Raw genomic sequence first — 69,485 nt, forward strand, 5'->3', positions numbered from 1 at the left:
CAGTGGTGATGGTAGACTAGATATGAGACTCTTCACATCTAATCAAGACAAAACACACTGCATGGTTCCTTCATTTTTAGGCAATCAGATGATATGAGACAAAAGTACTGGGGCTTCCAATTTATTGAGTAGCATGAAATGATTAGCCAATATGTGTACTGTATAAATCACTGCGATGTGACCTCTCTCTCTCTCTCCACTCTCATTTTATTTTATCTATCATGGACTTCCACAACCCACACTGACAGCCACAATCGATTTTCATTTCCTAATTTCAACCAGGCCACAATAATGTTAATCATTGGCTCCGAGTGCAACTGACTATTCGGTTACAAATCTGTAACGGGTAGCCACTGTGGAAAGACCGTTAAATGAGTTTTTCTCTGCCACAACCTGAAGATTAGAGAAAAATGTATGAGATGAAGACGTTTTGTCTCAGTATGTCGAAATTCACAGGTAACTCAGCACTCCCAGCGGAGAGAGTCCTGTGGAACATTCTGGCAAACAAATGAAACTATATCACTTTGCACACAGCATGGTGCTGACTCTCCGCCTGCAAGTATATCAAAGTTTCCAGTTTTCCACAGGTTTCTCTGGAGGGCATTGAGTTCTAAGAAAACAGCGAATGCTCTTGGCACAGACTGAAGTAGAGTTTCACTAGAGAGGAATCAGTCGTCTCCTATATGACAGCAGAGCCTTCAGCAACTTCCTCAAAGCAATATATATACAGAGAAAAAAAAAACATCTGTCATGAATCTGCATTATGTTCACTTGGCATAAAAACAGCTGACGGTGTATTACGTAACCAGGCTGATTGGCACAGCCTGAGGAAGAGACCTCTAGAGTGGAATCGATTTCATTGTATCGTTGTTATCATGGTCTAAACTCCTCGAAGCGAAACACAGAGACAAATAACATCTTCATGAATCTGCATTATGTATGCTTCATATAAACACATGCCAATGTGTAGTGCTACAGAGACCACATTTACTCTCTCTCTCTCTCTCTCTCTCTCTCTCTCTCTCTCTCTCTCTCTCTCTCTCTCTCTCTCTCTCTCTCTCTCTCTCTCTTTCTCTCTCTCTGTCTCTCTCTCTTTCTCTCACACACACACAAACATACATACACACAAACACTGAAACGGGTTCCATCAACACGGCACCATGCATTGGGTCAACAAAGTCAGATTTTTCCATTTCTGTGCAACACAGGACACACACACAATGTGTGGCCAGATACAACAACAAAGTCCTGTGCTGTCCGAGATGTATAAATAGCCATGATCCCCACTCGGGAACAGAGATTAGGCGGCCACCTTCACGCTCTTACACAGAGGCGATAACTGCTTCGTGCTACCATTTACCAGTTTACTATATGCCAAGCAACCATGAGGCAGGAAGCTTGGTCCAGTGCCCTGTTTAGAAGCCCTGAAGCAAAGAGGGGAAGCCTCACAAGCTTTTGCATGATCTTATGGGCTACAAAATTTATAGGGGGCAGCTATGGCCTACCTTGCAACCGAAGGGTTGCCGGTTCGATCCCCGACCCAGTAGTAAAAATGTGGTCGGGGAAAGTGGTTGAGCACTGCTCTCCCATGCCCACATCCACGGCTGAAGTGCCCTTGAGCAAGGCACCTAACCCCTCATTGCTCCCCGAGCGCCGCTGTAGCAGGCAGCTCACTGTTCCGGGTTAGTGTGTGCTTTACCTCACTGTGTGTTCACTGTGTGCTGTGTATGTTTCACTAATTCACGGATTGGGATAAATGCAGCGACCAAATTTCCCTCACGGGATCAAAAGAGTATATATACTTAAATTCCGTCCAAATACATAATTTTACAGTGTTGAGTTCATGCTGTTAAGGTGGGAGAGGATGAGCATTGCGTAAGACTGAGAGTGTGAAAGACCATGCCCATTGAGTATTGCCCATTTTTGCCCATTCGAGCCGGCGTTAGGATAACTGAACACAGCGACCTCTGTTTAAACACATCGATTCACAACGATCAGAAAAAGAAAGCACAGCACAGAACACAAACCTCTGACCAAGATTTTTTAACACTGCTATTGAGCTCAGTGCTCAGAAACAGCAGGCATAGAAAGCTAAATAAAAAAATCTAAGCGGATGAAAGAAGAAGTCAATAAGTCTGAAGACTAGCATATCTAGATGCCTAAGCGGATCAGTGCCTATCTGAAGAGGGGGAATAAAGACAGCTCACCTCAAATCTTATCGTACACACTAAAGGGTGTGTGTGTGTGTGTGTGTGTGGGGGGGGAGGGTTTGAAGAGTTACAATACCGCTGCTGTCATAACAGCCATCCCCAAAGCGTTGCCCTGAGCGTGGACTGACTTTCTCAGATGTGACTGGCTGTTGAAAGGCCCGAGTCGGCTCCTGGAGGACAGGGTGTGAAAGCTCCCTTCTCTTTTGGAAGGTTGTTATCAGAGTGCTGCTTGGGAACGAGGGGCCCAGCAGTGAGAATCAAAGTGGCACATGACACCTCTTTGACTGCGAGGGGGACCGTGGAAGGGCAGAGAGAGACCAGAATGAGCGACATGGCAGCATCGCCTCAAGGAGGCCAAGGATGAAAGGTAATAAAGCTATAATGTCAAGCATGACAAGGTATCCCTGGCATGAGCAGTAACGTTTTACAGAGAGCCCGTGGAGACGGGGAGGTTTAATTAATGGACTTACACGTACCCTGCATTCAAGTGGTGAGTACTAACAGTTCAGATGCCCCTCTGACACCATGATCCTGGTGCTGAGCAGAGCCAGACACACGCGCACGCACGCACGCACGCACGTACGCACGCACGCACGCACGCACGCACGCACGCACGAGTGACACGAACATGGAGCCAAGTGGTTTACAGTCAAGTAGACAGAGCAGGAGGGTACTGAGAAATACACCCCTCCCATCAAATATGCCGCCGGTCATCACTCAACAGAGCTGTCATTCCCTCTGGCCCCCAGTCACAGAAATATGGAGACAAACAAACAGCAGAAGAGCATTAGAGACGTTTACTAAATTGTATCAGTTTTCAAGGAGCGCCCTCGTAGATTTGAATGCTTTTCGTTGTGGTTATTAATGATTCACCTTATAAAAGTTTCAAACTTTTAACTATAATATCCCCTCTCCTGAGTATGTACTCATCGTGGTATCCAGAATGATGAGTTGAAACAAAAGTTATTATATAACCCCTCAGAGAGAGAGAAAGAGAGAGAGAGAGAGCAAGCGAGGGAGAGAGAGAGTGTGTGTGTATGGGAGAGAGAGAGAAAGAGCAAGTGAGGGAGAGAGAGAGAGAATGTGTGTGCGAGAGAGGGATTGCTGCTTTGAGTTGAGCGTATGTCATGGTCCTCTTCTGGAGCATTTAACTGCAGGGTCCTTCACCCTCGACTGAACTCTTCTGTAACAAGAGGTGACGCATTAAGAGTGAGAGGTGTGAGATAAATGGCCTTTTTAGTGATGGTGAAGAGGAGCTAAAATGCTGCTCACTAACACACAGGTGCTGGATACAGCGGCATCATATCTGCATGGCTATATAGGTTTGGATGGGGAGGACATGCTCATGTCTGCGCATGTTTAAGCAGTTTGAATTATTAATGTGAACGAATGTGTTTCTATTTGAATAAGTTTACCTTGCCTTTTATTGCAGAGCATCATGAAGTGCAAATTAGACAGGTAGGTGTAGTGAGGTGAGACAGCAAAATATACCCAAATAGGCTGCTGATTTTTGTTTTGGAGAGAAGACCCAAAGGACAGCTCCAACAGAGGGAAACAGAAGATACTCAAAGGCACCACAGCTCATACATAACCATGGCCTAATTGGTTTCTACCCCATGTGTAAAAAATAGATGCATTATGACTACAAATATATGATAATAGACAGAAAAGGAGAAAAACGGAGACACCGTACAACCAGTGAATAAAGTGAATAAAGTGAATAAAGTGAATAAAGTGAATAAAGTGAATGGGTTACACTTTACTTGACAGTATCGACATAAGAGTGACATGACACTGTCATGAACACATGACACTGTCATGACACATGAACCCTTAACCTAACTGACAACCTACTGACATCAGACAAACAACATGTAAACCAACACAAAATGGCAAATAAATATGGCTCAGATAAACATACGGTAGACTGACTTATCCCTGTTATATTTAGACTGTATGATGTGATTGGGTAAGGTGTGAGGGGAGTGATTCTGAAACAGAACATCAAACAGCGACTACTGGCCCTGCACGTTTGGCACACAGGTGAGGTGGCAGAGTGCCAGAGGTGTCGTTGCGTACGATACGACAGCCAAGGGTGAGTACCAGGACTGGATTTGGGTCAAGGGCTTGCCAATCCTGTCTGTGACCCGGCCACCGCTGTGGACTTGCCTCTCCTCTCGGCACCGGTCTGGCTGTCGGCCTGGCACTGAAATGAACTTCACAGTACCAGGCACAAGTCAGTGAGTTCAGCGTGCACCAGTAAGTCGAAATAGACTTTCTAAAGCACCACAACCGTTGCTAAATATCATGTGCATGCTATGCAGGTACTTCAAAAGCCATTTCAGTGTGGTTGTGTGTGCACACCATCCAAACAGATGTGACCGAGTCACAACAGTAGCAACTGACAATGCTAAAACATTTTGGACAATCAGTCACTTGGGTTTTGCTCACCGCTGTGTAACTATTAGCCACACCTGCGGACTGGTCAGTAACGGGCAAAGGGTGAGAACTGTGGACTGTGAACAGGGGCACGACGGGGCACACGAGAGATGATACATTTTTCAGCCTGAACGCGCCCAGCTCTCTGGAGCGGCACTAATGAAGGAACCAGGGACAGGTCTCTGGCAACAACTGTCTCAAATCAGGCCAAAAAAGGAGGGGCTCGCAGCAGCATGGGACAAGTTCGGAGGCGAGGCCGAGACTGACCGGCCGAGTCTCTGGACGAGGTCTCTGTCTGTCGCCACTCAGTTAATCCGACAATGAAAAATGTACATCTCTCTGGACAGGGGCTAAAGTCTGAAACTTTTCCTGACTGAACCAAAGGCCAAAAACTGTTATTTCTCATGTCAGTGAGAGTTTGAAAAGTGTTGTTGAAGGTGGTGTGGGGTCATGAGAACCCCCCCCCCCCCCGGCTGACTCACTCTTCGCATCCTCTGACAGGGATTGATATTACTGTTAAAACACTGTAATACTCGCAGGTCATTATTTGAGAGAGGAGGTGATGTGAGAGAGGTGATGTACACTCTTGGGCCTCAGCTCGACAGAAAGATAAACATGGCACCCTGTGGGGGGCAGAGAGGGGGCGCAACCGAGACGTTCACAGCTCCCCGAGGGGCGGGGTGGGGTGGTGTCGGGTCGAGCTTTGTGAGGTCACTGAGTTCTGAGGTTTCACGTGGTCAGCCTCTTCCCAGCAGTTTGGCCATAGCTGTTACATGTGCTCCCTGCTCTCTCTCTCTCTCTCTCTCTCTCTCTCTCTCTCTCTCTCTCTCTCTCTTCCCCAGCTCACTTCTCACCCTCTTCTTTTGAGGTGCACGCACGTTGAGTCTCTCGAGCACGCTGCCAGCTGGCACAGGCCGACCCCTCGCACGGGCTCTCAGAGGAACACTCGTGATAGAGGCCTCACCTCTCAAGTGCCACGACAGCTCCGCACCTGGGGAGCACTCACCAGGCCCATGTTTTAGAGTTATATTTAACCCCGCATGAGCTTTTGGAAAATCAGTTGCATAATGTTCCTTTTCTTCATGAAGCAATAAGCATTTGTTTTTCTTTTACTGAATCCCTTTACAGGCACCAACATTTTGACTCTGGTAATGGCTAGAGTATATTTAATTAAATCAGAATCAAAATTAAATTGGAAGAGCAATGAGGGATTCTGGGATTCTGGATTTGTTTGACTGGATTTGAACCTTGACCTTTGACATTTTGCTCATGACATTTCTTCATATGAGTGTGTGTGATTACATGGATGGAACGGCTCTCCTATGTTGGAGCAGAAGGTTGCCATGGTTGCAGACGGGCTAAGTATTATCTCAGAAGTCTGAGCTTCTATATGCTGTGTAAGTGAATTATTAAATGAAAACACATGAGAGACTATTATGGCAACATCTTTAGTCCTGCTTTGTCTATAATCAGGTACAAAGAACAGACGCGGATGGACACCTCTCCAAAAACATGGAATATTCACTATATTATTTGAGCAGTAGGGGGCAATGTTTCAACAAGCAATGACTGAATACACTTCGAAACAAAACTCATTTTAGTTCACTTCTATCTCTCACTCAATCATGCACGTACGCACGCACACACACACACACACACACACACACACACACACACACACACACACACACACACATACACTTGTATATCTGCATGCACATTGACACAAGCACATACACACAGACACACGCACGGGTTCACATACACACACACACACACACACACACACACACAAGCACACACACACACACAAATATACAACAATACTCTCCCCTTGAACACATTTAATTGGATCGTCTGCTTGTGATTTGCTGCTTATATAGGTGGTGCCAGTTCTCCTTTCATTGCTTGTTATTTAGATGAATCATCACGAGGCCTGGCTCCATATAGAGAAGCCCTCCAGACACCACTCCCTACCTTCTCCTCTTTTAATTACTGAACGCTGAACAAGCAGCCCTTTACCAGGAGAATGCTGGAGCCCATTCAACAATATGACAGGAAGCCAGTACGTGCAGCAGGGCTGTGAAACACTCTGCGAGCAATCTGAGAAATGTATATATTTGTTTGTGAGTATATGAGGCCTTGCTGGTGATAATACCCTGGTCAGTTGCTGAAAGAAACTTGACCAGCAGGTAAACTTACTTAAGTGACAAGTTAATTGCTAGTATTGGGGGGGGGGTGATTGCATCTGAAGGACTTCTCTGATTGCCTTTTCATCCATTTGATTGCTAATTGCACCGAGGCACAGATTGCGGAGGCATACTGTGCGGGCTGAAGGAGCAACCTTGGGATAAGAGGTGATAGATTTTCATCCCTGCTAGGCACAAAGGTTGAAACATTTACTTAAAAATGTCCTTTGATATAAGGTCAGCACCCGCAGAGATATTGAACACATGACTGAGGATAAGGGTAAGTGGATGTCAATACAAAAAAAAATACTTTTTGTGCGCCTGGACAAGGCAGATTCCAGGCCAACTGCAACGTTATATATAAAAGCATTGATGCATCAATACCAGTTTCTAAAAGAATATGGTTCATTGCAAGTTCCCATTTTTATTCTATTCTCCACAGCAGTGTTTTAATAGATTTTAATCTGGTATGAAGAGTATGATATAGATCCAAAAGAAGGTCATAAAGATGTGCTTCTGTTATTGTGTATACTTGCATGGCTTGAGAGGCAAGAATAGAGTAATGTAATGGACAGATGCTGCAGACAGATATATGTATATGTATCTAGAGTAGTGAGATAGACAGAAGGTGGCAGAGTACATAATGTCATAGAATCAAACTGCGTGTGTCTATTTGCTAATGTGTATAGGGAAGAGACAAACATATGCACACACACAGTCATTCACACACACACGCACGCACACACACACACACACACACACACACACACACACACACACACACACACACACACACTGAGGCAACTGAAGAAAAGGGTGTCCTATAGTGAATGCAATCACTTGACATAAACATGCGACTCCATGTGTAAATAAATACCTAAAACACAGAAACCTGCCTTTCCGTCTGTCCGTCTGTTCTTTCGCATGCACTTACAACACAGACTCTCTCTGCAGTGTTGAGATTTAACACCAGTGCTTAAACGGCATGGCAAAAAATGAGAGCCTCTTTTATCGAGCTGCCACAATAAAGGATCCTTTTGTCAAAGGCCCGCGACAAAAAAAGAAGGTTTCAGGATTAATAGCTTAAAGAGCCACTGACAAGTGTGGCAATTTACCCTGAAGAGCCACTGACTGTGAGGGAAAAATCCCAGCTTTCATAATTTGCCGGCATATTTTTTATCAAAAAGCCATACGCTTCTAGGGCAGTGGCAGCCATTTATGGGTCTAAAACCATTTTTTCCCCCCCCGCCTCATTTTTCGAGAGGGCTGTTGACATTCCTTGTCCCCCATTTTGCTGTACAAGTTGGCCACAGAGAGCATTCCAATTAATGGTTACATAATGAAGGGGGGGGGGGGGGGGCATTGTACAGCGAGCGACTTTTTTAACCTCTTATCTCAGCGTAATCAGGGCGTCAGTGGCGAGTGTCTCTGAGTTCGGAGAGTTCTCACCAGGAGCCCAGAGTGTTGCTATTTGCATCATCTATCTATTGATTTGTTGTGTTTCATTTCAACACTCATTGAGCGCTACAGTTGGAGTGACCTTGGTGAGGTTTAACCCATGCAGATACCTCAGCTGAATAAGTTATGATGCAGTTAGTGTGTGTGTGCGTGTGTGTGTGTGTGTGTGTGTGTGTGTGAAAACAGGTTGCTAACGTGAGAGTCGTGACTTCTGATCATCCAATAAGACAAGAGAGATGAGTCTTAACCTGTTCACTGCAGCACTTGCTGTGTGTGCTTTGTGAGAAAAGTAGTGAGGATGCTGCATTGATAGCATCATACTGTGTGCAGTCATGATCTATAAACTGATGTCTCACTCTACGATATCTTAGATGTATCCTATCTATCTATCTATCTATCTATCTATCTATCTATCTATCTATCTATCTATCTATCTATTTATCTATCTATTTATCTATCTATCTATCTATCTATCTATCTATCTATCTATCTATCTATTTATCTATCTATCTATCTATCTATCTATCTATCTATTTATCTATCTATCTATCTATCTATCTATCTATTTATCTATCTATCTATCTATCTATCTATCTATCTATCTATCTATCTATTTATCTATCTATCTATCTATCTATCTATCTGTGTATATGTCTGTCTATCTGTCTGTCTGTTGTTCATATTACTATAACACCATTCTTTGATGTGAATATGCCTAAGGTCTACAGTGCAGCACATCATAGAGATGAACGTGGAGTAGCATTTTGAGTGGTCAGTCTAGTGTATGCTCTTGAAGAGCAGAAAGAACATTTAGGACATCAAACAGTGGAGGATAGCACATCACTAGCCATTAATACCAACAAAGTAGCATCTAGCATCTTACAGTAATTATTAATAATAATAAAATCAGTTAGGACCCACAAATGGACCACACAGGAGTAAAGATCTGCAGACAACCTGTTTACTATAAAGGATTGAATTGTGGTGAGAGAAAAAGTTCACTATTCTTCAACCTAGGGTCTATTTCTAGATGATAACTAGTGTAATTTGTATGCAGTCAATGCATTTACCTGGTTCTTCTTCCAGTTGTAATTGTCTTGAGTGGATATAGTCAGTACACGTTGATTACTGAACTCTCTGCCTTTAGTGTTCATTGACGATAGCTTGTGCCTCATTTGGTTTTCAACTTATGTCTCCACATAAGACTGTGGCAACCAGAAGGAGAACAAGGTAATGGACTGACTGCACAATCCATTTTGTACCCTTTCTCTACCCTAACAAAGGTAGAAATACTTCAGTTTGTCTGCAGAGACCCTCTCCATGGTAGCATGGACATGGGTTACACTTAACTGGGATAGCCTGCCTGCCGAGACTTTATAGATCATCTGTTGAGATGCTAGCTCAGTATGTAAAACTGCTAATAAACAATTACTGAACATCCCCTTAATCAAACCCAATCCCTAACCTTACAAAGTTGTACTCATTATCATCTAAAAATAGTTCTTAGGTTGAAGAATATGGAACTTCTCCTTGAAGGTTGATGTTACAGTAACTTTGGTCCAACATACTATGGCACTCACCTTTTCACTGATGAAACTGTATACTGCTACTGTCAGATTTAACTTCTTTGGCTGTTGTATTGATTTAGAATGTCTCAGATGCGTTCAACAGTCAATTGTTTCCACCACTGTAACTTGTGTTGTGTTTGACTGCGCTGGTGATGGACTCGAAGACTTGGTGATGGTGGATGAAGCAGATTTATTTGCCTGCATGGGTCAGGAAATACAAGGGGCATGAAAACCTGGTCCGCCTGCAGCAGTTGACCTTCTTCCTTTTTAGTGAGCTTTTGGAGTGAGCTGTGCTATTTAATTCAGTGAGTGATAGAGTGAATGGACAGGAATTATTTATTTAGTCATTATTTATTTAAAAATGGGTTTGTTGTTTTGGGAACCTTCTACTGCTCAGTGCCTAGGTTGTAGACCAATAGTCCAATAAAACAACCACCAACGGTGAAATTTCACCTTAAATCTGGCTAAATGTCCAACAGGTGTTGTAACCCTTGATAGAAGACTAGTATTGAGTTACTGTTGATTACCATAACTACACATTACAGTTTTTCTCAGTCACTTTGGTGCTTTTCTCAGATCAGAATGAAAATTCTCATAACTATTAGTTCAACCTCCACAACATTTAATCATTTGTGCACATCATAGTAGCAATTTCTCCTTCATCTGAACAAATTGCAAATGCTTTTGAACATGTATCAGTTGCTTTGTCATGTCAGTCAAAAATAACTACTTATGGATGCTGAATAGTCGTTCCCAATAAAACTAATAGTCTTCATTTCAGTCTTGAGTCATTACATACAAAAGTCATTGAGTCATTACATACAAAATTGTTTGAGTCATTACATACAAGTCATTACATACAAAATTGGTGAACTAGTTATCAAATTCTGTCACAATGCTGTAGAATTGCAAAGAGCATATACAGTAAAACTGTGAAACGTACATATTCAGTGTCTTGTACTCACTTACTCCCCTAACTACAGCAATTTGTAACTTAACTGTTTTCAAATGGCTGTACAAGTAGTGTATAGTGCTGTCTTGAGCATTTTCAGGTAGTGTCACCGAGTTCTGACCTTTTTTTGCATGGGAAAACACTGAGAGCATAAACTGTCGTAATGAAAACATGACAAAGCCATTTGACTATCTTGTTCATAAACGATGGTGTCAAGACTTCTCATTTTGATGACACTGGCAGTATCATTAACATAAAAAAACTGTAACACAGGTATTATTTGTTTTATAGGCATTGTTCCAATGTTTCTGGACACACACACACACACACACACACACAGGGTGCATGGTGCAAGCTTCTGGCTCTTTATAACCCAGTGCTTTGTGATTCAAATATATGAACAACATTTTTCATATATTCTTATGTATTCTTTCTACTACACCCTCAAGCAACAGCAGTGAGAGACTAAGAGGAATGATTACCCCTTTCCCAGCCCCTTTATAAAGATGACTAAATACAAACAAACACACTTCAAGATCTAAGCTGCCAGAGCCATTGAAAGACACAGGCAGAGACATGGGTCAGAAAAGATTTGAGAGGGAGTCATACCACAGGGGAAAGAATAATAGGCACAACAGCACAGAGATCACAAACAAATCCACCTACCCCATCAATCCCTCTTAACATATATGCACACCATACAATGCACATAAGAACACACAAATACAAACATAAGACACATAAGTGCATGACAAACATAAGTGCACGTGTCTCTTACAGTTTTTCTCAGTCGCTTTGGTGCTATTCTCACATCACTATTAACATTTGCACAGCAGTTAGTGCATTTCTCAAAACAATTAGTGCAAACTGCAAAACCTAGTGGATGACCTGCAAAAGCATGTCACTTGCTCAAAATGGATAGTCCATTCCTCAAAAGCACGTATTCATGTCAATGAAACTGTCAGTGTCATCAAAAGGAGAAGTCTTGACACCATCGTTTATGAACAAGATAGTCAAATGGCTTTGTCATGTTTTCATTATGACAGTTTATTCTCTCAGTGTTTTCCAATGCAAAAAAAAGGGCAGAACTCTGTGACACTACCTGAACATGCTCAAGACAGCACTATACACTACTTGCACAGCCATTTGAAAACTACAATAAAGTTACACATTTCTGTAGTTAGGGGAGTAAGTGAGTACAAGACACTGAATACGTACATTTTTACTGTATGCTCTTTGCAATTCTGCAGCATTATGACAGAATTTGATAACTAGTTCAACAATTTTGTATGTAATGACTCAAGCAATGAAATGAAGACTATTAGTTTTATAGGGAACGACTATTCAGTATCCATAAGTATAGTTCATTTTGACGGACATGACATAAGCAAATGATAATGTTAAAAAACAGCAGAGAATTGTATGAAAGCAACTGATACATGTCCAAAAGCATTTGCAATTTGTTCAGAGGAAGGAGAATTTGCTACTATGATGTGCACAAATGACTAAATGTTGTCGAGGTTGAACTAATAGTTATGAGAATTTTCATTCTGATCTGCAAAAAGCACCAAAGCGACTGAGAAAAATGTAAGTCATAAGTGCACAGAAAGAGAGAGAGAGAGAGTCAGCACACACACACACACACACAAAATAACTGTGTTTACAACACACGGTTGTTCAAACAGGCAGGTAATCCTATTTGTTACAGAACATTCCCTACTAAATCCCGGTATTGCTCTTGTTTTTGTTGTCATGGTATACAGCTCTCTGGGTTCCTATAATGGCCATGGTCAGCCATGGGAACACTGAGCTGAGTCTCCGGAAAACATCTAGTTTCCCCGGTGGACCAACTTTCACCAGGACATCTCCCCAAAATAACAATCTGTTGTGTTGCGCATAGGCCACAGACTGCCCCAAGGAACCTTACGAAAAACTATTTTGGCAACCGGTATAATTTTTGAAATGAGTCTGAGAACTGGGGATTTCGACATTGTGAAATGTGATGGGTCATTGCTGAGAGATGCCGCTCAGTGGAGTTTAGTTGGGCAGATTCTGTTCGCAAGAGGGCACCTGTCTTGCCAGCAGCACATTATTTTTCCCTTTACAATTGAGGACGTTTTATTTTTAGAAAAAAAGTTTTCTTTGTCAAGTCTTTGAGTCAGGCAGCAGAAAATAAAATAATTGGCACGATGGTTCAATCTTTTCTTCTTCAATCTTGAATTTCTTGGGCTTTTTTTTTCACATGCAGTGCCTCCAAACATAATGTGTTTGGTTCAAAATGCTAAAGTCACTTTTCATTTGTTTAAAAGATGAAAATAAAAACCTGTATTAATTTCATTAGCTCAAAAAATGTATTATCAGTTCCTATGTGAGACCAGCTATCACTGCTCATTCATCTTAAAAAGACCTCATAAGACATCAGCTGCTGCTCTGAAGGATGGATCAAAGAACTCAAAGAGATTTTTTCTAAGTAGGAGGAATCAAAGAAGGCCACAAATGTTTTTTGCTCATTGCAGACCACTGCCAGGGATGGACACAGTACCCTCTTTACAATTATGTACTGTCATTTTTTTGATCTATAATTTGGGTGGAAATTCACTTTTTTTCTGATGAGAAGAGAATACAGTTCATTTTGTTCAACATTATTGTATGGACATGCACATGCTCATTTGAACAGGTCATAATTTGTATCTACTTATACTGCTACTATATACTGCATGAAAACAGCTATTATGCCTTTTTGCGTTTGAAAGGTCCAAGAAAGTTCAAAGATCCAGCATGCACATCCAAAAACGATGAATGCTGGGTGCTGCATCAGTCTGATGAAGGGCTAGGGCCCGAAACGTTACACGTGGTGATATACCATTAAAAAACGCTAAGGAGCAGATTCTGGTGTGTGGACTCATCGTTCTTATCCATGCCTTTGAAAGGTCCCCAGCTGCACCCAGGTGTACAACAGAAATAAACACGATGTCTGAAGGTTGATAAAGGCTGATGTCCTTATGTCTGCCCCTTTGTCACGTTTGCCATTATTCAGTGACATTCATAGACAACATCGTTCCATTCATTAAAGAAAGTGACATTTTTGATAGAAGCATTTGCTTTTGTCATAAATATTCATGCAAACACCAATTCTGCAAATCATGACCATCACAACTGCTCCAGCTGCTGGCAAAACAGTCCTGCCTTGTGAATTGAAGTCCTGAAAAAAATACTGTGCTTTCAACATGTGGTAGTAAAAAGCTTCCAATCTATATTAGGCATGGGTTTCAATTCTCGCCATCAGCTCTATATAGTGAATATCAACACAGAATACCAATGTATAATGAATTATTAAGATGGCCAACTAAAATGTGCATCCATATCAATAATGTTGATTAAAAAACTGTTTTCTGAGGTGTTAATGTAGTTCGCAATGTATATTGCACATACACATGCAGCTGTCCTGGTTTGCATTTTTGTGTGTGTGCCTTTTGAATATGTGGGTAGGCCAGGGCCCTGCTTCAGAAAATGTGTGAGAACACTCAGAGGGGAAAAAAAAACACGTAAAAACCACACATCACATTTCACTTCTAAACAAGGCATTGCTCAGGTGTAAATAAGTGCAAAGAAAATTAAGTTGACACATTCCATGAACTCAGGGCCTCGGCTTTGTAGCAATGTTTACAACAATGAGCTAGAAATCGATCATAATTCTCTCTTGCAAACACAGGCTTTAGAAATAATAGAATGGCAAGGGCCGAGGAGGAGAGGCTGTTCAGAATACAGACGCCTCGGCTGGACACAGAATGCCTAGGCACTCGCTGCACGAGGGGGTGGGCACGAGCTTGGCCGCTACCGGTACACACCGCCAGTTTGGAATGCGTGGTGGAGGTCTACTTGACGAAGGACCCAGCCACGCTGTTCAATTGCTTGTATTGATCGCAGGGCAGGATTTAAAATGGTTACCGGGAATGAACTTTTGGAAGAAATGGAACCTGGGGGGAGGAGAGAATGCCACCGTGGGGGTGGCGCTGAGGCTGGCTGCTCGGCCGCCGCCGCTGACTGAGAAGAGAAGAAAAGGTGTCTGGGGTGTTGAGGTGGGTGAGAAAGTGGATGGAGCGAGAGAGGCTGGTGGTGGTGGAGAGGAGAAGAGAATTAAGGTGACCTGGATGCGATGCAATTACGGTGACTTTCAGGACGTGAGTGCACCGAACTGTTATTGCAACTCACAACTTCACCGCAAAGTAAAAAAGACTGAAACTCCAGTTCACAGGCTCTCTCTCTCTGTCTCTCTCTTTCTTCTCTTTGTGTGTAAATAGTGGTGCTACGACTAGATAACAAAACAAGAACTACTTGAATGTGATGAGTGTAAAAATGAGTCAATCTGATAGGCAAGATTTATTGATGCTTTCATCTATCTTCAAGGCATGTAATATACCACAGAAGATCTACTTGAGACTTCCACAAAATGCCATCCTCATGCCTGACTAGCAAATCCGTTTTGCAGAGGCGAAAAGGACATTCATACTCATCAAGGTCAACTATTTTCACACAGAAAAGAGAGAGAGAACAGACATGGTTTTGTGGGTAGGAAACAGACGCACCATTATCCGGTCTCTAAAAAAGTTCACCTTGAAGTACTTTCTCCTATTCATTAATACAGGGCTGCATCAAAAGTGGCAGATCAAAGCCCTTGTCCTCCTCCAGTATCAACAGTCCTGTGTCCGTGGCAACAAATCTCTTAATGATGTCATAGTGTGAAATGCCCGTTGACCCTGGGGTTCGTGTCAAAGGATTCAAGCAGGGGCAAAAATGTTTATTTATTTATTTATTTTGCTAAGTTTGAACTCACAGACAGATCCCAGGAATAATTGCTCTGGGATAAAAGGCCTTAGAGCTAAATGGGATTCAGAGTAAGTGGAGAAAAGTAAGAGGAGGGGAAATGGTCGTGGTCGAACCTATAGTCCTTGCACTGTCTGCGCCATGAATTTTTGCCAAAGCTCTGACAACGCTTTCCTGCTGTCCTCAAAAAGCCACAAGGACACTGTCTAGACACTGTGCACGGTTCTTTCAGCTATTGTCCACCTCAGTTCCAACTGGTATCTAGCACAGACAAGACAGCATTCACAGAAACGGACAGAAAACAGACAGAAGGCAGCAAGAGGTGGGAGCTTCAGTGTCTGTAGAATATCCCATGGCCCTACAAAACATAACAAAGGACCTCCGGATCCTCAAGCAGACATATATGAGACACATAAACGAATAAAAACATCTTGAATAAACACATCTTGAAACACATTCCACATCTCCTATGTGTGGAATGAACCTTTAGATCAGAGATCTGAAATACAGATGTGTTCACTTCCTAAGGTTCTTTCCCTGAGCGTTTGCTTAATTAGACCCATGTTTCTACAGTACAACTAAATGTGTAGATTGCACTCATTTCCAATTCACTACAGAATAACTGTAACATTTTTCGATCCAATTAGTGTAACTGATCATGTTCAGACATACTTAGCGGATGATGACGCACAGAACTGGATCATAAGACATGAGGATATCATTTCAGTGTCCAGGCCAGGGAGGAAAATGGAGTTCGCTCTGGGATATCATTTAAATTAAGTGCACTTACTGCACTAGATCACCACTTTTATACCGGCGGTCGTGCCGCCTTTATTTACACAGGCGGCTTATCTGCAGCCTGCCCTTTTAAGGAAATGGAATTCTTGAGTGTAATATAAATACTTTGTTTTACAAAGGTAAAGCCAAAACTAAAAAAAAAAAACTAAAAAAAAATACAGAATAAAAACATAATGACAACCATGCGTTTCCGACCTGTGAAAGTCTGTTTTATCGCCATTAAATGTCAAAGTTAATATTATTCTCAAGACCTCAGTTCTGCATAAGAGTATAGTGCTTTCTGTTTACTGGATGCTGTTGTTTAGACAGGGTTGTGGCAATAACACAGCAGCACAACAAAACACGGAGGCGAAATGCTTTGGGTGAAACTGTGGCATGTTCGTGGGCTGAAAAACTACAACACTTTGTTGCTTGGCAGGAGAATAAGTATAGAAGGTGTTACATTCATTATATTCAATACTTCCAGCTCTTTCCAAAAAAGGATATTACATTCAACATTACTGAGTATGTTATGAAATAGAGACTTGGACTGACTGTGTGCATATGATTGATTAAGTTTTATAGTATTGTTGAACTTCTATGGAGAAACTGCACCGAAATTATACCGTGGCAATGGCTAATTTGAGACACTTAGATCAATCTTTTTTCCCAGGAGCTAGTCGTAATATGATTGATGTGCTATGACGTTTGTAGGGATTAAACTATCTGCAGCTCATTTAAGTCCTGTGAAGCAGATCTTTATAAACATGATTTTTCATTCTGGAGTGCAGATATAAATTGTGGTCATGCCAGTTATGTTTTCCGACTAGTGTGATCCAAAGAACTCTTGCCATTTCTTAACCTCTGTTTGATTTATCCAGCAGTAAACTGTTTATACTGACCTTGGAGCCAAAATTGCCATTACTCTTGCTGTCTGCAATTATCTTCAATGACTGGCTAAAGCTCTGTTGTTTTTGACAGAGACACTGCACGCTTTCACCAGGATCGTTCTGTTCTCTGATTACATCAATCCATCCATGCACAGCATTTTTTTTCTTTGTTGATGCAAAAAGTGAGCACTAAATGAACCGACAGCTTTTATTGGCAGTGATCGAAATGAATTGAGCAAAATAAGAACCCACAGCCATCCTGTCAGTGGATGCAACATCACATCACAAACAAGAATAGAGCATCCCTGTTAGGCCCCGGCCGACGCGGTGCCTCGCCGACAGCCCTGGCCGCCATGTCAAACCACCGTCCATCACGGCCACTTACACCAATCCCACAGTTGGCAAATGACTAGTTGGCGACTGAGAAAGAGCTGATTGAGTGAGAACCAAGAACGGTTCTGCTTGGTCAATGTCCTTTGGATGCGAGATGTCTTTTTGGATAGAATGAGCACACCAGACGTTAGCATTTGAAAGGTGAAGTCAATGGTTCAAACCCAAACCCCATCCTGGTCCCTGGAACATAGATAGCATGTGGTATTCCCAGCTCTCCAGAGGTGCACTTGGAATGATCACAACGTTGGCACGTGTTCGCCTCTCTGAAATGAGTTTTGGAGAGCCATTTTGTTTACCTCCGACTCAACGACTTCACCATTTGCTATTGATCCAAAATAAGCCACTCCCCCTGCTCATCCTCCTCCTCCTCAGTCAAGCTGAACTGAATGATATTAAATCTCCATTTCCTCAGGGGTCCTTTTCCAAGCAGTTTAAGTGATGCATGAGAAGCCTTAGGCAGAGGGTATCAGCACGGCCTGGCCATCTTCCATTGATTTTTGTACCTCTGTCTGGGTAGTTATACAGGCCTTAATAGAAACCTATTCCGTGTCCATGCTTCTAAAGGCAGTTTCCTTTGCAGTGGACACAATGATGAATTCGGATGACTCTGAAACCAGGGAATATTCACATACATTAAACGTTTGTCATGGCTACGTGACAGCATTGTACTGTACATATATACACCGTGATACAAATGGCCTCCTACTCCGTGTTCAGATCTCAATTTAACTATACATCGTCCTTTATATAAAGTGCCCGTTTGCCACGACGTCAATGTCCGAAACTCTTCAGTGAGGTTCGAGATCAGCTGGTCCACAGGAACAAAAATGTAACACAATGACTTTGCCTGTGCCCCTGTGGCCAGTCCTCTACAGAAGGTCCTTTCAGTTGTTTTATGTTTGTTTGTTTGTTTGCTTGTTTGTTTGTTGTACAGAGTCCAGCCCGCTGTGTGTGTGTAAATGTATCAGGCGTCCATGACATCCTTCACTGATCGTAGCAGAAGAGCAGCAGGAGGAGGAGGAGGCTCCAGGGAGGGAGGGGTGGGGAGAGCGAAGGGGGCAGGGGGCTGGCAGACTTGGGCTGGGTGCTGGAGGGACCTGTGGTGTCACCCCAGAGCCTGTCATTCAGGGTGGCCTGGGGAGAGGGGGGGAAAAACACACACAAACAAACACAAAGAAGTTTTATGTACACAGTGCTCTGCAAGAATAGAGTTTAAATGGAGTAGAGGGGGGTGGAGAGAGAATGGCTTTTGTCATGTGTATGAAAGAATCCCACACAAAGACCACTGCACATCTTTCTGATGTCATCATACGGTTGCATAGTGACATTCAAATGAGTTGACGGTCATATTCAAATTTGCAGTGGTCTCTTAATATTGAATGGGACCGTCAACTCATTCGAATGTCACTCAGCAACCGTAGGATGAGAAAGATGTGCAGTGGTCTCTTCATTTTTTCCAAAGCTGTATGATTCATACACTAAAGGCCCAAAGTTTAGGGTTATTAAAGCAGGCACTATCATGAAGGATGAAAAAAAAAAACCAAACACACACAAAGCCATATTTCAATCAGAAATGTGTGGCCAAGATCAAGGCCCCAGGACACAATAAGGTCTACCTGCCATCAAGATGTTCATCATTAGATGAACCCCCCCACACACACACACACACACACACACACATCATACCTGTGTGGGTATCAGTGGACTCATTAAATTCTCTTCGGTTTCCATGGAAACAAATGCCGGAGTGGTGCCATAGTCTGGCCAGCTGGTGACGTGGCTGGGCTGTCCTGGCCGGCTCGGGGTCGGCGTCGGGTCCATGCCATTCTCGAAAGTGTGAAGAGCATTACCTGTTTGTGGGAGAGGAGGGAGGAGAATAAAGCGCGTTGGGTCAGGGCATGGTGTTCCTGTGAGAAGGGTCTTTGGACTCACGACTTTATTTGGCACAAACACTGCTGTTCCTGTTCCAGAGCTGTCCCTGTTTACCCCAGCCTAAGCCACAATAAGTCCTCTCTCTCTCTCTCTCTCTCATTCTCTCTTTCTCTCTCTCTCTCACACACACACACACAAACACATACTCTCTCTCTCATTCTCTCCCACTCTCTTTCCTCTGTCCCCCATCTCTATCTTTCTCTTTCTCCTCCGTCTCTCTCTCTCTTTCCCCCCTCTCTCCTCTCCTAATCTTGCTTTCCCCTTTGTCTCTCTGTCACTCTCTCTCTCTCTCTCTCTCTCTCTCTTTCTTGTGGATTCCTCAGACGCCTTGCTTGTTAGAAATCACAACGAGAGACTTCTGAGGTGGTATTGAGAGGCAGACGTGTCGGCACAGCAACTCAGTATTCCCCTCAGCATCCCCATCCCACCCCCACCCCCCACCTCCCAGAGCTTGCACCTGTCGCTCCATGCGCGCTCATTAACCCGCCGACAAGTCGCCACAGCCAAACACGCGTCTCAGACTCACTCAGTCCCTCCTTTGTTACCGAGCGTCCAGATGAGCTGGCTGCCCAAGGTCTCGGACAGCTAACACCCGCTCTCTCTCTCTCTCTCTCTCTTTCTGTCTCTCTCTCTCAGCAGGCATGGGAGACAGAGAGAGAGAGAGAGGGAGGAGAGAGACAGACAGAGAGAGGGCACAAGAGAGAGAAAGAGAGAGAGAGGGAGAGAGAGAGAGAGAGATAGAAAGAGGGAGGGAGGGAGGGAGGGATGGGGGGAGCTGCCTGTTCAAACATGTCGGAGTAAAACACTGTGACAAAAGTCAATAATAAGGATGATTCATTATTCATCACATAGAAAGGCCATCCAGAAGATTGGAGCTCGGATGGAGAGCCATAAATCTGAGGCAGCGGAGAGTTTTGAATTGCCAAGCTGCCGCCCCTACACCTTTCCACGTACATGCTCTCTCTCTCTCTCTCTCTCACACACACACACACACACACACACACACACACACACACACACACACACACACACACACACACACACACTCAGCAACACATCTACCTGCCCACTACCCACCCTTCGCCACACTCATCCCCTGTCTACCGACGCACACAGACGCGAAGGTGAAGTTGAACGCAAGGTCTAGGTGAACCTGAAGCACCACACTCCATCTGCCATCTGTTGGCCATCGTGACAGACAATTTCTTCATAAAAGTCTCTGCACTTCAACTTAGAACATGGAAAGCAGAGAGAAAACAAGTGATAAAAGAAACTTCTGCCTTTTCGATAAATAAATTGCGGCAAGCTGTGAAGCACATGTGAATGTCTGCTGAGTCCATTATGTTACCGAGTGGGTAATTCTATTTGCACGCATGCAGAGAAATAAGCAGACCCATTACTGTTATTCTCTCTGTTCAGAGGAATAACAAGAAGGAAGGAGGAATTAAGGTGATTTTTGAAAGCAGAGAGAGAGTGAGAAAGAGAGAGAGAAAGTATTCTACTCGTGAATACTTTGGCAAGATGACATGACTGTATACATTTGCCATTGCAAATAAACGTTAAACTAAAATCTAAATTAAAGCTGAAATTGAGAGGGAAAGAGAGAAAGGGAAACAAAACAGATCCAGATTCTGTTGTTAACACCTGATTCATACCCAAAGTTCTGCCAGTGTGTAAGCTCACTTCAAAAACCCCAGCCTCCCCAAAGCACCTTGTTATCCTACTAGCCATGGATATGCCGGCTGTGCCCTGTGTCTTAGAGAGATCCACATAAGCAATGAAATGAATGCAGTTTTTAATCCCAGCCTCCCAGTACAGCTACTCTTGTCTCTGCTATAGCTCATTTCCGTCAATGCAAATGTGAGTGTTAAACAGAAAAAACCATCACTTTCCCCCTAAGAGCTTAAAGTAAAAGTAAATAGGTACTTTCCAGCCAAGCAGCTCATTAAACAAACACAAAGTTACGGTGACTTCTCTTGAGGTTTAATGTAGGCAGAATCCGCACCAAGGTTATTCTGAAACGATTACAAAAGCAATCTTTTGCTGGCGAGAGCCACTGTTATGTGTGGATGAAGCACATTTTTCACATGATAGCGTTTCTCGTCGCCTGAGCGGAAACTCTCGATCAGTGGTACTGGCGAGACCAAAGAGCCCAGTCCTTCCAGACAGAAAAAAATTAACAAACAGAACAAAAAAAAATCCCCCAACAATATGTAGATTTTCTATTTATATGTGCAGCAACAACTAAATGCACATAGCTTTGAAGCAAACACAAAGACAAATAAACAAAAAACATCTGTCTGATCACAAGCAAACAATAACAAACCCTTTCTTACAAATATAACGTTGCCTAATGTGACATTTTCATCAACCCCTGTGGGTACATCTTCTATCAAACACAGACAGAGACTTTAGCATTCTGTCCTGCTGCCGCTAATGAAAAAAGGCTGTGTATGCTTACTCAGGCAGATGTTGTCGGTGAAAAAGCCTAGGAAGCGTGCACACTCCTCCTTCTGGTTTCCGCTGGACGCACAGGTGCACCATGGGGCCACACTGGACGTGGAGTTGTCCACGTAGTTGGGCGTCACCGGGCTCCCTGTCAAAGTTGAGGTAAATGAGGCATGAAGACAACGATATAACACCTTCCTCCAAGCATTCACCCAACCATGCACTGTCCGGGCACTGAAATAGAAATTTATGAAGCCTTCATGGTTAATCCCTGTAGACATGGTTAGGGAAGAGTGTGGTGGTATATTGTTTGGGAAATAAACAGAAGGTAATGAAAAGATGTAATACCGTTTGGCTGACAAATATCCGGTAATTTTGTGACTGTGGCTTGTGGTTTGAATGGGCTAGTGAAGATGTTGCAGATCCCCCCCCCCCCCCCCCCGGTGTTTAAAATGTGAAGAGAGAGCTATGGAGGATAATTTTTACAGTCATACATCTCCATAATACAAACATACAGCACAGAGGTCCCCCTGATGCAACGCAGCATTCAATTCATGCAATGAGCCTAAGGCTTTCAGACAGAGGAATGATGCTTCTATTTGAAACATCTATTTCAACATTGTCAAGTTTTAGCCTCCTGTGTCCTCCTCTTCCCCCAGTTTGAGAAATTGGTTTGAAAGTAGCATCCTCTCAGAAGGCAAATAGCTATATTTGTTTGAGCTGAGGGCGACACTTTGGTGTGGATACCTTGGAAGAACATTTTGCATTCCTGGTGCAATTGTAGTGAGCACGAGAGAGAAAGAGGTCATTTATAGAAGCTGGGTATAAAACTTAAAGCATTTCAGCACTGCAGGCATCAAAGGCATTTTACAAGCAGGAAAAACATATCCTTTGTTTTTTAATACCCACATACCCAGACTCCATTTTAGACTTTTTTCACCTCTGAGACAAGACAAATACATGCTACACACACACACACACACACACACACATTCAGTCAAGCAAACACACACACACGCGAACACACAAACTCCATATCCCCTCCTCTTCAATCCCAGCTCATTTTCTTCAGTTCATCTCTCTCTCTCTTTGCACTTTTCTTCTCTCTCTCCCTCCCTCTCTCTCTCTCCCTCTCTCTTCACACTTCTCTTCTCTCTCTCTTCCTCCCTCTCTCTCTTTACACTTCTCTTATCTCTCTCTTCCTCCCTCTCTCTCTCTTTACACTTCTCTTCTCTCCCTCCCTCTCTCTCTCTCTCTCTCGGCACTTCTCTCCTCCCTCTTCCCATCTCTGACTCCAGAGCACCTTACAGCACCACATCTGTTCTCTGCTCTGTCTCTGCTCCTCTCTGCACCCACCGATCAGTCCGGTGTAGGCGATGAGACAGGCCGCGTGACTCCCCTGCTTGCAGCCGCTGGCGGACTGCTCGTCCGGCTGGCAGTCGTACTGGAACTGGGCCAAGCGGGACCTGGGGGGGGGGAGATGGACAGAGAGACACGCTGCTCATACTGGGTCAAGGCAAGGACCAGGGATTTTTATATTATTAAAGTATAAGACCCCGTTTACACAAGCATGTGTATTTTTATAAACGAAGACATTTCCATACGTTTGAGCCTTTCATTTAGACGCAAACGGAGAATTCGCCCCGTAAAACGGTTATCCAAAAAAACTCCGGCCAGTGTCTTTTTTGAAAAACTCTGTTTATGCGTTTGGTTCTAAACTGTGGTAAACGGAGTTTTGGGCAGCCAACGTCACAGTATGCGACAGAAGTACACCAGAATAAGTCCCGCCTCCGTAACTTCCGTATCCATCCAACTTCCGGGCGTGGATTGTCTATAGACCTCTGAAGTTTGCCTACAAAAAAGAACCAAAACGGCCATCTTTGCCCATATAAGGAGATCCGGTTGTTAACTGAAGCTAACTACCTATGGCAAGTTGCATTGCAAGTTAGCTCTGGAGTAGCAAAAATCTAAGTGTGCCGCCTTCACTTACCGGAGATCACAGTATCCACTCGAAGGCAGAGGATAAAAGTGTGTTCGGGAAAACGTCTGCATTTCAGACTTTTTCATCCCTGCGAGAGTTTAACAGGTGCGATAATTCAAAATCCCCATGTTATTTTCCCATAGGAAAAATCGCCAGATACCGGATGTCAAAGATGGCTGCTTTTTTTGTAGGCGAACTTCAGAGGTCTATGAGAAATAACATGGCGTTTCAAAATATCTTACCGGTAAAACATCTGTAGGTAGCGAAGTTGAAAAAGCTTGTGGGCAGATTGGCCTACACACTTCTGCCATATAGTTTCCACTGGATTTTTTGATTGTCGTGCCGTTTAAGTAGTATACTATAGACTATACTACTTAAACGGCACCGAAAATCAAAAAATCCAGTGGAAACTAGATGGCAGAAGTGTGTAGGCCAATGTGCCCAGCAGCTTTTTCTACTTTGTCACCTACAGAGTTTGACAGGTACGATCTTTCAAAACGCCATGTTATTTCCCATAGACAATCCACGCCCGGAAGTTGGATGGATACGGAAGTTAGGAGGCGGGATATATTCTGGAGAGGTCTATGTGCGACCAATGTTTACATTTACATGTTCTCACGTGCGACTTTTCAGGGTTCTGATTGGTTAATGTGAGCTTGTGCTTATCGTTAGACTGCCACTGTGGTTTGGCGTGCTCATGACAGCATGTATGCATAGGTGCCAACTCTCACGCATTGGCCGTGAGACACACGCATTTGATTAGTTTCACACGCTCACACGCCACACCCCCGATTTCTCACGCTGAAGTGTCAACCCGGTCGGTCAGATGCCTGAAAAATGAGTTTAGCCTATCTATAGATCTACCTGTTGAGCCACGGTTATGCTTTCAGAGACGGTGAGAGGGTTCAAGAGCACCCCCTGTCTGTGGAATTTTCAAAATGTTCTCTCATTTGCGATGCTACTTCAGAAGCCATCCCAGGCGCATCCCCCCCGCATTTCCCCGGCTTCAGGTATGCTTTGAGTATTATTGAGTATTTTTCACGCTGTGTCAACCTGGTAGGTCATATGTATAGGTAAACCTATACATATGATATCACACATCATGTGAACGTTCGGAATCTAAGCTTTCCAATTATATTAGCGCCAAGTTTCTGTGATAAATGGTTCGCGAGAGAATTAACATTGAACCGACGTGCAATTTAGGCTAATCATATTTGCATTTACCCATTACTCTCGGTTTAATATTTCACTAACCCTTCACACAACACGTGGAAAACCCTATTTCACAATAAACAGCAAACCTACCGAATACGAGGATATAAAGCATGCCTCTGCAATAAGTGGTTCCTGAGTAATCCGGTTTTGAAATTGCAACACATTTCTACATAGCCTCATTGGGGCGAAATTATAATGTATTCTAATGTAAACTATTTGTCAGTAGGCTTACATACATTTTTGTAAATTGCTCAGCCATAGATTATCCCACTATCATGGTTCTTATATTGTCAGGTTCCAGCCAATCCCATTACAGATAAATGAATATATTTATATTGGCATGCTTCCTAGTGACATTAATACAAAAATATGAAGAAAATCAAATAACGAGACACAAATATTGATATAAAGCCTGACATAAGCCATATGCAAACATTCACATCATGCAGATATGGGTACATCCTGAAAAAGGAATAGCATGTAGGCTATAGGCTATGGCCATTACAATGACCAATATATTATCTTAAATAAACTAGCTGAATAACACAGGTGACCACTTCTGCATAATTTCATGGAGTGCTGAAATGTACACACATTTTTTAACATTTCTGAACTGTGAAATGTAGCATATGTTTTTGTGGTTGTGAACTTATTACAATATCACTATAACTATTCCACCTGTGTGTGCATGGTTATAATTCTGAAGTGCAAAATAGCTTAGGCTACAGCACAAATATTTCCATAAAAATAAGCAAGTCTGACCTCTGAATTTATTTTGAAAGTGCACCTGATTGATGCATTTAAAAGTTAAAATATACAAACATTTCTTAAATTCTTACAAAACACCCACCCACTTTTTAAAATTGTTAGTTTGGACCCCCCCCCCCCCCACACACACACACTTTTTCTCCCATTTGCGCGTAAATCGCTCATAAACTTTTTTTTTTTTTTGTTACACGCATTCTCCCATTCCGCTTCGGTCACACACACACAGTGACAAGCGCCAAATCCCCCGCAGTGTTGAAGAGATCAGTCGTCCCCCTCACTTTTGATAAGGTAAAAAGCCTTATAGGTACGCCAAATAAATAATAACCTATAGGTTTACGCTAGGCTATGTAAAACTCCCCATTAACAGCATCACGTCACTAACCACAGCTAAGACTGCACAATCTCTATTCACTCTGTTGGATATCTGAAGCCAGTTTGTCTACTTAGATACAGTAAATCCTCAAATTATGGCCGGGGTCTTAAGACAAAGTACAGGCCTTTAGGGGCAGGGTTGTATTCGAGACAGCCCTTTATTTCTTATGCGAGTTTTATTTTGAGACATGCGTTTCTTGGAGCGGCATACTGGTAGGCCTTCAAAAGCATGACATTTTCGGTTTAGTTTGATATTTAATTTACTTTTGGACTGTTTGATTATATTGTTAAATGTTGGGACTGATGGGCACTGAAATCTGGGGAGGTATTTGATGATCACTATTACGTTCCATGTAGTTGAAAGAGTGTCGGGATTTCAAACAAACCATCCGCTTTCATGCGTTCATTGAACGTCCGCGGTGCTGTAATGGAAACCTTATTGCGTAGCCAAGTAGCCTATTGAGTTATTTTTAAATTATGCATGATTTACTTTTTATTAATTTCGTAGGCTGGCTTTATTTTGTTATATAGAAGTATCTAAATAACCTGTTAAAATGTACCAGAATTCAGGAAAATGCATCTAGTCCAAAAAAAAATTTCTGGGGGAGGACCCCCATACCCCCCGCTGAAATATCCAACCCACTTTCACAATGCCTCCGACGCCCATGGTCCTAGTAGTAGGCTATCCCTTTGATACCAATGTTCATATAACTCTGGGACCCTGGTCCCAGGGATGGATTACTTGAATTTAGTATTGCCCATCCCCAAAATGCACCAGAATACAGGAAATCACATTAAACAAATTAAAAAAAATCTGGGGGAGTACCCCCAAACCCCCCTTCCACATATGCGACAATTACTGGGGAGCCCTTAATACATCTGGGCCCAGGGGCCCGAAAGCTCATAATCCGTCCATGCCTGGTCCCTACACCTGAGAACCACTGATGTACGTTTTTTTACTGTACGGTATAATGCTGAATGAGCCAAACAAAAATGTACGCAGCAAAATTTTGGTTGGCCCCACCAAATCTCACTCCAAGGTTTTTTGAAAAGTTGGCAGCCCTGATGTATGTACACCGGTTCGTGTAAACACATTTTAAAAATAAACGGTCTTGTGTAAATGCAGTTTTATTTGCAAACGTAGATGGCCAGATATTCATTTAGGAAAATACCCTGCTTCGTGTAAACGTAGTCTAAGACTTACAGGCAACGCTACCTTGCCTAACTCTGACCCTAGCCCTAACCCTAACCCTGGCACTTTCCAGGCAGCGCTACCTTGAAGTCGACAGTGGAGGCCCAAACGGCCATATATCTCTTTAGTTTTATAGGACAGTGAACAGACTGAGAGAGAGAGAGAGAGAGAGAGAGAGAGAGAGAGGAATCAGGAAATGACCCGGATCAGACTCAGTGGGCCATACCTGTTAACACTGCCGTTTTTCCCGGGTTTCTCCCGTATTTCAAGGTCATCTCCCAGCACCCTCCCGTTTTGTTATTTCTCCCAGAAAACTCCCGTAATTTGCATGGCCATCAAACTTCATTTTAAAATCATTGATCCATTCAGGTTGCCAGATTGTGAATGAAATACACCCTACACATACACGATCACTTAGTTTCAATTTCAACCGTTTTGTCATAGGCTAAAACCTGGCAACACAAAACCCAAATAAGGAAGCGGGTGCCAACTGTGCAGCCTGAGTCTCGTCGTAAGCAAGCGGGCTAGTTGAATGGCCTACTCCAGAACTAGCTGTTGTGAAATTGTTGGGAATTTAATGGATTAACACATCACATAAACTGTTATTGAGTGTTGTTGATACACTGAACTTGTTGCCTCGGAACCAAATCTGACAGCAAGCAGCTTTGAAGTTTTGGAAGTAGGCCGCAGGCAGGCAGCTGGTGGATACATACAGTAACTGGCATGCGTAAGGTAATGGTAAGGTAAAAGCAACGACCGAAATGCAGTGTTGAAACACGTGTATGAAACGTATTAAATATGCAAACACAGATCCGGTATAAACACTGACCCCCCTCCCCCCCGAAAAAAAATCTCCCGTTTTTGGAAAGCTAAATGTGGACAGGTATGCCGTGGGCACTTGGCATGGGCCAGAGATGTGCAGAAACCGTGATGGGGTGGGGGGGTGGGGTGGGTCTAGTGTAACAATGGAAGAGAGCGATCAAGATAACGAACATGACAATTCACACACAGGTACAAACAATGTATTGCATAAGAGCTTTGACTTTTATATGAGACAGAACTCATGACTCAAATTAGACAGAACCTGCAAGGGTACCAATTATTCTGTCGTCAAAGTGTTCGTCGCAGTGATATTTTGGGAGGAGTTTCAGGTGAGCTGTCAATAAGCAGATGCCGGCGTATTCCTTGGCTTTATATCATTAGTGTGACCCTTGGGGTGACAGTGAGTACAAATAATGGTGCCAACCAAAACCTGGAGGGCAACTAATGGGCTGCGAAACCTTATAGGCCTACCGGAGAAATCTGTGACAGTCATGCTGCTGCCATCACATATTCAACACAAGCCCTTCAGTCGTGACAGAAAACATTTCCCCTCAAAAAACGTTGTTTTCTTTCCTTTCATGGGCGTAAGGCTCAGACAATGATAAATGAGTCCCTCTCTAAGATGAGGGCCAAGGCCAAGCAGTTTTATCTGCACTTTAAATGTGTTATTATTTAGCATAGAGCTGAACTTGATGCGACTGACCTTGCATTGTTTTTGTGAATAAACTAACTAAATGATCCATGTTTGTTTAGCATAATCAATGTTCCCATAAACTTCCCTCCTACTTTCACTTTTGTTTTGATGGCCTTTGCGTCTACTCAGCCGCTGTCTGACTCAGGAGAGACACCACACATGTAGCGAAGGCGTTCCGGTCACGATTGCATGCTTCAACAATTAGCTTCCACTACATTCAATGGAACTGACTACACCAGACATAATAGCTGCACGTACGTTCGAAAAAATCTGACTAGTCTTCTAAAGCTATTTTTACACTCCGTGAACAGTGCACTTCAACTGTCCACCCGGTGTGGCCCAGCTGACTAACCCCAACACGGGCAAGGATGGGCGGACGGGCAGACTGACCTGCAGACATAATCGGCGTTGCAGGCCCTCATCTGCGCCAGACAGTTGGGCCTCTCCTCGCCTTCGTAGGAGCAGCTGGGCACGACGGTCTGGCGGCGGCGCTCTGCGCACGCCGTGTCGCTGCACGGGCAGAAGAGCAGCCGGTGCGTGTACTCGGCGGGCACGCGGTCGAAGAAGCGCCGCAGCGCCTTGTGGCACTTGGGCTTGTTGCAGAGGCCTGAGCGCGACGAGGGCTTGATGCAGGCCGATACGTACTCGGTGCGCAGCCGCTGGCACACGTCGTCCACGTTGCACGCCTTGGCCGCATCCAGGCAGCGGTTCACCGCCACCATGCCGACCTCGGAATCTGTTGTTAATGTTGGAGCAGAGCGAGAGAGAAGACTCAGGCAAAATGTAATGAGATGACCTATACAAAAAAATACTGAAGCATGCAATAATCAACCAGTATGAAGTAGTAAATATACAGTATTAAGTATGCAGTAAACAAACAAACCAATCCTTTGTGCTATAGATTGTGGATTTCCTGCTGTACATTGGCTGATCAAAAATCAAACCTAAAAAACTTGAGGCAGGATAAACAGCAATGCACTATTAGCAGGCTCCAGTTGCAAACATACTATATGTTGTACCTGGGATGTATTAAGGTACAACATGTGCTGCCAGTTGCTTGAATGTCCCAACAAAGAACAATAGCTGAAAAAAATATATATCAACATAGCAGCCAACAAAGAACATGCTTCTAAACACTGATGATGTGGGCTCTAAGCAAAGCATCCCCTTAGCCCTTAAAGGAGTACCGTCACACCGGTGTGACGGGAATGTTGGGAAATGAACATTCTAAATAATATCTGGGTTCATTGAATTCAACATAGAATTTTAGAACCTTCAATTGTTGCGGAAGTTAGAATGTTCAAAAACCTACACCTTTAAGGCCTATTCACACCAAGAATGATAACGATAACGATAACTGTAACCATAACGATAAAAGTGTTCACACTGAACAACGATACACAGATACACTCCCCTTGTGTTAATGATGTGTTCTGATTGGATATTAGCTTTTTATCGTTCTGAAAATCGCTATGAAAGTGATTCCCAAAGATATTGTTCTTCATGTCGTTATCGTTATAGTTTATGTGTGAACGTCGTCATTCATATTAACAAGAGCGATATTTATTTATAGTTAGCGTTATCGTTCTTGGTGTGAATGGGCCTTTAAAGGAATTATCCGGAGTAAAATGCACTTTAGATCGAAGTATCCCGAGGTCTTTATGTGGTCGGATAGAGAGTCCAAAATGAATTTCATCAAGCCAGTACCTTTTCGGAAATGTTGCCATCTTTGCTGCCATCTTAAGGGGAAAGTCCGTAGGAGTCGATTGCTGAGTGTGTTGTAACACGCTCTGGAAATTCACAATTTTGTCGCCGTTTTAAAAAAAAAAAAACATAGTGCAGTATTTCTTTCGAAATTGAAATGAAGTTGTATGGACTGGACTATGTTTTTTTTTTTTTTTTTTAAACGGCGACGGAATTGTGAATTTCCAGAGCAATCGACTCCTACGGACTTTCCCCTTAAGATGGCAGCAAAGATGGCAACATTTCCGGAAAGGTACTGGCTTGATGAAATTCATTCTGGACTCTCTATCCGACCACATAAAGACCTCGGGATACTTCGGTTTGGCTTTAGGGACCCTCTACTCACTACCACGTAAGTGTTATGTTGTTTGGAACTGTAGAAGAGGTATAAAAATATCGTTTTGTAGCGGCGAAATTGATATGCCCTGCTCACTTCCAGGCTACGAGTTTTGACTGAAAACGGTACAATCGAACTTTCTCAAAACACATCCGAATGACATGATTTTGATGTCAACTCAACGTATGTACCCCCAATCATCCGTAAATCGATGTAAAGTGCATTTTACTCCGGATAATTCCTTTAAGGGTTAGAATTATACGGTTCTGTCAGACATTTTTGTCAAGATTGAGTTATTGACATATTCTCATTCTGTGACACCTTAAAGGAAAATTTTGACGATTGGTCCTGTCTCGACTTTTCTGACTTGTTTTGAATCGCCTTTACTACTTCAGAGTGGCTGCCTACAGGCATGCACAAACATGTCCTTAAAACTGTGCAACTCGTGGTTAGTGGTGTTCATTGATTATTAAAATCAAATATATCGGCGCAATGTATGATTTCCAGCCTTCTTATTTGCTATTGTGGAACTATTTTTTCAGACACCTCACAACCGCGTATAAACTTCCGCTCAATATTTGAGCCTGAAGCATAGACAGTAAAAGAAGGTCTCGCGGAAATGTAAACAGCCCCCGTTTCCGTTTCCAGTGGTGCAGCAATGAGTCTTCCAACAGAAATCAATGGGATTTTACAAAATGCCAAATAAAACACGACAGAAACTGTGTTCCGCTACTCTACTTGTTTTGGAACATCAACGAACACCACTAACCACTCGGTGAGTTGCACAGTTTTGAAAACGAATGTTAAGGGTTGTTTTAGGACATGTTTGTGCATGCCTGTAGGCAGCCACTCTGAAGTAGTCAAAGGCGACATAAATATGAATACATAGATGATAAACTGATACCCAGGTCACTGTTTAATCATTCAAAAGATTCCATTTAGTGCATGTTCATTATGGGCAGTCAAGCGTTAGTGTTTTTAAATGCCTTTTAGATTAAATAGCCTTTAGAAGCTAAATTATAACTTAATTTAAATGTTCATTGGCATTAGAAATTAATTTCTATATACAGTACAAGCTTCAGAGTAACAATTGGCAACAGCTAAACAGCATATCAGATCTATTCCTCAAACTTAGTGACCTTAGGTGATTACGTAATGTCTAAGCAGCTGATAAACTCTTCCTCATGTGTATCAATGGCGGGTGACTACATATTTTCTTGCAGTAACTAAGTACGTTTACACAAGTGCTGTACTTATGTGGCCTGCGATTATGTGGTACTTTACTTGAGTATTTCCAATCCAGGCCACTCTACTTCCCCTCCATTACATTTCAGATGGAAATATTGTACTCTAAACTCCATTAAAATTGGACAGCTTTAGTTACAAGTTACCTTCTAGCTGACGTTTTTACCCACTGGATAATATAAGACATTTTTAAAAGTAGCCTACAACTTATTGCTGAACATCAAACACCAACCTTTTTACTTCTGACGTCTTATTAAAAACAGTCTGTTGTCAGGGCCGCCTCAGATGTCTGTGAGTTGTTAACAGCTCCACTGAATAGGCTAATACTTTCCCCCTACACAGACGGTTTCATTTCAGCCGTAGATGTTCAAATTAGCCAATATGTAACAAATTATAAAAGATTTAAGAAAAAATCCTAAAACTGAAAAAAAAAAAGATTTGTGTTTCTTCTTTCCGCTCTCATTAATCATCTCACAGATCTCACATCTCCCATCAGATTTACCAGATGTCTCTCTATTTATAAAACTGTATATAAAGTAGTTTAGACTCGTTCTAAGTTGAGCAGCTTCAACAACTAGATGACCGCCGCCCAGTCCTGCACATTCTCTCCGCAAAAATAAATCATGCTTGTCAATTTGTCTCCATGTCCTACTCCAGCCCCTACTCTTGCAACTTTTGTGTATGTAAATGAGTGTGTGCAAAGTGTGGGTTTGTTTTTGTGTGTATATGTGCTTCTCTGTGTGTGTGTGTGTGTATGTGTTCGCCTGTGAGTGTGTATGTGGGGGTAATGGGGTGTGGGTGTGCGTATGTGTGTGTGTGTTTATGTGTGTGTGCTTATCTGTCTGTGTGTGTGTGTGTGTGTGTGCTTATCTGTGTGTGCATAGTGTGTGTGGGTGTGTTTGTATGTGTGTGTGTGTGTGTGTGTGTGTGTGTGTGTGTGTGTGTGAGAGTGCGTACATGTATGTGTGTGCGTGTTTATGTGTATCTGTACGTGCCTGTGTGTGCATGTGTGTGAGTGTGTGCGTTCCTGTGTCTTTATATGTATGTGTGTTTATGTGTGCGTGTGTATGTGTGTATGTGCGTCCGTTTGTGCATGTGTGTTTATGTGTGTGTGTTTATATGTGTATATGTGCGCTAAACCCAGATTTAGTTGTAATAAATATGTTAGGTGGTCACTACTAATGTTTGTGTGTTTTGTGAAAACTCTATGTCATAACTAAAAGAAATGAGTTGATTGTACTATTTAAGTGAAATATACAGTGCACTGATCATGTTAAGCAGAGACAACGATAAATGTTATGTTTTTGCAAGGCAGAGGAGGGGTCTAATAAAAATTCTGCCCATCAACCGTTCCTCCTGCTTCTCAGTCCACACAGAGACATGAATGACTCCATATGCATCGTGCTGCTGTGACAAATAGGCTACTACATCAAATGGTGGGTGAACTTTCTGATGAACTTGTTGAAAAATTAAAATTCTGATGAAATAACCGAAAATTATCTTCAGTTTGACCAATAGTTAGCTAAATGTTTGTTTACCTGGGAAAACGAAGGTAACATTAGCTTCGTTGTTAGCATGCTAGTAGTCTTTCGGACAGTTAGCTCATGGTAGCTACCTTCCAATGGGTGTGTATAGCAGATTATAACAATATCACATATGTTTTCGTGTAAATATACCTGTCTTGGTGCTACTTAGTTTAATTCAGACTTTATCATTGAAATTGGTGTTTCTGTCTGTAGACAGTCTTAGATAACCATAGCAGCACATGTTGGTTAGCTTTTGGCTAATGTTAGCTGATGTCCATTCACTTATGTGTTGCATTCATAGGTGATATAGCAAACTTTTATTTCAACTGAGTAAATGAACATGAACTAAAAATGTGTTTTCTTGTGTTCTTTTTTATAGGTTCTTCATCTACAGTGGATGTGGAATATGTGGAGTGGAGTTTATGTGGATGTGGAGTTTAAATGTTGTTTGTTTCATGATTTATCAATAATAAAAGGCATTCCTATACATTGTGATGAATTTCTCTTCCATTTTTAATAAAACAGTTAAATTAATACAGTAGCCTAATCTTAAAATAAAAAAAACAATAGGCCTTTCTACAGAACTTAGTTCATATTTTAATGAGTTTTTTAACATGCATTTTAACCTAGTTATTTTATACAACTGCAACTTCTTAAACAATAAGTTAAGTCAACTAAAGATTTTTAGTAAAGACTACTAATGTAAGCTTAATTTGTCTACAGCATCAACATAAGGTTGTTAGTTGACACAACTAAACCTGTTTAGTTTTATGTTTTGTAAAAACTAGAATGGTTTAAGGCAATCGGTTTCCACGCAATTTTCTAGTAATGACAACTAGTTCGGGTTTAGAGTGTGTGTGTAGCTGATATAGCCCCCCATGAACGGAATCATCTAAGGATATCATATAATAAAAAAGTCAGTGGGACCCAAGAAGTACTCTACATTCATACTTTCACTACATTAGCTGTTAACACTATATTGTACTTAAGTATTAAGAATTGTTCATGCCTTAATGTCTGTATTTACAATGACCTGAATACTCCTACAGAGTCAGGAGCCTGGTGGCGCTTTACAATAAAAAACAAATTGAAATTGCTACAGTAAATAAATCAACATAGGCTAGCCAAGAAATTATATTTGGGCATGTTATGTTAGAACGTCAAAAAAGAAATAGGTAAAAGTGAAATAAATGCCTCCAAATCACAATTCATTGATTAAAGCTATCAGGGGGACACACTCAAAGGCAGGAGGAAATGAAAATAAGCATTACGTCTCCCCACGCCTCTCCAGGTCTATTTTCCGAGAGGGCAGAGGATATTTCTGTGGAGCCTCTCTGGCCGCCTGATGTGAACATGGAGATCACGCACGGGAGTAAATAAAATCTGAGAATAATTTTGACCAACAACAATATGAGGAGGAAATTGCAAAGGCAAACAAACAAGCAGGCCCAGGAGAGGGCCTATAGTCATTCCACTCCAGCACAGAGAGGACTGCGTTAAATTTAGCCTCCAAATTAAATGCAGGATCCGATGCCCAGAAACAAACACATCCTTTTAAATGAGCTTAATTGTGCTCAGACATGTGCCGATACTTTCATTTGCCAGTGCAAGCCTGCGGGATAAATAGTGAAATCTTTTCCGCCTTGGGGCTAGCCCCGAGTCAACTTGAGAATTAAAGGTGGACCAAAATATAGGGGCTTTTTTTTTTAAGAGAAAAAGGGGGGAAAAGTTAAGTCCTCATAGTTTTTTGGTGGTGGTGTGTGGCGAGATACCTGCAGTGATGGATGCCAGGCGCACGTAGTCATAACCCTTCTGCACGGCCTCGTAGGGATAGCTCTCCACCAGGTTGAGTCCTGAGAGAGAGAGAGAGAGAGAGAGAGAAATAGAGAGATAGAGAGAGAGAGAGAGGAATAGAGAGAGAGAGTTATGGTTAAGGTTGCAGCTGAATGCCATTCTAACAGCTGTCATTAAAAGATAAAGCAGGCAGAAACACCTCTGGCTATTGCTGGGGCTGCAGTTTAATTTACGGTCGAACAAAATGGTGACAACCATGGAACTGAAACCTGGAAATGAAATCCTTCCCCTGCTGGCCAACTGGGAGCTTCCCTGAGTCTAGGTGATCTCTGTTAGATCTTATACATCAGCATGCATTAAGATGCATCTATATAGGATTTCCTGAAACTGAAAAGCCTAAGAACCACCTTCCACACAGACTGTAAATCACTTCAAATATGCATTCATCCCCTTGTCCTTAAAGCATGTGCTCTATGAAAAAGATGACTGAATTAAATTCTCTGTAAAAATCATAGCCTAACATTCCAAGCCTTTTCCATACTTTTCTCCAATTGATTGGGATTCTGACCCTTGATCATTGACGTTCTTGCACACTGTCAGATTTTGTGTATTTACTACTTTGAGCAAGAGTTTTTTCAAGAGTTAAAATTCATAATTCCATATTTTTCCAGACCTGCAACAGGCAAGCAGAGCCAGGCTATTTTAAAAAACGAAAAAAAAAAAAAAATCACCGTGAATGCCCGACTGATGGAGACTCCAGTAGATGCTCAGGCAGTTCTTCTCCTTCTTCATGCCCCGTCGGCACTGGCAGCCGTGCAGTGAGCTCGACAGCAGCGCTGACACGGCGTTGGCACACTGGCTGCGGGCGCCGGGGCCCAGCTTCATGCTGCCGTTGCCGGCCACACACTGGCGTAGCGTGCGCAGGCGTGGGCTGCACGTCTCGTCACTGGAGCAGGAGTCCCCCGCCAGCAGGCAGTCCGTCCCAGCAGACAGGGCCTCCTGCAGGGCTGTAGGCAGAGGGGTGGACATCAGCAGCAGCAGCAGCAGAACAGGTGGACAAACTCAAAAGCTAACTGATTAATTAATTACCTGTTAACTGATTAATTAATTAACTTCCTAACTTATTACCTTACTATCCAACTGATTTACAGACTGACTGACTACCTAATTAACTGTCTGACTGACTATGTAATTAACTGACTGATTCATTAATTAATGAACTAACTAACTAATCAATCAACTGACTAACTATCTAATTAAGTGACTGGCTTAATGATTAACTAACTAACTAACTAATCAACTGACAAAGTGCATAAATATTTCTACATGCTCAAGAGGCACACCAATCCAACAAGTTGTCATGTAGAGCAATCTGATTCCTGTCGTTAGATTTGAATGTTCTATGAGCTAACGATTATAAAGGCAGATAAGGATTAGAACCAGATTTTTGTTTCAAAGACTAGACCAATGTTAAACAAGAATCTCATTTTCTGCCATTTTGTGTCATGCTTAAGCAGGAAATCTAACAATGTACAACAACCCTCTGTATAAAGGGATCAAAGAGAATGAATGCCCATTCATATCTTTCTGTTTCTTTGTCTCTCCTTTTAAACAAATTCTCAAACTGCAAAGATACTTGCTTTGAAAAGTATCTCAAAGATGTTTGCTCAGCCAGTGGATGTCTTAGGGCAAACTAGTTTGTGTTTAATTTAGAACTGAAAGGTTTACAGAAACACATATGCCCCAAAATGCAAGAGACATACAGTAACTGGTAAAAATTACGCACAAGCTGCACCTCAGTCAATCAGCCTTGGAATTTAATTGCAACAGACAATGGCTCATGGGTAGATTTAAACAAGGAAGTACAAGATAATTCCAAGCGGTAACAGTTTTATGCCAGTTATGTGCCTTTGCTCTGGAGTCCCAAACTTATTTTTTCTGGACTGAGCAAATATTTAGACACACCCCTCCCCATAAAGCATACACAGCAATACTCCAAAACAGAACGACTGAGTAGAATTCAATGACTACATTTTCTCCCTTTCTTCTTTTTGCCTCACATTTTTGTGTTCTACCATGCTTGGCCAGAATGGCTCAATGGGTTAAGAAAAAACATGGAGAGTGATATGTTGCAATCAAGACATCACAGAAATGCTGGGAACTTTTCAGATGTGTGAATACCCCAGTGGAGGTGGTGTGTGTCTTATGCTCTGTGGACACCAATAGTCAGATGATGACAGATGACAGAATTACATTTCTTCTTATCTCCTACTCAGGTGTTTCAGGGTCTGGGCAGGATTTGGAGGAGAGGGACGGGTTAGGGTGGCGGTAAAATTTCCTCTGTGAATGTTGGCTGGCCAACTACATAATGCATTACATTATTTTACACTTAAATTCCGTGGAGCATATTGATGAAGGATTCAGATCCCATTTATCAGGACACATTCTCTTCCTTTTTTTAAAAAAACAAAACAAAATCTTACTCAGCTGGCACCTGTTTGCAGCTCAGAGACTGATTAAAGTTGTCTTTTGGAAAAAGTCTTGCTCCTCTCGACATCAGGTTAAGACGAGTTGTCATACGGAACACGCCTGCATTACCAACATGCATCCATCCTTGCACCAATAAGCAAGCCCCTATCTCCCTATCTCTAGATAGGGACTTGCTTATTGGTGATTTAAATACAAATTGGTGATTTAAATACAAAACTGCCCTCGTCTGGGTTGTAAGATGTGCATATGTGACATGCACACTAGATGCACTAGACGCACACTGTGACAAGATCCTTTGGCAGCTTATACCAAAACAGTTGCAGTAATAAAGTAATGCAGTAATTTCAGGTGCAATCACTGTCACATGGCTTACGGTATGTGGATGGTATGCAATGCATTAACCTGATGCTTGTCAATAGTGAGATTAATCTAGCTATATGTACATCCACCTATGTGTATAACTGAACAAAACAGTAAAAAGATGAGTCTTTCACAGAGACAGCAGCCAGAATTGAGCCAGACAGGAGATGATCAAACAATTCAATTCACAGAATTAGGTTTCAAGTGAATTGTACTCTTATGATGAATGCTGGTCAAAGTCATTTCCAAGCCCTCAAAGCTACTCTCATTTAAGAAATGCATTATGTTCATTGTTCACAATCACTTCAGCAACAGTCACCTTCCTTATGGACAGCACCACTTTAGCTGAAATGAACACTATGCAACCGACCCATGGGGCAGGAGTTTTGCATATATTGATGCATCACAGGTAGTAAGCAAAATATGAATACTCCTTTGTTACAGATTTACTGATTTCAATGGTTCCTGTTTAGAGATTTCATAAGTTAACTGGAGCTGAAAATAACTACTCTACTAACTTTTTGAGTAGTTTGACTGTTTTTGTTTCTTTGTGAAGTACATAAAATATGTTGGTCTCAAAAATGAATTGCAGAACCTACACCACCTGCATCCCACGCGTCAGTGACGAAAGTGTACAGCCTACCAGGACTGAGTGAATACGACCCTGCAGTGTAATTGTGTGCTGTGTGAAGCCTGTGGCTCATATATTCACCCACCTGCCAATCCCCCATGGCTACAAGCCATTGAGAAATATGGGCTTTGTGATTAGTCAATGTCCATTATCTCGGGCAGGACATGATCCTGGTGTAATCTCGCATGGTATAAAAGAGCTCAGTTCAGTCTGCCTGTGTCAGTGTCAGGGACCAGTGGCAAAGAAAACAAGTTATGAATTGCCATCTTTTTTTTCCCTGATTTTCCTGCATGCCACTGTCAGATCTGATAACTCCCATCGTGGTATGATGGAGCGGGAAGGACGGTGCACCTCAACACCTGTATGGATTTTTTGGAGTAGGTGAGTGCAGGGTTGCTAAGCTACGTGAAAAAGGAAGAGATCGGCCTGGAAGGATAAAGATCTCAAATCAGTGGAGATCTGAAACACTGTTGCAATTTAGCCCGGAAAGATATTTTAAATGTGGGTACAGAGAAAGGGAGTTGTACGAATAAGAGAAACACACACACACACACACACACACCACCACCAGCAGTGTCCTACAACTGTATGACGGTATTTGATAAACAACTATCTGTGACCTGGAATCCTGCATGAATCCTGACACACACCTGGAACTGCCCTTGCTGGCTCTCTTGTACACTGGGTCATTCTTTAAAGTCTTGGGAACCCCTGTACCTGCCACAACAAAATGCTGCCTCAGCAGTCGCCGAGGCCCTGGGCAGGTTGCCAACGTCCGTCCCCCTCTCCCGAGGGCTGGCGGCATGCTCCGGCTTGGTCACAGTCGTCTGGACCAACGCCATTACTGACCACAATGGACCTGCTTATTTATTGACCTGTGCTGGCGCAGCTAGGCTCTGTGGAAGCAGCAACACACACATACACACACACACACACACACACATACGGACATGCACACACACGCATAAACACACACACACACACACACACACACACACATACAGACATGCACACACACACACATACACACACACACACACACTTATAGCAGCAGCACTGATCTCCCAATTAGATCCACACAATTGGCCACCTCCGAAGGTGAACAGCAATATTCCAGCCATTTAGGTAGCTAATAGGTAGGAGGTGGGCTCTGACAGGCAGGCAGCACTTTCCACAGCTACGAAACACACAAGGAGCCGAGAAAAGGCAAAGGACAACCTTGATCACTTACGTATGGCCAAACAGTCAATAAGGGCTATTTATTATTGTAGATAAAGTCTTTATATTGAGTGTGAGTTGTATCGTGAGTTTGTGAGTTACAGAGGTGATTCCTACCACATATCTGTTCTTTTAAACCAGATGTTTCTAATTAGCACAACTCTTCAGCCAGGTAAATAAGCTAATTACTGAGATCACATGTATTACGTAATGGCAGGACTTTCTGAACTTAAACTTTTCCACCTCTATGACTGTGTCTGTGATGTGTACATCTAAACATGCTGAAAAGAACCAGGTAAGCTTGCGTTTGGATGCCACAATAGTATAAGTTATGGACAAGATGAGAACCAGCAACCTTTTTCAACAAACACATGAACAGGGCATGTGCACTGTGCTTTGTTCCCTCAACTACATATTATATGCCAAACAACGCCTTTTAAATCTACGTAAAGAAAGGCTGTGTGACGCTGGGAGAATCATGGCTCCCACTGCTGAAAGCCTAGTGTCTGTCTGATGTGCTTTAGCACGGCAGAGGTAACATGTAGGCCTAATGGGACACTCAGAGATGATTGAGTTCTGAGGGGTCTTCATCTTAAAAAAAGCGGTGCTTCAGACAGGTACTGTGTGGAGATTATGTTGAAAGGGAGAAGAGTGGAAAAAAAGAAAGATTATTGAATAAACACATTGTCCGAAAACACCAACATATTGCACTGCTCTTCATTGGCTATTTAGATCCACGCACACCATTTCCAAGGCTGCGGTTGTTTCCACAAATACACAAGCCATCGTAATTGCCACCTGAGAATCATTCACACAATAACTTTCCTCTCGTGACAAAACAGCATGCCGTATCTGTCCAAACAAGCAGGCCCTAATGTCACCAACAAGAATGTGTGAATGAGGAGAAAATTCTTTCAGTATGCAAAACTGAGCATATCTCGTCCTCCCCCTCTTCTCACCGTGGCAGCTTTTTTCATTTGATTCCTTCCTCTGACTTATAAAATAGATTTTAATTATAATGGAATGAAGTTGCGGAAGATTTGCATGAGCCATGGCCAGCTGTCAAAATGGAACCTCAAGGTCGACAAAATGGGTGTTTTTGTCGCAAAGCACCAGTGGTGGCATTATGGCAACAAAGACTACTGGCTTCTAATGGCGGCAATTAACTTATCACCACACGTCTTTTCAGTCTGCTTATTTGAGAAGATGACACATCAGATTCATTTTTCTTACAGAGATAGGGAGGAAGCTATTGTGAATCGGAAAATGTTAGCCATCAAGGATCCGCAACCAGACGAGCATCGGAGCAAAAAGCAATCCCAAGCTCTGGAGCTGCTGTGCTGCCGTGCTGCAGTAGAGTTGCACTCACGCCCGAGACTGCTGAAAGCCACACTCATCTCTAAAAAAGATATGCTAAGAATGAAGCTGAGATGCCTGAATTCTTTTCTTTTTGTTAGACATCACAATGAAGACCAGTCTTTCTCTGTTAAATGGAAATACTTAGTAAAGTATCTTTTGATTTTTTTAAACTTTTTTTCAAAATACCTTTTTTAAACATCATGTCCTGAGGCTGTAAATACATCCTTTCTAAGTGAATAGCTGTTCTGCTGTTATTGAATTGCTGTTCCGCTGTTTTTTTGACCATGCAGCTGGCTGGTTATACAGGTTGTATACGGTCAAAGGTGGTCCGTCTGTCATCATGACCTGATTGAATAGATTCACAGCCACATGGTGGCATGATGTAGCGTGGTCCTCATTACTGAGGCGGGTTAGTCGGACCGAAGGCAGGTGGCAACTGAGACCGTAAATAGTAAATAGTTGTCGAAGGAGGTGATTTGATGACGGTGCGGTGGGGAGGTGAGTCTGGTCTGAAAGCGCCGCCGAGCTGAAGTGGTGGAGCCATCACGCCGCCCAAACTGTCTGTCACTGGGGGCGACAGCTGTAGGAGGAGAACGAGGGTCCATGCATGCTAAACACGCCGTCAGTTTGAATGATGGGCTCTTGCGCTGATGAAGGACCGCGGGCGTGTGCGCGCGCGAGCATGTCAAGCCTTCCTGGAGGCCTCCGGTGCTTGCTAATCAGGCCGAGGTAAAGTCTTGCACGCATTCAAAGGAAATACTAGCAAGACATGCGTTACGTTTTTGGGGAACTTTTAATCATTCTTACTCTCTGATGCAATAAGACCGTCTTAGCCAGCTGGTGTTAGCTCTCTATCTGTTTTTTCATCTCTTGGCTCATTGTAATCCCTGTACAATCCACTGTTTGCATCATTAACCATCGTTACAAGGCTTAGAGTGCTACTATCATCTCTGTGCTATCAGAGTCGCTTTCTCAGAGTGTGCCTACATACAAGGAAATCATCCAAAAATGTACTGTACACACGCATTATGAATATGCAAATGATTACAAACAAGTCATGGTTAGGTCCATCTTAGGGTTTCTGTAACTGAAAATACTTCTAATGGCACAAGGAACAAAGCAACATATTCTCTCTAAAGGGCTTGTTGATATTACATGATTCTCATTGCACAGTTAGAACAAAAAAAACATACATGTTAAATGCGCACTTGAAAAATCATCTCAAGAGTTGAAATTTCGGCTCAAATGATCTGTCATGGATCTAATGTCGTCACATCTTAATTACACATCTATTATCATGTAGCCACTGAAAAGACAGGCACAATCATCAAAATAGCTCCAAGGGCACTTCACAATGTATTCTGAATGGTGTTCTTATGCAATGGATGTGGGGGGGGGGGGGTTATTCATTTCAGTGAAACACATTTGTCATTTGTGATTCGCATCAGACTTGTTGGCAGGGTGCTCCACGTACGTTCTGGCGACGGTTCTGAGCTGAGCGAGACCCGATGATGAGCCCCCGATACAGACGCTGGCTCGCGGCGGCCACGGCCCAGCCAGGGAGCAGGGATGATAAGACATCATGCCGGAGCCAAATCTGCACCGATGTTGAGCTTCTGAGCACCCAACCCCCCCCCCCCCCCAGCGGGAGGTATGGCGAGGCAGCGTTGGCTGAGGGAGCTGTGAGACTGCTGAACCACTGGTGAACCTCAGCGCTGCTTTCGTACCGTCGCCAGAGCAAATGTGATAAATGACAAGAAAACCAAGAAAAGAACCGGACAAGCCCTTAAAGGAAAAGGACAGCAAAGACCTCTTTGTGGGTGAAGAAATGTCACTGGACCAAATAGAAAGAGAGAAGGAGAGTGTGAGAAGAAAGGAATATGGAGGTGAACTGTAGACCTTCTGTGGGTCCTCGAAGGGGACTCAACTGCCACTGCTCACATAGTACATGCCTCTGGGTTCAGCATCCCCTCGCTGGGAGAGGTTATGCTGTGATCCAAGAGGATCCACTGGGCTTCACTCTCAGAGATGATGGGTCAGATATCAGAAAGACACAGAGGCTCTGGGGCACTGACCAAAAACAGAGAGAGAGAGAGAGAAAGAGAGAGAGAGAGCAGGATTTAGAGACTCTCTGGGTGTCAACATCCACCACCAGTTTCAGATCTGCAAATACATGGCGGAACATGAGCATAGCTACGTCTAAAAGCCAAAAAAAGGTAATTTCCACTGTTCTGCCAGGTTACAGGAATCTTTATTGTCTGCGCTGGAACCATTATCCAGTTCTTTTATTGAACTCATCCTTCTACCAAAGCACAATTAATCACGCATCCCAATGACAAGCATTGCGCCAGTGAAACGTGTAAGGGGGAGTAGGGTCGTCACCTCTGGGTCTTTGCGAGGAGTGAGATGCCTGAGAACACAGTCACATGTCTCCCTGGTGTTCCATTTGCACACTCTAAAGGTGAATGGCAACATGGGATTATGGCAGGAGCCATCTGCTTACTTGTCACAGGAGACAGCCAGTAGGTAAATGAACCAGGAGAAAAATCCTCATCAACACTTTTTTATCAGGTCGTTTTCTGTTTACACATAACGCTTGCAGAGACAAAAAAATAATACACATTCCTCAAAGTGAATGATTAAAACCCTATAATGCGTTGTGTTTTACAACGTCTTTTCCTGTTGGCTTTGTGGGTATTAGGTGCATTATTTTACGTGCCACAAGAAAAAAGAAAACCTTGGGATGGGATTTCCATTTCGTACTCTAAATGATATTGATCCTTGAAGGCAGTCATGCATAATGAATCTGACTCATTATCAAGTGAATGAATAGTTTATAAATGGAAGAGTAAACTTCTAAATTGAAGTCCACCCGGGCCAGCCATTTATGTTGGCTCGGCCAACGATAACTACTGCCCTGCTCTGCGTACCCCACAAATGATGGCCACCCGTGAGTGATCTCTATTGGTGCCCACACTGGCAGATGAGTGACAGCTCCCAATAACAACATTTCCTGACCAGCCATTACTACTATTCAGTAAGTATCACACGCTGCATAAATGATGACAGTGCGTGGCGCCAGACAGCGCGCATCGCGAAAGGACAATGTGAGACAAACAAACCGATTAACGACTGGCTAATCATATACTGAGTGCCGGCGCTGCCACTGCGAAATGAAAGCACGGGTGACCCCCCCACCCCCCCCCCCCCCCGCGCGCGATGAGGCAGCAGTTACATTAGCGACCTTCAGACGCGGAGAGCCAACTCTTAAGGAAGCAAGCCCCTCTCTTCTCCAGGTGTGTCCATCGCCTGATGGAGGACCCTTGACTCTGCCCCCTGGTGGTGGTCATAGTCAGGGCACTCAGGCTGCAATTAGTGGACATGTGTGTGTGTGTGAGGATTACATGTGTGGTGTGTGGGCATGTGTTTATGTGTGTATGTGTCTATGAGTGTATGTGACTGTGCATGTGTGTGTGTATGTGTGAGTGAGCAAGCATTTGTGTGTGTGTGTGTGTGTGGGGGGGGGTGTGAGTGAGATAGAGAGAAAGTGTGTGTGTGTGTGTGTGTGAGTGTACATGCATGTGTGTGTGAGACTGTGTTTCTGCGTGAGTGTGTGTGTATGTGATGGTGCATGAATGTATGTGTGTGTGTGTGTGTTCGTGATTGTGCATGTATGTGTGTACACGTGTGGACTGAAGGGCTCTTTTTAATCAATTGTGTGCTTTTTAAGTAGCCACACATGTACAGCCTACACCGTATTTAAATCACAGCAGGCTAATCGTTTCCCCTCCAGCTCATCCTATTTACCTTTGAGACCACAGTGGCAGAAATTGATGCAAATTGGTGCAAAAAATTCAGCCTTGGAATAGCGTGTAGTGGTGGACCGCTGCCTTCCAAGTTGCCTTTCGTCTGGGGCTGTGAAAGTGCCTTGAGACAATGCTTGTCTTGGTAATGTCGCGATATAAATAATTAAAACCTAACTGAATGGCCCCCGCTCTAGGGGTTTCAATGATAAGTTGCCATAACAATTCCATTATAACCACCTGAGTCAAGGCCGTCTTTTGAGATTTCTCATGATAATCGATGTTTGCAGTCCAAAGCAGAGACATGTTTGACATCAAGTGGATGCACAGTAAAATGCACAGAGACCTCCAATTACATACATGTTTCCAACATGGCCACAACAACACAGGTGAGCTTGACATCAATTTCCTTTTTCTTTACACAGAGCCAGATGCGTGAGAGGCTTTGCCTTCCTTCTAGTCTGATGATTTACTTTGTCTCTGCAGGACATGAACTGGCCAAAGGTGGTGGTGATGCTCGCTCATTCTTCCTAGACACTAGATGGAGACGGTGTGTGTGTGTGTGTGTGTGTGCGTGTGTGTGTGCGCGATACCAAGCCTGGCCCGCGCGATTTATTCCTTCACGCTCGCCACCCAGGAGCGAGGAAATAAAATATGATCCGTCGTCTTCACATGCACCCGCCAGCGTGCCGGTGTCAGGGACGGCGACGCCAATTCAACTGCGCTCTTTTATTTAAGGCTGAAGGAGCCTGTGAGAGACACCCCCCCTAATGGAAACACTCCGTCAAGGAGAAGGACAGAGGCGGGCGGGGGTGCTCCTCTTCAGCGCGGAGACCCACCGGAGAGCAGTCAGATACAGTATAAACTTATTACTATACACTTTCTCTCCGCCACCATATGTTCGCCTGGTGACCCGTGAGAAAATGAACAAAAAAAATAAACACTATCCCCTTCTGCGAGACTGCAGTTGATAACACCAACAGGTCTAAAGCGGGGGAAGATGGTTGTTTTGCGGAGAGAAGGTTTCTGGAGGCCATCGAGCCATATGGTGTGCTGGCCGTGGTTACTTTTCACCGGTCAAAATAAATGAGTGGCACTACAAGAAAAACACACTGCGATATTCTTACAGGTGCTTAGTTCACCCATGTTGATCGCCCAGTGAAAGTCATTATGCTGCTGGCAGAACGGGAAATGTGATATAATTCATGATGTTATAAGACACTGGGCATGAGTGGAATGTGTACCTGCAGGCCCTAACACAGCTGCTTGCCAAGCACTGGAAAAACACCTTGTGTATCTTTCCATTTGAACGGTATTCAAAGACAGAAAAATGGTAATGTTGTTCACTTATTTTGTTCACTATACATACATTATTCACCATGGGTAATAACCTGGAGGCATGAAAAAAAGGTGTTAATTTTGATGTCACACATAACCATACAGAAAATAAATTGAAAACAAAAACATTATTTGCAAATACATGAGGCGAATTGGTGTTTCAACACATTCTTCCTGAGGCAGCTATGAACTAAAGAAATACCAAAGCAAAGTTTATAGAAACTGTCTAAGCCACTGTACAGACCTAATAAACAAGCTGAATTTGACTAAATTGATCCACTGTGTATGAACATATTTTCTGTGCACACACACACACACACTGTGTGAAGCACGTACAGTGAGCCTCTCATAGAATGAGTAAGAACTCTGGGGGGAGGGAAAGGAGGCTCCCGTGTTTGCCAAGCGGAGATTCCAGTTTCATTCAGCTGCTTAAGCTCGAATCAGACTTAATTCCTCTCCAGCTCGAGTAAGTGGGAGAAAGTAAATAGACCTAATACGGAGTGATGGCTCTCCAGAGGACAGACACGCAGCTACGGGAGACCCGTCGCTCTGAACTGCGGCTCACGCAGGCCTGTCGCACGCTCCGTGACGTTCCCCTGATTGTCTCTGCTCATTTGGCTAACGAGCCCCAGGACCAGCCAGATGAGGGAGGGACGGGGAAAGTCATGACAGACACATGACTACTCAACTCAATCCGGCGACTGTGTGTAAACATATATAGCTGGAGTCACCCGTATAGCCACTGTGTGTGTGAGACTGCATTTTCAGTCTGCAACTCGACAAATATAACGTGTAGCGTAAGGCAGGAAGGAGAATATAGTTCTATATTGTGAACCATATAGTGTTGAGTGCACCATCAACATATCTTGAGGTGCTCAATACAATAGGCACAGTTCATATAATATAGATGGCATGTACATGATGATGAATTTGCTCTGTAGTTAAGAAGATGAGGTTGTAAAACTGTTATTGATATTTGTGTTACTCGGTAGCGCTTGTAATTTGGTTTGGTGTAATAGCTGTGTGCTGTTGTATTTATGTGCAGGGTTCTTGTGCCATTTGAGCTTTATGTTCCCCAAAAGGGGACTGATATAAACAACGGTGACTGTGTAGACTGCCAAGTTAATGTATCAAATGTGCACCCTATGTGTGTGGAGATTGCCATGTTAATGTGTCAAATGTGCACCCTTTGTGTAGAGATTGTCATGTTAATGTGTCAAATGTGCACCCTATGTGTAGAGATAGATAGATAGATACTTTATTGATCCCCAAGGGTAAATTCAAGAGATTGCCATGTTAATGTGTCAAATGAATGAATATGTGTATGTGTGTGTGTGCATACTGTATGTGTGTGTGTGTGTGCATATGTGTGTGTGTGTGTGTGTGTGTGTGAAGGTGGCAGAGGGAGTGTGAGTTTGTGTGAGGCCACGGAGCCGACATGGTGAGCATCCCATTTGCAGGTTCCTCCTCCCCGTGCGTCTGTCTGCCATCATGAATCAGGTGAGAGCTGGCTGAGGTGGCTGCACACCAGATGCTTCCTGTCTGTAACCACGGTAATGGTTTGTTTCCATTCCTGGCAAATGACGGTGAACAACAACAAACCCCCCCCAACACACACATCCACCCACCCAGCCACACACACACAAACACACACACACGCAAACACACACAGACACATACACACAAACAATGTCTGCTCCATCCGGGACCCTCCATCATGTCAGCACTACTAGAGGAGGGGGCGATGTGGGGAGTGTTTTGGGTCACCAGAGCCCGTGGACAGATTCCTGAGGTCACTGCATTGGCTTGAGAAGTGTCAACAGGTGCTGTGAGGGTGAGAGCACTTCCCTTGTGTCCTGTTGAGTTCCCCCATGGCGGTACCATTTCCTGTTTTGATGGAGCATGGTTGACAAGACCCATAACAAGAAAACAAAACAAACAGAAGGATGACCTTAGACCCAGGCTTGGAATTTCACCATTTTAGGGGCAAGGCCACTTGGCCTTCAGTTGGGCATATTTGGTGGGGGGCACAAAGGCCACATGTCAGGGCACCAAGGCCAAAGTTAACTATACAGTAGTATGCTATAAAAATGATCAAAGTTGTATTCACTGCAGTAGACCTGCATCACTGTATGAAACATTACAAAAACATAAAACATGACATATTACATATAACTGTAAATCATCTGATCATCTAATATTTTCAGATATCTAGGCTATATTTAACATTTATTTTATATTTGGCCTGTTATGAAATCATGTATTGAACAATTTAAGCACAGCTTAGCTTTAAGAAATTAAAATAGCCTAGATGCATGCTTAGCATTTTGTGATCATTAATCAATAAACTCTTATAGTCAGCTCACCTCTGATTTACCGATATCTAGGCGACATTTGTAATATTTATTTTGTATTTGGCCCGTTATGAAATAATGTGGAACAATTTAAACACAGTGTAAAACTTAAATCCCAAATTTGAAGACATCAATGTATGTTGAAATGTACTGCAAATTCAAAACGGGATTAGTCTGGAACGGCTAACTGTACAGGGGACTGCTTTACACCTTTCTGGTAAGGTCTGCTGTTTATTCTAATATATGGTTTGTCATATGTTAACCAGGGCAACTGGGCTACTGGTAGTTTACATGGCCAGGGCAACTGGGCTACTGGTAGACATGGCCAGGGCAACGGGGCTACTGGTAGTTTGCTACTGCATTACAACCATGTAGACTAGTGCATCGGATGGACATTTTTGTACACCCAGTACCTTTCTGTTCGGTAAGGTCTGCTGTTTATTCTGATATATGGTTTGTCATATGTTAAACGAAGGGTTCGTGAAGTATTCCACCGAGATGAATGGGTAAGGAGATGGACGCAAAACCTTCAGTAGAATTTATGATTAAAATTAATGATATTATTTACTTTTCTCGCGCACCGTTCACCACTGCAATTAGCGGCTAACATCGTTTAAAAGCGGAGAAAAAGCTAATTCATGTGATACTTGTGATGTCTGTGTGATGAGTAGGCTACTTCGCGAGTAGTTCAACTGAGAAGAATGGGTTAATTTGGACGCACTTTCTTTCTTGCGCTGTCACTTTCTCCAATGCGTAATTTGCGCTGTGAATGCTAAGATTATTTTGACAGGCCATAGGCTAATTATATATCGCTATTGGTAGGACACAAAACAGAATATTTAAAGAAGGGGGCACCAAGGCCACCGTGGCCTGTAAACCTCTGATTTTCAAAGGGGCGTCACGGCCAACGCAAGGGGCTACGACGGCCATGGCCACCGTGAAATTCCTACCCTGCTTAGACCGATAGTTTTGTTCGGCTGTGACCGTGGCCGTGATGAGGCTAAGATTAATTTCCCGGCTGTGATTAATTAAAAATCCTCTTGGCAAGCAGAATCCACACGTGTTGCATGCCTACATAACTCAAGACCTTCAGCAAAAGGAGTGCAGAGCGGAGTGACAATTTACATTTCCATGCACACAGAGCACGGCCTGCGTGCACTGATAAAAGACGATTTTATGCTCTCGATACCTTAAGACGATACCTCTGCTCCCTCACACACACGCATTCTATGTCTGCATTGGGGTTTTTCCCCCTCTCTCCTTCTCTCCTCTCGTCGTAATGGACTCCCACAGGCCCTCTCAGTCCACAGTCACGTTTCCAAACCGGAGTAATAATAAAGAAAATAATACATTCATGGTGGAGGAGGATGCGCTGTCATGGCCCACAGTGGGGAAGAGAGGAGGCCATTCATCCAGACTGTCATAGAGACTCAGCTTTGACCACGATGAAATCAGACAGCCGCATCCATCACTGCATTGCCGGAGACATCCTCTTAGTGTCGGTGGCGTCGCAGGAGACTTCACTGCCATCTCACCCACACCCCTTTTTTTCAGGATCAGATATACTTCCTATTTCATGGCTCTCATACACTTCCTGATGTGTAGAAGGTGATATAAAAGAGCATCTCCAGCTTTTCGATTATGATTAGTGACTTGGCTAAAAATACATGCGGGCGTTGGTTTAGTTACAGGTGGGACAGTAGCATAGAAAGGGGGGGGGGGTCTTATCTGGGGACTTGTGTGAAGAGATGCCTCCAGGGACCTCAGGGGGAGAAAATAGCATCTTACAACACCACATCTGTCAACAAAAGTAAACTTATCATGACTCAGAAAGAAAGAGAGGAAGAGAGAGAGAGTGTGAGGAAAAGGCCAAGGAGCTGAAACCCTACACATGGACGCCATTTTGAATGCAAGTGGACAGACGAGACCTTTCCTGAGAAACTGACCCAGTGTCTCACAACCAATTTAGGGCCTATTTCCCATAGAACTAGAAAACCGGGATACTGGCTCTGCAGCAGGAGAGAATCTCTGCACTGGGAAGAAGGGCCTTGATTTGTCTTCAGAAAGCTCACTTCTGGCGAAACTCCGATGAAACCTCTGGGAGCACTTCCTTTTTATCTCTATAAGCAATTGTGTATTGGTGGCCTCTAAAAAGCAAGATATTACCCAAGAATAACACTCGGATTGCGAGTGCCAAATACTCAATTTATCCCTCAAAGCATCCCATGGAGGAAGCTGAGAAGACATAAGCCTCTAGAATCAACCAGGCAGATTTAGACCCCTGCATAATGCGGCCAAACGCTTCTGTTTGTTCTTGGAAAATCTGGCACTTGTTTGGCGAAAGCCTAAAGCCCTCCATTTGAAGTTGTGTCACAAAGGCCTTGCGTCTATCCGTCAAGAGAATATCTCTCTGAGCAACTGTCAGCAGACGCTCAGCTAATGAGGGTCTGTTTGGCCCTTGGAGGACACCGTATCCCTCTAACCCTGCCGCCATGTCCTGCATTTCTGAACAGGCAGGCAGGGCGTGGAGTGAGAAGGCCCAGCTTTGCTATCCCAAAGGCCAAACCCCACCACTCGTTTGTTTTATATTTTTCACTTTTTTCCCCTTTTATGAGCATAGTTTCAATCTGGGGGCCTAATTTCCAGTCCAGTGCACCGCGGCCATTTTTTAAAATGACCTGCCACAGAGATTAATCCTGACCAGCAAACCTGAGGGTTCTCAACTGTGACTCTATCCAACTCCCGGTCTTATGTACTGTTTGGAGTTATTATAGTTTAATATCATAGGCAGATAATTGTGTGCGGCACTGAATAATGTCGTGGGGAAAGGTCAGCGCCATCAAAATGACTGACATTAGATAAATGGTAAAGTGCTGGCTCAGAGTTTAAGGCCGTCAAAATTAAAAGGCAAAGATACTTTTTAAACTGGAGAGGTGGGGGTGGTGGCGGCGGAGATAAAACACAGGTAGCCTACAGAACAGCACAATCCGCTGCAAATCTTTCTTTCTTTCCTTCATTTTTTTAGTCCATCTTTCCAGCTCAAACAAAGCCGACGGCATTTTTTTTATTTCCCAAAGGACCGGAAGCGAATCCCCTGCTGCTCCTAAGCATCTGTGGTTACGGCCATATAAAATGGACATTTATTTTCAAAGGGACTGTGGCAGGATCAAATTGCTGTGTTTCAGAACTGAAAGAGAGGCATAATTATTTCAATGGAACAGAAAATGAAAAGGATTTAATCCATTTCTCCATGGTACCATCAATTACTATCCCATCCTATTAAAAAAAAAATATTAAAACTTTGTTAAGTTATTTTTCAATGACAAAGTCTGAAGTCGTTCAGTACTTTTACCTGTTGTCGTGTAATGGTTTGCACTGGTAATCACAAGCCAGCCATATTTACACTTTGCTGTGCACACCACCGACTGAACATGACTGAGAGCATTTGTTCTGAGAAGCATTTGTTCTGAGATTTATGGGTAGGCCTGGGCTTGGGAAGTTAGTTATTCTCATCTAAAACAACAGAATCTACTGTATGTGAAACATTTTGCTGGAGCAGCCAAACAATACACCCTGCACTGTTACCATGCAATTTGGACACCTCTGACATCCACATACAGATCCAAAGCCATTTTTAATGAGAAAAGAGGCTTGCCGTGTACGGAGACCCACAAAGGCACTATGGTCCTTGACAGCCACTGACTATTGCGAATGTAAATTTTCTACATTTAACATTTCATCCCGGATAACTGTCAAAGGCCTGCAAAAATTGGGTGATTTATTAGAGGTTTATTCCACTTCATTATCTTGGCGCAACGATTTCTCACAGTTCATTTCTTGCTATGCACCCAAACACCTGCCATTTCAAAGGTTTCTCTCCCTCCTTTTACAGTTTTGTTATCACTCGTATTTCAAATTGAAAACGGTCCCCCGATTCAATGCCACGGGAGATCATTCTTCATCTATTCACAGCGAGCCATTAATATTCAGCGCTATCAATGCCACCTTACACTTGGACTCACTTCCACAGATAGCATGGTGGTGGTGATCTGGCCCAATGCTGTTGGCAAATAATTAAAAGAAAGGCCTAGGAGTGGGTCCTGCGCAGTGCTGTTGTGGCTAATGCTGTATCGTTTATTCCCTATGGAAGTGCCACAATGAGCCCCGGAGCACATTCGTCATGCAGATATGATCAATGCTTGGACTGTAGTTTCTGGCAGCACTTCCTCCTCTCTGGCTAGGAGGGGGGTAAGCAGGGTGGGTGGTGGTGGTGGCGGGTGGAGGAAGAGACGTGCATGCAACTTGGCCAAATCAAACTCATCTGAATGCCGCCTCCAGCTTCAAGTGGCCCTCTGGCACGCCAAGGCGTCACCTCCCGATGCACCGGCGGGCCGGGGGGAACGGCCGGGTTACGGTCTAATCAGGTGGACGCGTCACGAATGAAAAAGATGATGTGACCCGTCCGCCACTGCCGGCGCCAACGCGGTTGCTGAGGAGGTTAAGGGGCGGCGTTTTTGCCTGACTCACGGACATGCGATCGCGCGGCGACTCATCAAGCATCATCACCGTGGCCCTGAATATCACTTCTGATAAGCTCTGTCTCAGCCCAAAGGGTTGGAAAAGAATCAGGAGCGTCGCTCGCTCAAAATAATAATCCCACACAGCTGCTCGCCCCAACACAGGAGCAGCGTGAGACGAGATGGCTAATCCATAATGGCTGATGATGGGTATTTGCATGGGGCCTGTAAAAAGCTGATCATATTTGCACATAGCTGTGCTCACAAATGGTTTTAAAACCCAGCAATTAGGGTGAAGAAAACTCTTGTTTGCTCTGCCATCCTTACATTATGCATTCCCCACTTCTCTCATTCAAAACAAAGTTAAGTATTTATGCCTTTTCATCACACTGTGCTAACCCTAAAGATGGAAATGAGCTTGTTGAGCTCAGGATTGAAACCTTTGCCTTCTACAGCCCTAATGAGGGGGGAATCCATAGTTATTAGAGGGCATGTCAATATAGCCAGGCTGTCATGATCTGCCCTGGGTCCGCTCTGGTGCATATTACCTTGAGGAGATAAACAAACAGCCAAGACTGATGCATTCAAGACATCAAGGCCATATCAGTAAACATAATGATTACCCTGCCCCTGACAACGAGGTCATGATTAACATATGCCACCGTGTAGGTGGTTAAAGGGCATCAATAGTTTTCCAAACTGACACTGAGGGCAGTCGGAACTCAACCAGTGCTGAGGTGAAAATTGATCACAACTTCAACTGACCACATCCCTGAACAAGAAGCAAAAGCCTGTGTGATGAGGAGGCGAGTGAGTCAGAGTGGCCATAATGCAGGAGCGCCTGCCGTCCACCAGCACACCGCGCACAAGAGCGTGGGGCTTCATATCTTAATCTCTCACGCTGTCGCTGATATGGATTTTGCTCTGAATGTTAATTTATCAAGTAGCATTGGGATCCCTCCATCAGGAAATACACAAACATTTGGATTGATTCCCCTGATGACCAGGAATAGTGTGTGTGTGTGTGTGTGTGTGTGTGCAATTACTGTGACACCCTTGCAATTCCACTTCATTGAAATGATGTAGAACAGCCAGTGCATTAAATTGAGTGACACATATGTTATTGCCTTACGCACACACAAGCAGGTGCGCACGCACACACACACATTCTTAGACATCCACCTCTCTGATAATAATTATGGAAATTACTGCTGCCTGCCGGTACTCATATAACTCCCATAGACCATTATTTAATCAATGAAAAAATTGCAATCAGTGCTGATCAAAGACTACTTGAATACTCCTAATAAATGAATGAGCTACCTGTGATGAAAATGAATGCTTTGTCCCTTTAAGTAGCCTAATGCATGCTTGTCTTTTGCTGAAGGAAAAGGTAATTTCATAACTCCGTGCTGCTTGACAGTGGTATATGCTATAGGCAAGAAGTGACAGAAAGAGCAATCAGTTGACACTTTTCTGTTGACTGGAGTGGGGTCCTCCTCACCTTTTCTGCTTAGACGTTATACATGTGAGCGTCTACGTTTAAGACACTTGCAGTCCTACTGATAAGTCTTGTAACGTAGCCTAAACTTTAACATGGCTGCTGCTGTTGAAGATATCAGCGTAGACCAAGCAGGAACATTTCAGCACCTCGCTCGACTCGACAAGGGAGGTTAGTTATTCAGCAGACTAGTGCTGGCCCAATAGAGCATACCACTGAGAATGCACACGAAATCTGAACAGGTGAATTGAACTCCCACACTCTCGGAAAACACATTCATAAAGAGTTTTAATAGAGCATTGTTGGGTTCCTGCAAAGTGACCAAGCTGAGTTTTCATACAATCAAACGACTCGATTTAAATTCCAGGCAACATCTCCAGGTTGATGCACCATAGACTCGTTCTTTGACATTTTCAGCAGTTTTGAGGTGCATTCATAAATAGAATGCTGCAGTGAACGCAGTTGTAACATAAAATGAATCGTAAAGAAGCGTATGCGGTAAGTTCTGTCCACCTGCAACAGTTTCCGCGACAATCACAGTGTATTTCGGAGTGTTATGGGCTATAGGTTTATGACAGTTGGCACCACACATAACCAAAGGCAAGAAAGTTATGCACACAGAAAGGTGCATAATGTCGGTAAAGTATGCTCGTTTTCAGAAAAAAAGAGTGGAAAAAAGAACATGCACTTACCAACAAAGACGAGCTGAAACAGGTACAATCCCAAAAGGTCCATTGCGATTTTCAATGTGGCAAGAAAATTATTCCAGAAGCAGAATAATCTGTACTTTCACGTTTCTGAATTTATCATGAGATTTACGTTACCGACCTTGTGTGTGATGAACATGCAGACACTGATGAAACAACATTCTCCTAAATATTCTCTCGTTGGAATATTTACAGCGCACACGGAATTACGTTATTAAGAGTTAGTAAAAGGTCATATAGGATAAAATGACTATTAAGTCCAAGACATGCAGTTGTCTTAAATAGTATTTTAGATCGAATAAAATTGTCAGTTTAAGTTATCCTGAGATATTAACTTTGTTGGTATAGTAAGCTACGCATCAGAAACCAAGGTACATCTAACCGGGTAGCTGACGACTGTTCCCTCCTAGTTCAGCCAAGCAACTGGATAGAATTTGGTGAATTCAGTGATCATAGCCACGCATGCCCCTTCAAACTCCTCGTGAAGAGGAACTGCCCAGAGCCAGGCAGAGAGATGAAAGCGTGTATGTCAGTGAGGAATGGAGTGGAAGTTAGCGTGTGAATATCTATTATGAATTTGTATAGCCTTATGTGAAAAATAACGTTGAATACCGTTGTACCCCAGGATGGAAGCACAAACTGTATTACTGCAGTAAACGGTGAGTGAGATGATATGTGGCATTGCCTGTAAATGTTAGACAAGAAAACAAAATACACAACCTATTTTAATTAATCCGTTCAAGCTATCGGACGCAATCTTTCGAATGTAGGCTACATATATTGAAGGCTGTCACAAAGAAGCAATGCCATACATCAAACTACCAAAATGTAAACGCACTCTAACGCGCGCGTTCTTCCTCACGCACTCGTTCGCGTGCATACAATAGCCATAGACAGCCAAGTGACATTGAGAGATCATGCAATTAATGTTTGAAATTAAACTATTCTACCCTGCCATTTCCTTAAAATGATAGCCCCAAACCACGTTTTAAGACCGACATTTTTGTTTATTGGGGAGGTGTTTACTGTCAAAACCACACAGCTAATTGACTGTTAATTGACTTGTCTTGCAGAATTATTTACATGCAGCTACTTGCCAATATAATGGTTGTTGCAATGAGCTAAATTTGATTGCCTTATAGGCCTAATGATTTTAAAGGCTTTGGATGTGGCTGAAATCAAGACAAAGGCCATTCAGGGAGTATCCCTTTTGAGATTTGTGAAACTTGGCCATGAAGATCTGCAAGGGCATGCTGATCCAGCCATAGAGTTGCAGTGTGTTCAGCTCTGGGTTAGTTACATCCAGAACTGGGGGACAACAGTCCTGGAGGGACAGATAAGACTAGAGAGGCTACTGGCTGGGGTTGGATAAGGTTTATCCCGCTGATTCGGACTGTGGACTTCGGAAGTCCAAAGTCTTGGCATCGATTACAGTAGTGATTATTGTCTAGGTCCATGTGTGGACCATCTGAATAATCACAGACAAATATAGCTCAATGACGCAGCAATTCAAACACTCTTGATAAGACAGCATTACCATCTCCCTAGGATAGATGCTTATGCTTAGGCCAAGGCAAAATTAGCTCAAAGCTTGTTTATTATTTTTTTTAAAGGGGATTAAGGGCCTCTGGGTGCTTTGAAAAATGACATTTGTGAAAACAAATTTACATTTGTAATTCAAATTGGCAATGAATGTTGCATTGAAAGCATGAATCTTTCTCAGGGGCCCGTGGGAGATCCAAGAGGCTTTCTCGTGCCTCACCGAGTGGCAAGGTCTCTCTCAAAGGCTCCCTCTCTGACAGACAGATGGATTTGGTTGCAAAGCTACTCCACTTTCTTTCCTCCTCCCAGACCTGAAAACACCCTGCTTTAATCTGTGCTCGCTGTTCATAGCCCCCTCTTAAGGGTTAGCGGGGGGAGGGGATATCTGTATGTGACTGACTGGATTCTGATAGAAAATTCACCATTCAGAGCCTCCCGGGACTCAAAGCTGAATCAATTTAGCCGTTCTTTTCCATGTGAAGCAAACTCAGCAGTTGGTTTCTAGGCGACAATTAGCACATTAGGGATAACTGGCCCAATACATATGCAGTTTGTTTTATGTGTTACTTCAGTTCCTCTCTGCCAACACACAAAACATATGTGTTATGTCTCATCAAACTACTCCCATTCACTCTTCTATCACAGTCACTAAATCATGGATACGGAGAAACAACTGCTTTACTTCTTCGCTGACTCTTGATGTGTTGGCAGAGAGGAGCTGAAGCAACACATAAAACCAACTACATTGGTGTGTGTTTATTAATGGAAAGCCCAGGTGATGATTACTTAATGTGTATGTTTATGGTCGAGAAGTAGAGTGGGAAGTTGGAACATGTGTGGTGAGGTGACTCTGTTCTCCTCCAGACACTGAACTCTCTATGCTGGTCAACCCTACCAGTGTCAGTGATGTCATTGTAATGACTCCTGCACACAACAGAGGCTTGTTCTACATGCTCCACCGGACATGTGCCCAGTATGTCCACCTTCTTCGTCACCCGTCAGAAAGCAGAATCTAAGTGCGGAAATCAGAAAGTTGTTTTTTGTAAAATGCTGAGTAATTAATATTCCCCCCCAGCAATGTTTGGCTCTCAATCTTTTTTTTTTCTGTTGTTTTCAAGCAAATAAAGCCACTGTAATTATGTGAGCACAATTAGCTAGAGATATTTACAGGCACAGTATGAACTGTTATTACTGTGCTGTCGACAAATGCCTCCTCTGGTAAAAAAAATAAATAAAAATCGCTGCAATTGTTTTCCTCTTCCTCCTAGCTGTTAAAAAAAAAAAAACTCGCAAGATTTATTCTGCAATTTACAAGTTTTAGGCATCTGTGGTACAACAAGGGGAGGTATTAAACACCTGCTACTGAGGAACGTGTTGTTTGATTTTCAAGGAGATTCCAATGTTGGCTTCCTCCCTCATGTTGCTGCACACCCTCGTGTGGTCACGCAGTCTCTCCCTCTCCCTCGCTCCACAACACAACAACAGATGGACTGTCTCATGCTTCCTGAGTGGGCAGCTTTAGTTACACCACTGTGAGGACCCCTCGGTCTTTAAATATAATTCAGCCCACACACACACACACACACACACACACACACACACACACATGTGCACACACCCATACACACATCCACATTCATACAGAGAGAGACAGAGAGAAAGAGAGAAGTGCAGAACTAATCTTTAACTTTACAGGGCAATGTTAAGGAGGTAAGAGCAGGAAATCTATTTCAGCAGGGAAGGTCTCAATGTATTTCCGATCAATCCTATGAGACTTCCCCAGCTCTCGCTCTCTGCCCTCGTCCACAGTGTGGATAGAGAAGCACAATGGCCCTGCTTCCCATCCCGCCGCTCTATCTGGTCCTTGCGGGGCCTCTCTCACAATGCGGTGCTAAAGCTGCTCCTTCTCCTCTGATGACACCTCAGGTTTCACCCATTATCACCGTTTTAATGAGGGATTAGTTCCAACGCTGGAAAATACCGGCAAGATTGAGTTCCCAGGGCATATCGTATGGCAGATTCATAAAACTGGTCTTTTATGTCCTCCATCTCCCCCCCCTCTCTCTCTCTCCTTCTCTCTCTCTGTCATTCTTCCGACTCCCCTGAGCCCTCTCTCCGTGGGTGCTTCCTCGTCCTGACGGTGCTGCCGCTTCTTCAGTTGTGGGTGAGCAGGTCGACTGACCTCTTGCATCCATCACCGGTGCCCCCCCTCCGACAGTCCCAGCGGAGACAAAAGCAATAATTAGATAGCACCTGAATCAACAGCTGAGGATTTGACTGGATCCATAACTTACGTACGGCTGTTTCATGGCTGTTCAAGGCCCAGCGTGAGGACCGCGGAGGCGGAGGCGGGGTGGGGGGGGGGGTATGGGGGGGGGTACCCGGGTCTCCTGAAAAAGGGGGCTCATGTTATAAAAAGCTTCACGGCGTGACTGAATCTGAAGTTGGATTATTTGTATAAGAGGTCTCCATGGGTCCAGACTGATTAGAATAGAATGCCTGACCTGACCCCTTGCCTGGGTTCACAGCTGTGTCAGAGTGTGTGTGTGTGAGTGTGAGTGAAAAAATGCAGGGACGCACAATTAGCTAAATTAGGAGGACCTCAACACATGGGCTAAAGCAGAGGTAGGGAAGGGCCAGACAGGGAAAGTGCTGAACAAGACAACAGTGGGTAATCAGTTAAAAAAAAACACACAAACACACTGGAATATATGTGAGGTATATATACTGTGGATAAGGGTGTCACGATTTCGATTTTATTTCGAAATCGATCGAAATTACATCTCAATCTCGAACTTCGAACTTAAAAGTAGAATCGACGATGCAGCCACACCCCCAATGTCACGTCCAGCATGTATGCCAAGACGCACAAACACACACTAGAGGTGGATTTTGTCGTTCGTTCTCATGACACAGTTTGCGTCGTTCAGTTCACCAAGATGATTCGTTCTGAATCGTTCGTTCTTTCGTTCAGTCGCATTTCCGGTAGCCTACAACGTAGTTCAGCGGTGAATCATGGAATGCAGGTTCTCAGCTCCTCCTTTGTGAAAACGGTCAACACAACACTGTAATTGTAGCGGCAAATATAGCTGCAACTAAATGATAATGTGTACTTTTAGACAAAACAGCAGTAGCTAATGTGTTCATTCGTCTTGACATTAAATTGACATATTGAAGTAGTTCTAGACTACGGCTAGATCAGCTAATTTCTTTTTAAAAAATGTGTTCATTCATAATAGAACAAAGACCCAGTAGGCTATGCCGACAAACATGTTTAAAGGCTTGGCAGAAAGATTATATTGATGAAAAGGTTTCAAGTCCCCATTTTGCCCAGGCTACAGAGCCATAATCACTCTGCTTCTTCTGCTTCACTCTGCCAAGAACGAGTGACTGACTTAACGAGAACGACACACCGAAGTGAAACAGGTCTTGGCGTGAGAACAATCGAACGAGACAGATTGAAGAGACATTTATTAACCTGACATGACACAGAAAATACAAAGACAGCATGCATTTACCATTAGACAGATATTTAAATGTAAATGCCAATATTGAAATGCAAAATGGAATTGTTAATGTACATTATCGTTATTTTTTATCGTATGCTCTCCCACTAGTCTCACTAGCCCATTTGTTTTTTTTCATGGAAACGGTTGCTATGCTTTCATGCCCTTCATTGGCTAATTCGATGAGAACGTTTTAGAAACAATACAGACAACAGCATACGATTGGTTTGGCTCTCGCCTTAGGAAGCTGGGCCAGAGGCATTCACAGCAGCACTAGGTCAGTGTGATTCAGCGATGAACGAAAGAACGAACAAGAACTGGAAAGGCGAACTAGTTCAGGTCGTTCATTTTAAAGAGCCGTTCGAAGGAACTAGTTCGTTCGCGACCGACCCACCTCTAACACACACGCACGTATTGAACTGCAGCGTCAACACTCCTCTAATTTTAGGCTGCAGCCAGTTAAAATATACACATCAACCTACCGAAATCAAAGGCCCTCTTGCTACTTTGAAATCACCGGTGTGGAAGTATTCATTCATTCACGTCAATTAAAACTAACTTAGCCTACTCAACTTGCAAGTGAAAAGGTGATCTAGTTACAGTCCAAAGTTACTTTCAGGCTTAAAATGCACATTGATAAGTACATATTCCATGAACACTAACCTTGGGTGTCTTTGGCGTGTGCTGAAACAATCAAATGATCATTCTGTGTTGTTTCATTTCACTATGTTCACGTCTCTGTTTTAGCTTAATGTTAGTTCTGTTTACATTACAACCTCACGGTTGGAACGGTTTCAAAATAAAAAGCGGTTTAAAAATAAAAGCCCCCTAAACCAGAAAAGGCCAAAAAGAGTAAATAACATATAAGTAATGCATTAATAGTAATATGCAAAAAAAAGATCGAAAATCGAATCGAATCGTGACTTTAAAATCGAAAATTACATCGAATCGAGGATTTGAAGAATCATGACACCCCTAACTGTGTATATGTATATGTGAGCTATATGCTGTGTATATGTATTGTATATGTAAGGTATATGTATATGTATTGTATATGTGAGGTATATGCTGTGTATATGTATTGTATGTAAGGTATATGCTATATAGGTATATTTTTGCCTTATCATGTTCGGTTTTCTCTGTGCTATGGGTGCTCGTGATCGATGAGTCGAGCGCTTCCCTCGGTGCTCTCTGCATTTCTGTCACACACTCTCCCACAGCCCCCCCTCCTCTTCCTCACCCCCCACCCGCCCTCCTTCCCTCTTAAAAACACTGCCTCATCTTCTTTCATGTCCTGAGAGAAGGCGTTTTCATTCCCTGCAACAGACAGTACATTTCTCTCTCCGTCTTGTTGTCGCATCACTGTCTTTGATAGACTTCAGACAGAGTGTCTCTGTGTGTGAGTGTGTTGAAATGAGATTGCCGTTTGCTTTTGGGGGGCGCGAAAAAAAGAAACATTAGCATTTTATAATGAGTCTACCATTTGACAATGTCACAAAGACGCCAAATGGATGTCTGCACCACAGTCAGACTGGTGCCTGAGTGGCTACATGCTTAAGGACTGCTTGAAGCTCAAGATCGTACATGGAATTGGACATTGTATTTTCAGGCTTTCCCTGAAAGTGTTCAAATATTTAAACACAGTGGGCATGAACTGTTTGAATACTGCATGCTCTCCATCCCTGGTTTGAATACTGCACCCCACACACACACGCACACACAATCACACACACACACCGCTCTTCTGGCAGCAGTCTGTGTGAACGAGATAACGATCATGCCTCAATCTGGAGCATTATTTCATCCGGCTGGAATGCTACTCTGTGCATACCTGGCCGGTTCCGCTGTGGACTTTGTGAACCAAGTTCCACACTTGATTTGAACTTGTATTGAACACTACCCCCCCCCCCCCCCCCCGGGTTCCATAAAAAGCCATCAAAATGTCATGGTGACCATGGAGACTAATGACCAATAACACTGGTGGCCAGCAACGGCGTGTGGGGGCCCCATATCGGCATCTCCCAGATATATCTGGAGTGAGGAGAGCACAAACAGTCCATCTGTTACAGCAGCTCCCCAATAAACAGGGCTAGTCATCTCGCCCTGGTGTTTCCGAGCAAGCGAGAGCCTCAGTGCTGCGCGTGACGAGCGAGCGAGGTAATAATGGGCTCCATATGCAGCCCTTGCGCGTAGCACGGTGCATAAAAGCAAACACACAATGAGAAGTTATTGTCTTTGCCTTGGCGGCGGCAGCAGCAGCAGCATTGGAGGCTGACAGCGCGTGCAGAACTGAGCCGTGGGCAGCCCGTTGCAAAGCAGCTGACAGAGCAGAGCAAAAGTAACATTGTAAATGTTAAGTCCATTAGCTCGCTGAGCCGTCATTCCTTGTGCACTAAAATAATATGTACTTGCCATAGGTGTGGGAGTTTGCAGTAGTAGTATGCAGTAGCTGCTGTGGTGGTATATAGTGTGTGTGTGTGTGTTTGTGTATGAGAGAGTGTGAGTGTGTGCCTGAGTATGTTTAACACATTACAACTGAGTTTACTTGCGGTGCTGTAGTGAAAAGAAACACTGAGAGTTCCATTGTAAGACTAAGCCAAGTGACCGGCCAAAGGTATGTGCTTCTCATTCTTCATTCTCTCTTTCCATCCTCCTGGTCCAACTTTCTACCCAAGCTGGGGCTGGCTTGCTTTTGGATATTGTCCTCTGAAGGTCTTTTTGAAGTTTGTTTGGTTGGAGGTGTATTATTTACCGGTACATGTACTTTTATTCATTTGGGAGATTGACTTGAAGCAGTTCAGCTCATCCATTAAAAAAATAAGCAAACTCATCCATTCAAAAGGTGAACTAAAAACATTCAATGCTCTTTTAGATTGTTGAAAGTCCAAAAAAATCATTATGCAAGGCATTTAGCGTCAACCTGTGGGAACCCCTAAATAATACATTTCCTAAAGTAATGATAAAAGTAATGAGTAACGATTTTGGCTCAGGGCTTGGACAGAGCAACTTAATGGCCAGATTTGTATTGCCTTAACTCTCACTTATGTGCCCATATAATGCAACTGCATCATTTATCGGGTTGAAGCAACTACATCAAATCACACATAATCACAGTGTCCTCCAATTAGACTTTAGAATGTGGTCTACCACATACCACAAGTTTACTATGGTCTGTGTGAATCTGTGACCTATTGCTCAGTTACATAGCCTCAGTGCCATTAAAAGACATCATCATCAAAGACATAATCTGCTTCAAAATGCACTGCTTCAAAATGCACTGCTTCAAAATGCATGGTGAACAAACGTTGGTCCTCTTGCTTACAAATCAATCATCACAGTTCCGCTTTCTGCCATTTAAAACCCCAATCATATTTGAATTATATAAACAGGAGCATCCAGTCATGTTTTATCTTCCAGCATTTCTCAGAAAAAATACTTGTTCTTCCAGTAAGTCTCAATGCCATGTTTTAATGCAAGACTGGCTTTGACATAGATAATAGATAAATAAATAAAATAGTGGGCAAATAGACCACGTCTGATGTAACGGTGTCTATAGGCAGCTTCCTCTGCTTCAGGGCCAGACTGCAGTATGCAGAGGAAAACCTGTCTCTCACATATAAAGGGAGTGGTGAGTGTGTGTGTGTGTGTGTGTGTGTGTGTGGGGGGGGGGGGGTTGGACAGTAAATGTTGAGAGTGTAGATCCGGTCTGTGTGATAGCAAGAGACATCCCAGCAATATGGGCATATGCAGCATTTATGAGCTGATTCCTGGAGATGGGCCCTGGATGTAAGTATGGGTATCGGGTTACGGTAATAGGAGAGACTACCCGCGGTGTTTAGAATGAGCAGGGGGCGGCCGCGCCGACATTAAAGCCGCTCGGTGGGAGCTTCTAGCGTTGTTGTCTCTTTCCCACCCCATTGCTGCCACCGGAGTATGAGACTAAACTGATTTAATCATCCAAGCCTCTAATAAAATGCGCGGTTAAATAAAGTGATTTCACACAGTGTTCAGGACACAGTTTTGGACTGCAGCGGTAAAGAGCAGACAGATGGGTATCTAATCAGCGGTGCCGAGACTCTCACTGCTGAGGGAACTGGTGTCCCTGGGAGTTCTGCTCCAAGTTGTAATTTTGCATTGCCACCCACAATGTGAAGGCACTAGCCGACACAGGGTCAGAGACCTATCGTAAATGTATTGGCTATATTGGGTCCGCGGGCAGAGTCACCCTGCTGCTCAGCTAATTGATTAGGTCAAAGGTCAATTTTTAAGTGACAGTGAAAGGGGGAAGGCATTTCCTGTTTCTGCATCTATAATTCAGCGGTTTCCACTTTCTCCCTCTCTTTTCTCTCTCTCAGTTGCTTTCTGTGGACACAGTGTGTGTGTGTGTGGAGGGTCTCAAGCTGTCCAAATCCGAGTCTGCCAGCACCCCCTGCAGCTTGCTGCCTTGAAAGGTTGGTGGAAATCCCTGGGTTTCCTTGGCTTGGAAGCACAGAAACATTTGGGTGTTTGACGAGCGCGAGCTTTGTTTGTTTTCTCTGGAGTTGCTCCACAGTCGCGCGGAGAGGCCAATCATAAGAGCACACTATTTTTCAAAGGTGAGACTAAACCCCTGAAGCTACAAAGAGTTCACTACTGGGAGATATATCCCTGCGAGGTGGCAGAGTTTTTAAAAGTTTATCTAAGTATTATCTAGTTAGTTTTCTCACTTTCACAAACAATACATTGAGAGCAAAAGCCAAAACATCAGAAAATGTGTTGCTTCACTCATGTACTAGTAAAACCCAAAAGCCTCACCAAAATGACCAGACGTACTTGATTTAATTAGCAGGAAATGGGGAGGTCATTTATCCATCCGTCCATATGGTTGGCAGAGGAATGCCTGGAGCTGGGCATTTGTTTCAGGTGAAGTGGTCTGTACGGCAACCATTTGGGACCCCTGTGGGGATTATTGCCGCAGCAACCTCTCTGTTTACTGTTTCCTCGACCGCTGGACCATGGCGTGGTCGACGAACCCCGGCTTATTTAAATCATTGGGGTCAGTTTTGTTTCTGGCCTTAACTTAACTGGGAGGGGGTGGGGTTGGGGGTTAGGGGTGCAGTTTTCCCTGGAGTGGAGGTGTGTGTGTGTGTGTGCGTGTGTGTATATGTGTGTGTGTGTGTGACTGTGTGTGTATGTGTGTGTATGTTGGGTGGGGGGTATTGTGTGATTTTAGTCAATGTGCAAAAGCCAGCAGCAAAAGCTTGTATACAAACTTTGAAAACTCATAGCAATAAACAGACACTTCTGCCGGTTAGAGTCTCTTATCCTATGTCACGCAAAACAGGTTTATGTTCAATAAATGCTGAATGCTCAGTGAATTCAGAGCACTGCCACACCCATGCCAACTCCACGTCCCATGATGCACTGAGAAAGAAACTTTTTCAGAGTGCCTGGAGTGGAGATGGCTGCTGAGAGATATATCTGGCAGAAGACCACTCCTGCATCCTAAAACGACTCTCATCTGTTGATGCACTATCAGGGGAGGCAAACGAAAAGGCAGTTTGAAGAGACCTAAAAGCCAAAGCACAATTAACCACTCAGGGATTGTGTTTGTATGTGTGTGTGTGGTTTTTTTTGTCTGTTTATTTATTTGTGTGTTTCCAAAGAAATGCATAACTCACCTGTGTGTATCTTGTTCATTTTTGCTCCTACGGCTAAATCATAATAGAAGTCAAGCCAGCCTTAACCCATCATGGATAGACACGGTGTTTAAATATTCAATTGGAGTCCACTTCACATCCAAAATGAAACCCAAACCACTGTGCAGTGTTGACAAAAACACAAATGTCTTTGGGTTACGTCGTTCAGTTAATGTAACTGCATACAAAAAAAACGTGAAAGCGTCATTTGGACCCTCCCAAATGGCGTTATCCTCTTCCCATTTACACGTGGTTCATTTTAATCAGCCCAACAGTAAGAGATGCCTTGAATGTGATAACCAGCTGTGCCTCCACTTTCAAAAAGGTCACTTCATGCCATTATCAATCTGATTGCCTGCGAACAACTTGTTTTCCAAGTGTACCAGCAAAAAAAGAGAAAAACAAAAAGAAATGGAGCAACTACTCAAGCTCTCAGTGGATTTTCATAATTACTGCAAGTTGATGTAGCTTTTACGGCTCATGTGTGCATGTCAGACGTACAGGATATTTGAGCATCTGTAAACAATATTGGAAAATCCCAAGTAATTTCCAAACTGCACGCAAGAGTCAAACTGTGGCAACCACACAAAATGCTGGTCTATTACAGTCGGCTCTACTTATTTAGCCAGTCTGTTAATAGCAGGATCTGGAGAGTCTGACTGGATTTACGTTACATATGACACAGTTAACAGGACATTCAAGATTCCCTCTGTGTTGTTTGTCCAGGAAATGCAAAACAGAAGGGTTTTGTGGATCTCTCCCCCTGTGGCAAGCCTTTCATCTCAAACCAATCAAAAAGCGCAGAGGCTAAAGGGTCAACGTCAGAGCTCGAACCTTAACCACGGCGGACTTCCTCCCGCTCTCTCCCTTCTTTGCTGTGGTCAAAGTATGCCTGCGGGGTTTGATGAAGGGGGCACCGGCTTGCTGGCCTCTTCCCAGCACAGCCCTTGTGTCATTTGTGATCGACCTCGTACTGAATATTAACTAACCAGGGGATCCATTACTTTTTAAATGATGAAAGCAGCTCCCCCATTGATCTTTGAAGGGTTTGCTCCCCAGTGGCCACTTGGGGCTCTTTGGGGCATTTTCATTAGTGTGGCAGGATGTCTGACTACTTTCCACAGGGGAAAAAAGAGGAAATAAAGCAGAAACAGTGATTTGCGAGAGGTTCTGGAAAAGCACAACAGCATTGACAATCAGTCAGGTGCTCTCTTCAGACAAGGGTACCTCTTCATGCCACTGGAGCCAAACCCCCTCGCCAAACAGAGACAACATTTTCATTTCGCAAATGCCTCCCAATAATCTCACCGGCTAAGTCAATAACAGGATCAACATATCTATAATTGCCGACTGACCGACAGTCCACCTTCTCCCGACAGCTGTCGATATTCATTATTGGCTCGGGCCTTTTGTGCCGATCAATGATAGTCCCACACTTGAACGTTTTGTTGGACTCTGTCCTCAGCCTGCAGTGGTAAATATCACCTGGGCACAGAATCCCTTCCCCCATACCAATCCCGTTACACATCTCTAAACAGAAATGTCAAATAAGCTAATCGCCCAGACGCTAGCATTTCCATTCCATAATGTTGCAGCCGCTCTTCCATATTTATCTGTGTCGGCTCAGCCAACACAAAACCTCGCTAATTAAGGTGACTTTCCCGTGAGAGCACCGAAGCATGTAGTTGCTCAGCATTTAGATCACCAAAGCTCAATTAATGAGAACTGCAGAAAAAAGGCTCGGTGAAAGCCTCTATGTTTCAGAGCGGGTAGTCCTCTTCATTATGCGGCGGTGCTGAGAAGGGGCTTTAATCTCAGGGCTATTATTTTCAGGGGGTCTCTTCCCTCTAATGAGCTTGTAGCGAAAGATTTCAAACAGACCTTTGGTGCTAGGGTTAATGTAGTCACGCTACTGTTTGCTTTAGTTTACTCGTCCACTCGAATTACTAATGTCGAGCGCCAATCCCAAACTTAATTTATTTCAGGCACCTCTTGAAGTGTGTTCGCACAAAGTCCTGAGCAATGTTTCATAGTTTTCACAAGTCGGAGTGAGTAGTAATTAGGCTCTTTCATGGTTGATCGGGCATGTTACAGTGTTCAGGCACAAAAGGCGATGACATCTGTTTAAAAGACATTAAAGTGACATTGTGAAAAAGTTAACTGTCCAAATATGGATGAAATCCCCAGCTTTGCCATGTTGGACTTCCTCCTATCCTAATTTTGTTGGCATCCCCACTAGATTTCTGATATAATTGCCTCATGAATATGACCTTTGTGTAATGCAGGGCCCATCAAAAAGCTTGCCTCCGGATGTGAAAGAAAGCCATGACATTGGAGGAAAAAAACCTCCTTATCTGATGGGACTATCTTACAGACTCCGCTGAATATTCTCATATCCAGCCTTGGTTAATACATAATTGCACACTGTTTCTGGTTTTTGAATCGTGGACAGTGAAATGCCAAGAGCAATTCCAAAAACAGTATGACTATTAGTTTCATTGAGCAAGAGGGAATGTTGTAAAGAATCAGGACTCGATGGTGGGGAGATATCTCCGAATGACCATTGTAATTTCTGTTTGTGCTCCGTGCTTCAGTTCATATTTCACATTTCTGTGGGCGAGATTTGGGCCTAGATCACCCCGCCACCCGCTCCAAGGATGGAATCATTTGTGGAGACACGCTCTGCTCTGCCTCCTCCACAAAACCCCTGGA

The 69,485-nt window shown here is 43.4% G+C and overlaps 1 protein-coding gene and 1 long non-coding RNA gene across 2 annotated transcripts; one reads left to right on the forward strand and one right to left on the reverse strand.

Moving 5' to 3' along the window:
- Positions 1 to 17,501: 17,501 nt before the first annotated feature.
- Positions 17,502 to 56,411, reverse strand: gfra4b (GDNF family receptor alpha 4b). Its single transcript, XM_076292841.1, has 8 exons — positions 56,033 to 56,411; positions 36,501 to 36,776; positions 35,748 to 35,828; positions 29,515 to 29,860; positions 23,437 to 23,546; positions 22,094 to 22,228; positions 19,387 to 19,550; positions 17,502 to 18,834 (listed from the first exon to the last, which is right to left on the reverse strand). Exons 1-8 carry the CDS (start codon positions 56,073 to 56,075, stop codon positions 18,685 to 18,687), a joined length of 1,305 nt encoding a protein of 434 aa, XP_076148956.1. The 5' UTR covers positions 56,076 to 56,411; the 3' UTR covers positions 17,502 to 18,684.
- Positions 33,591 to 34,462, forward strand: LOC143133037 (uncharacterized). The gene is made up of 2 exons (XR_012988414.1): positions 33,591 to 33,885; positions 34,355 to 34,462. It is a non-coding gene; the product is annotated as an uncharacterized LOC143133037 (long non-coding RNA).
- Positions 56,412 to 69,485: the final 13,074 nt, after the last annotated feature.

This window comes from Alosa pseudoharengus, unplaced genomic scaffold, assembly GCF_046254945.1.
Source record: "Alosa pseudoharengus isolate Yale_2024_CS ecotype anadromous, Long Island Sound unplaced genomic scaffold, YU_APseudo_1.1 YU_APseudo_1.1_scf_19, whole genome shotgun sequence".
In the NCBI taxonomy this organism is placed as follows: Eukaryota; Metazoa; Chordata; class Actinopteri; order Clupeiformes; family Clupeidae; genus Alosa; species Alosa pseudoharengus.

Bases quoted from the DNA above. Each gene is read 5' to 3' on its own strand.
- gfra4b (XM_076292841.1), bottom strand. From the start codon at position 56,075: ATGGACCTTTTGGGATTGTACCTGTTTCAGCTCGTCTTTGTTG. The intron at 29,861-35,747 runs GTATCTCGCCAC...CATTAACAACAG, and splicing joins CCTGGCATCCATCACTGCAG to ATTCCGAGGTCGGCATGGTG. The intron at 19,551-22,093 runs GTAAGCATACAC...TCCCACAAACAG, and splicing joins CACCGACAACATCTGCCTGA to GTAATGCTCTTCACACTTTC.